Below are 72,089 nucleotides of genomic sequence, written 5' to 3'. Positions count from 1 at the left end.
GTAGGAACGCATATTCTTTTCAAAATTAACAGTAATGTCTTTCAATTAAGGAATAATAGTGTGAAAGACTAAAAGCATTAAAGTTAATTGATTATTAGTTTGTCATTACTGAGTCAAATAAAATGAAAAGGAGGCTGGTGGTTCAAAAGCTTTCTCACTTTGTTATGCTGCTCCAATTATTTCTCTTCCTTCTCAGTGGAATTTCTTTTATCTTTTTGAGACATATTGAAAATTGATTTGTAATTACCGATCTTTAGTTTGCAGGATAACAATCTGACATTTGCTTGCATTAAAGACCTGAGGACGGCATTTAATCAGAGCAAATCATTGTCAATGCTATACCTGGATGGAAAAAAATTCACAGATGATTGCATTCCGAAAATGAGAAACTTCATCATCAACTGCAAGAATTTGGAGCTGATTCAGTGAGTGCATAAGTAAAAATATTAAACATTTCCATTGTATTGCAAACAATAATTTCCTTAAGTCATGTCCACAGCATGTTCTTCAGGTGTGCTTAACATATGAATTCACCGGAACATAGAAAATCAGAGCAGTATCAGGCCATTCGGCCCATAGACCCTGATCTATCATTAAATATACCATGGATGATTATCCACCTTTGAACCCTGTTCCTGTTTTCTCCCCGATATCCTTGACCCCTTTAACCCTTAAGAACTTTATCTGCCTGGCGTCCTAGAGATGTTCAGCACGGAAACAGGCCTTTTTGTCTAACTGTCCATGCCGAACAGATACCCCAAATTAACCTAGTTCAGATGGAGTTTAATTTAGATAAATGTGAGATGCTACATTTTGGAAAGGCAAATCAGGGCATGACTTGTACACTTAACGGGAAGGTCCTGGGGACTGTGCTGAACAAAGAGATCTTGAAGTGCAGGTTCATAGTTCCTTGCAAGTGGAGTCACAGGTAGATAGGATAGTGAAGAAGGCATTTGGTATGCTTTCCCATATTGGTCAGAGGACTGAGTATAGGAGTTGGGAGGTCATGTTGAAGCTGTATAAGACATTGGTTCGGCCACTTTTGGAATATTCTGGTCTCTCTCCTAGAGGAACAATGTTGTGAAACTTGAAAGGGTTCAGAAAAGATTTACAAAGTTGTTGTCAGTGTTGGAGGCTTTGAGCTGTAGGGAGAGGCTGAATAAACTTTGTTTTCTCTGGAGCGTTGGAGGTTGAGGGGTGATCTTATAGAGGTTTATAAAATAATGAGTCCCATGGTTAGGGTAAATAGACAAGGTCTTTCTCTGGGATAGGGGAGTCCAGAACGAGAGGGTGTAGGTTTAGAGTGAGAGGGGAAACATTGAATAGGGACCTAAGGGGCAATCTCTTCATGCAGAGGGTGGTGCGTGTATGGAATGAGCTGCCAGAGAAATGGTGGAAACTGGTACAATTATGACGTTTAAAAGGCATAGAACATAGAAAAATACAACGCAGTACATGCCCCTTCGGCCCTCGATGTCACGCCGATCCAAGCCCACCTAATCTACACTAACCCGCTATCTTCCATATGCCTATCCAATGCCCGTTTAAATGGCCAAAAAGAGGGAGAGTCCACCACTGTCACTGGCAGGGCATTCCATGAACTCATGACTAGCTGAGTAAAGAATCTACCCCTAAAATCTGTCCTATACCTTCCACCCCTTAATTTAAAGCTATGCCCCCTCGTAATATCTGACTCCATACCTGGAAAAAGGTTCTCATGGTCAACCTTTTCTAAACCCCTAATCATCTTGTACACCTCTATCAAGTCACCTCTAAACCTTCTTTTCTCCAATGAAACAGCTCCAAGTGCCTCAGCCTTTCCTCCTACGATCTTCCTACCATACCAGGCAATATCCTGGTAAAACTCCTCTGCACCCGTTTCAGTGTCTCCACATCCTTCCTCTAGTATGGTGACCAAAACTGCACACAATACTCCAGATGCGGCCGCACCAGAGTCTTTTACAACTGCAACATGACCTCAGGACTCCGGAACTCAATTCCTCTACCAATAAAAGCCAGTACGCCATATGCCTTCTTCACAGCACTATTTACCTGGGTGGCAACTTTCAGAGATCTGTGTACATGGACACCAAGATCCCTTTGCTCATCCACACTACCAAGTATCCGACCATTAGCCCAGTACTCCATCTTCTTGTTACTCTTACCAAAGTGAATCACTTCACACTTACCTACATTGAACTCCATTTGCCACCTTTCTGCCCAGCTCTGCAGCCTATCTATATCCCGCTGTAACCTGCCACATCCTTCCTCACTGTCAACAACTCCACCAACTTTTGTATCATCCGCAAACTTGCTCACCCAACCTTCTAGCCCCTCCTCCAGGTCATTTATAAAAATCTGGGTGGGCACAAGAATAGAAAGGAAATGGGACAAGTGCTGGCAAATGGGACTAGATTAGGTTAGGATGTGGAGCTGCCAGTGTTGGACTAGGGTATACAAAGTTTAAAAATCCCTCAATACCAGGTTATAGTCCAAAAGGTTTAATTGGAAGCACTAGCTTTCAGAGCGCTGCTCCCGACAACCACCTGATGAAGGAGCAGTGCTCCGAAAGTTAGTGTTTCCCATTAAACCTGTTGGACTATAACCTGGTGTTGAATGATTTTTAGATTGGGTTAGGATATCTGGTCAGCATGGACGAGTTGGACCTCAGGATCTGTTTCTGTGATGTACATGTCTCTGACTTGTTATGGACCAGGCCAGACCCCCTCAAAACATTTCAAGAAAGTAGCCCAGACCCTAACTTTGCTCATTGTTTTAAGAAGGTGTAAAGTGGATATTCCAGGAGAGGTGCCGTTGGTCAAACCACTTCGTTTCAAACAAAACCAAATTTATTTACAAGATTACCCAATGAAATAGAAGCAAAAGAGAACCAAATGCAGAATAACCTCACCTATCCAAAAACCAAACAGACTTTACCTGTTGTTCCCTATACTTGCAATAATCCCCATAAACACCTCGTAACGCAAAAGGTAACATCAAACAGGGTCTTACAGGAGAGAGATGTCAGACAGAGAGGATCAGCACGAACCTGCTTCTTTCACGTAACTGTTTCTTGGATCTGCAGCCTCAAAACACTACCTGTCTGCTTTCAATGAATAGCCAGACTTCCAAAAACTAAATCAAACCAGAGAAAAGCTGAGCTGGGGGAAGTGACCATTCCCCTTTCATTGCACAAATGTCTTTTAAAACTAAAACTTCTTGATGGAGGCAGTATGTGTAGCTATAATCAAACTGGCCCTAAAACCCTTCGAAACCCAAACCTTTTGGAACCTGTGTCTTTTACAATCTCTCTGGGGGGGGGGGGGGGGGGGGGGGGGGAAGAAAACCAAGTACAACAGAACCTTGTTAAAGGAGCAGCAGCATCACAGACTTTATTTGACAGCATTTGGCCCTAATCCCCCTCAACCCTTCGCATTCATAAACCCATCCAGATGCCTTTTACATGCTGTAATTGTCCCAGCCTCCACCACTTCCTCTGGCAGCTCACTCCAATCTCATACCATCCCTCTGTGTGAAAACGTTGCCCCTTAGGTCCCTTTTAAATCTTGCCCCCAACTTAACCCTATGCACCCTAGTTTTGGTCTCCTCCAACCCTGGGGAACACATCTTGTCTATTTACCCTACCCATGCCCCTAATATGGTTTTATAAACCTTGTATGGTTTTATAAACCTTGATATAAAGTCACCCCTCAGCCTCCCATGCTTCCAGGGTAACAGCCCCAACCTATTCAGCCTCTCCTTCTAGGTCAAACCCTCCAACCCCAACGACATCCTTGTAAATCCTTTCTGAACCATTTCAACTTCCACAACATCCTTCCTATAGCAAGAAGCCAAGAGCTGCATGCAGCATTTCAAAAGTGGCCAAAGCAATGGCCTGCACAGCCACAACATGGCGTACTAAAGCAAAGAAATGCAAATAGTAGAAACCTGAAACAAAAGCCAAAATTGCTTAAGAAACTCAACACGCCTGACAGCATCTGTGGAGAGAAAGTAAATGTTTCGAGTCCAGTGATCCTTCTTCACAGCTGACTCTGTTTCTATCTCTGTAAACCTGCTAAGTTTCACCAGAAAATTCTGTTCTTTTTGAGAACAATATTTAACTTTTTCTTTTCAACCATTCAGTGTTTTAGCCAACAAACACTCTCTCTGACAGGGAATTTCACAGACTCACCTCAACCTGAGTGAAGAAATTTATCCTCATCTCAGCTCGAAATAGCCTACCCGAGATCCTTAGACATTGACCGCTTGTTCTGGACCTTGGGAATATCCTTCCTGTGTTTACCCTGACCTTTCCTATTTTGTAGGTTTCTAAAAGATGCCCCATATTATTCTAACCTACAGTGAAAATAGTCCTAACTGATCCAGTCTCTCCTCATTCATCAGTCCTGCTATCCCACGAGTCTGTCTGGGAAATCTTTATTATATTCCTTCTATGCATGAATGTCCTTCATTGGATAAGGGACAAAAACTGCACACATGACTTCAGGTGTAGTCTCACCAAGGCACTGCATGTAGGCAACTAGACAGCCCCGCTTCTGTCATTGAATCCTCTTCTCTTTTTCTGTCTCTTTCGCTCTCTCTCTCACACCCGGACTCTCTTCGCCTCAGCATGCTACTCTCTAAGGGGTTGTCGGGGGGAGAGAGACTGTCACACATCTCCTTCTGGAATTTGTCTTTGCAAAGGAAATCTGGAGAAAGATGCAGTGGCCTTTGTCAAGGTTCGTCCTGAGCAGCTCCATGACGCAAGACTCTGTACTCTACAGTCTGTTCCCCAGGACGCACAACGAGACAAACATCAACTGCTCCTGGTGGACCATCACCTTGCTGAAAGACACTCTTTGTTCTGCCTTAAAGTTGTTGATAGTTAGTTCCCACCTGAATCAGACACACTGCTGTTCTCCCTCCCTTTCCAGGGGTTAATCCAGCTGTTCTTTGACACTGAATACTCAGCAATCTCCTTCCCTGTTCTCGTGATTCAACTCCCAGAATTTTCCTGTCACTTCTCACTACCACCCTCTGATGGATGCTCTTTCTCCTGTGAGCCCCATGGCCTCCGCGTTCCCATCTCATTAAGTTGAAACAAGTTGTTATCTCTTATTGGTTCCCTTTGCGCGAGTTTCAGGTCTAGTCTGGTTGACAATGTCCTCACGATATAACGAATTTAGTCCCTTGTGTTGCTCCTGAGAATCTGATGTTCCCCAGTCGGAATCTGTTCTCCGTCCTTGCCATTTGAAGCATGTCTTTGAGGTGGTGTTCAAAGTGCAATCAACATTTCAGTGTGAAGTGATGAAAAATCAGCAGAATAAAAATCCTTGCCCATATCCATCTTGATACCAGTCGTTAGGAAGGAGTCATTACCGTGTTAATTATGCGTGTTGTAAATTTTAGTGCCAAAGTTGAAACCAGATATCCATCCCATTTTCATTCCATATTCATATCTGAAACATACATCTTTAACCACATCTTTATCAGTCAGAACTATTTAATGTCTTCTGAAAATACCTCTGGGCCAGACTAGGTAAGGTTCCCAGATTCCCTTTGCTGATGGACATGAGTGAAGCAGATGTGTATTTACAGCAATCACTGTAATGGTTCTGCAATGGTGACTATGAAACTAACTTTCAATTCCAGATGGATTAATTATTTGAGATAAAATTCAGCCAGTTGCTGGTATTTATACTCTAGGTCACTGCATTACAAGTCCAATGCGATTTCCTCCAGTCCAGCTACATCCTCAATTTACATCATTCCCCAAATATCAATGCCTTAGTTTCTTACAGCACTGTCTGTGTGTGCAGCAGCTCATTAGATTCTCTCTCCCCCACCACTTAGACCAATTTGTTACTGTGTAGCTGCTCACAGTTTGATTTCAAAATTGGAAAATTATGAATGATTCTGTCATTTTAACTTTATGAATTGGTTGGTTATTAATCATTAATTTCTTTCTTAGATTATGGAGGAATCAGTTCAGTTCAGATGGAAAGAAGCAGCTCCGATCACTGAGAGAATGCAGGGCTGGTGTCCGAGTATTTGTGTGATCAAAGGATCAAGAAATTGCCAACTATTTGGACTTGATATTACTGAGAGGTGTATTTCTCTCACCTCCATCAAGTGAAACACATGAGATATTACATTGGCTCAAGAAAAACAATTCGTGGAATTCTGAAATAGAATGGGAATGATGTGGAGTATTCAGTAGAAACTTTCAGTAGCAGCTGGTGAGTGTTGGTGTTTGGGTGATATTCACCGTCGAGCACAGGGAGATGGAGCTGTGACTGTGAAGCTTTTATAAAAGGGTCCGAGAGATCACCATCATAGAAACGGCCTTTCAGCCAACATGCCCATGCTGTCCAGTTTTCAACATTAAACTAGTCCCTTTTGCCTGTGTTTGGTCCATGTACTCCCCGTATCGAACCCATCATTACACCTGTCTAAATGTTTCTTAAATGATGAAATTGCACTCACTTCCACCACCTCTGGCAGCCCATTCCAGACACTCACCATCCTCAGTGTGAAGAAAACTGCCTCTCTATACCCTTTTGTATCTCTCCCCTCTTACCTTAAACATATGCCCCAGAGTTTTAGACTCCCTTGGGGAAAAGCTTCTGGCTACCTACCTTATCTATGCCTCTCATGATTTTATAGTTCTGTATAAGGTCACCCCTGAATCTCCTACACTCCAGGGAAAAATGTCCCATCCTATCTCATCTTTTCTTGTAGCTCAAACCTTCCAGTCCTAGTAAATCCTTTCTGCCCTCTTTCTAGTTTAATAGTTAATTTCTATAGTAGAGCGACTAGAACTGCATAAAGTATTCCAAATGTGACCTCACTCATGTCATAGAGTCATAGGGTCATAGAGATGTACAGCATGGAAACAGACCCTTCAGTCCAACCCGTCCATGCCGAGCAGATATCCCAACCCAATCTAGTCCCATCTGCCAGCACCCGGCCCATATCCCTCCAAACCCTTCCAGTTCATATACCCATCCAAATGCCTCTTAAATGTTGCAATTGTACTATCCTCCACCACTTCCTCTGGCAGCTCATTCCATACACGTGCCACCCTCTGCGTGAAAAAGTTGCCCCTTAGGTCTCTTTTATATCTTTCCCCTCTCATCCTAAACCTATGCCCTCCAGTTCTGGACTCCCCAACCCCAGGGAAAAGACTTTGCCTATTTACCTTATCCATGCCCCTCATAATTTTGTAAACCTCCATAAGGTCACCCCTCAGCCTCTGACGCTCCAAGGAAAACAGCCCGAGCCTGTTCAGTCTCTCCCTATAGTTCAAATCCTCCAACCCAGGTAACATCCTTGTAAACCTTTTCTTAACCCTTTCAAGTTTCACAACATCTTTCCAATAGGAAGGAGACTAGAATTGCATATAACATTCCAACAGTGGCCTAATCAATGTCCTGCACAGCTGCAACATGACCTCCAAACTCCTGTACTCAATACTCTGACCAATAAAGGACAGCATACCAAACGCCTTCTTCACTATCCTATCTACCTGCGACTGCACTCCAAGGTCTCTTTGTTCAGCAACACTCCCTGGGACCTTACCATTAAGAATATAAGTCCTGCTAAGATTTTGCTTTCCCAAAATGTAGCACCTCGCATTTGTCTGAATTAAATTCCATCTGCCACTTCTCAGCTCATTACCCCATCTGGTCCAGATCCTGTTGTAATCTGAGGTAACCCTCTTCGCTGTCCACTGCACCTCCAATTTTGGTGTCAGTTGCAGGCTTACTAACTGTACCTCTTATGCTCACATCCAAATCATTTATGTAAATGACAAGAAGTAGAGGATCCTTGTGGCACTCCAGTGGTCACAAGCCTCCAGTCTGAAAAACAACCCTCCACCACCACTCTTCTACCTTTGAGCCAGTTCTGTATCCAAATGGCTAGTTCTTCCTGTATTTCATGAGATCTAACCTTGCTAATCAGTCTCCCATGGGGAACCTGGGAGAATGTGCAAACTCCACATGGACACTCACCTTCGGTGGGAATTGAACCTGGGTCTCTGGAACTGTGAGGCAACAGTACTAACCACTGTGCCACCGTTCCGCCCAGACTTGCTAAAGTCTTCCAGCAAATTCTGTTTTTGTTGGTGATATGTTGTGATTTGTTTAATTAAATGCCGATTGGAAGCTGCTGCTGTTCCAGACCAATCATGTGATGCTGAGTGACCGAGAGGCATCACGATTTGCTGAAACACTGGGGTTTCCCGAAGTCCCAATGGAGGCTTTGATTGCAGAACGTTTAGGGGATCGATGGCAGCGAAACCTCCAAGCAGCTTCCACCCCAGTAGATTCACAAATGGAAGTTTATTTAATTCTATCTTATTTTGTTCATTAAACTATACCTCTTACAGAATCCTGTAAAATGATTTTTATTGGCCTCAGTATCATTATGGTTATGGGGTTTTAGTGTGGGTTCATTTGATATAATTAGCATTCCTTACAATATGGTACTTATTTGAATCAAGTTGCCTGTTACCTTCCCTGTTTTACTGTAGTGTTAGATGTGGAGCTGGAGTTGAGCTGGATTTTCTGAATTCTAATTCTGATATCTGCAGAATCTGAGCCAAAATGTAGAAAGAAGCACGAGCCTGCGTTATGGCCAGAGCTACTTTTACACTTGGATGTTATTCATTCACCCTCCATTTGCCTAAAATCGTCACATTCGCGATAGTGTTTATCACATTGTACACAGATCCTCAGAACACAGTCACAGGGCATGTGATATCAGAGTTAATCACTTATACTTGCAGTAAACAGCAGTTTCCTTCTGCTATATTAAAGTTTTAGGTGAAAGTGAGGACTGCAGATGCTGGAGATCAGAGTGATGCTGAAAAAGCACAGCAGGTCATGCAACATCTGAGGAGCAGGAAAATCGACGTTTCGGGTAGGAGCCCTTCATCAGGAATGAGGCTGGGAGTCTCCGGGGTGGAGAGATAAATGAGAGGGGTGTGGGGATGGGGAGAAGGTAGCTAAGTGTGCAATCGGTCAGAGAGGAGGGTGGAGTGGAAAGACAGGAAGGAAGATTGGCAGGTAGAACAAGTCATGAGGAAGGTGCTGAGCTGGAAGGTTGGAACTGGGGTAAGGTGGGGGGAGGGGAAATGAGGAAATGGTGAAGCCCACATTGATGCCCTGGGATTGAAGTGTTCCGAGATGAAAGATGAGGCATTCTTCCTCCAGGCGTCGGGGGGTGAGGGAGTGGCGGTGGAGGAGGCCCAGGACCTGCATGACCTTGTCAGAGTGGGAAGGGAGTTCAATTTCTGCCATCACTCAAAAGATTTTATCTTTGTGACTAAGGCTGTGCAGGAACGTGAGCATAACTTCATTACACCATGCACTAACTTTATGTCCCGAAGTTTCACTATCTGCGAACAATATTATGCCATTATTGGAGCATTAACACTTGCTTCAGTTCAAGCGAACAAATAGAGGTCATTTTAACCTAGTTGCTGTGCTTAATTGGTTAAAGTAGTTTAGTGCTGAAGGACTGTACACTGATACTTTATATATGATTTCCAATTTCTTAAGCTTCATTTTTGGCTAAAATAATGACCATGTGCTATTGCAATAGACAGTGTTGAGAATGTGGCCTGTGCCACTTCCACTGTAGGCCTAACACCTTGGTCAGCCGGATTGGTGATAGCCCCTGCATAGGTAAGCAATTCCTCTTGTTGCTTGCATGATATTTCTAACATATCTGCTTTTGCACGCTCTATCCATGCAGTCACAGAGCAAGGGAAACCAACTTCCATTCATTGAGAGTGGAGCAAAGGGGAAATTGGAGGGCTTGAGGGAGACTGGGGGAGATGTGGAGGTCAAGGAACTATAGGAAGCTGGAGAAATGGAAGGATTGGTGAATGGGGGAGAATAAGGAATGGGGCTGAATTCTGCCTGTGGAAAAGATAAATGGAGATGGAGAAGAGGGACACTTGGAGGGAAGTCCCATGTGAAACCAAACCACCTTTTATCAACTATCATTCCTCCATCAAATACATACACTGGCCACTCATCCTGCTGTCAGTGGAGCCTGTTTCTTTTTCTATAAATAGTTTCTATCAAATCTTCCCTTCACCTACTCTGCTGTCAGAAGAATACTCCTAGCTTCTCTTGGTTCCAACTATTCTTGCTATCATCCTTTATCCTCAATACCATTTCAGTGACTCCCCTTTTTGTGCGTTGCCATTCATCCTATATTATGTTACCCAGTGTTGAGCAGAGTTTTCTGACTGGGACTTAACCAATGATTTTTCAAAAATCGGGAGAAAATCTTTTGCTTTATCTTTGCATCTATTTGCTCCTTCATAATGTCAGAGGTGAGAATATTTGCTGATAACCGTGCAATGTTAAGCACCATGTGCAGCTCCTGTCCTTACTGTATCCTGGAGCCACTTGTCAAGCTGTTGCTTCCAATTCTGGAATCTCCATCATTGAAAAAGACTAACTTGACAGATGCATTCACATTCATGCCCTACCTTAATTTGGAACTAGATTGGTATTCCTGCATTGTCACTGAATCAAAGTCATGGAATTCCCTATCTAACATCAGTATAGATGCACTTTCACTGGAGAGACCAGTTGTTAAAGTCGGCAACTCACCAGCACTGTCTCAATGGAAGTGAATGACAAGCCTTGCTAGTGTTGGCCCTGTTGCTAAACTGCAAGTTAAAAACAAGATTGCTGGAAAATCATGTATCCATAACCTCTCAACACAAATGGAGCTCCATTTCAGGTGCATTGTTTGTAGATATGTTCTGTGTTCAAAATTATTATACATCGCTGGAGCAGGTAGGATTTGATCCCAGGCCTCCTTGACAAGACACACGGACTTTACCATAAGAGACCTTCAAATTATGGATTTATCAGGTGCAATTTTGGATTGATTGTCTAATCTATGTTATAACTCAGTCTGTAGATGTGCTTTTAAGTTCCTGTAGAGGGAAGTAAACGTTTTGCCTTGGGAGCAGAGCATGATAATTGGAGCGGTTCTGGGAACATCCTTAAAACAGGTAAACATCTTACAACTCCGACAACTTTTCATAAGACACAACGGGTTTTAAAACTAAATTGGTTGGTCAGCTTGTCTGAAACATCCTACCAAAGCAATAAAAATCATACTAAATATGAAACCTTTCTGCCTTCTCCCCATGCTCAGTAATTGGACTGCATTTTGCAGCTGAGGATGATGTAAAAATGCTGAAAATGTGTTGCTGGAAAAGCGCAGCAGATCAGGCAACATCCAAGGAGCAGGAGAATCGACCTTTCGGGCATGAGCCCTTCTTAATTCCTGAAGAAGGGCTCATGCCCGAAAGGTCGATTCTCCTGCTCCTTGGATGCTGCTTGACCTGCTGCGCTTTTCCAGTAACACATTTTCAGCTCTGATCTCCAGCATCTGCAGTCCTCACTGTCTCCTAGATGATGTAAAAATGTCCTGGACTGAAAACTTTTCAAATTGATTAATGGTTTTGCTGCTTTTAGTTTAGAATTTTCCAGACACATCAATGTCAGCAGCGCTTCCACTGACTGCCTGATTTTACAATATCATCTCAAAGTTCTCTTCTGTTTTGAGCAACTGACTGTGCAGACATTGGGAGAAAAAAATGATGTTTTACAGTGCCCTTCCTGAGTGACTTCTGGATTCTCACCAGAAGTGAAATTCACTTTGAGTATATTCTGTCTTCATTTAGATCTCCATCTAACCTGCATCTTTATGTCCAAGGCCTTTCCAAATGCTCGTTCCTTTTCAAAAAACTTTGAGCAAAGAGAGTTTTAACTACTTCAAGTTAAAGTAACAGTGGTGCAATATAGTTTGTATTTTGAAATACTTCCATTGGAAGCTTTGATGAAAAACAGAGTAACAGGTATTTAATGCTTGGCTTTTTTTTTAAACTGAAGACAATTCTTTGAGAAATCTAATCTATTCTAAAAATAAAGTGACAAAGTTGATTGATGAGGGAAGGGCTGTAGATGTCATACTCATGGACTTCAGTAAGGCATTTGATAAGGTTCCCCATGGTAGGCTGATGGAGAAAGTAAAGTTACTGGAGCTCCAGGGTGTATTAGTTAGATGGATGGAGATCTGGCTGGGCAACAGGAGACAGAGAGTAGCAGTGAAGGGAGTTTCTCAAAATGGAGAACTGTGACCAGTGATGTTCCACAGGAATTCGTGTTGAGACCACTGTTGTTTGTTATATACATCAATGATCTGGAGTGATGTATAGGTGATCTGATTTGCAGATGACACGGAGATTGGTGGGTTAGCAGATGATGAAGGGGACTATCAGAAAATGCAGCAGAATATAAACAGATTGAAGAGTTGGGCAGAGAAATGACAGATGTAGTTCAATCCGGGCAAATGTGAGATGATGCATTTTGGAAGATCCAATTCAAGAGCGAACTACATGGTAAATGGAAATGCCCTTGGGAAAATTGACGTACAGAGTGTTCAGGCCCTGAAGGTGGCAATACAGGTCGACCGAGTGATCAAGAAGGCGTATGGCATGCTTCCCTTCATTGGACACTGTTGAAGAAAATCTCAGATGCACACCTTGGGAACTGACCGAGCCTATTACATCTCATAATATGTCATGGGTAGCAGCCAGTCCATAAAACAAATGGATCGCGACTGCGTCGAAAAGCTCCAATTCAGTGGGGATTTATAAATGGCCCAACGACAATTTGCTTAACTAGACACAAAAGTTTGTGTGAAGATTTGTAGCTCGGTTGTCCGTTGTTGTGGTTCTGTTCGCCGAGCTGGAAGTTTTTGTTGCAAACGTTTCGTCCCCTGGCTAGGGGACATCATCAGTGCTGCGGAGCCTCCTGTGAAGCGCTTCTTTGATGTTTCTTCCGGTATTTATAGTGGTTTGTTCTTGCCGCTTCCGGGTGTCAGTTTCAGCTGTCCGTTGTAGTGGTTTGAATATGGGGTCCAGGTTGATGTGTCTGTTGATGGAGTTTGTGGATGAATGCCATGCTTCATCCACAAACTCCATCAACAGACACATCGACCCCATATACAAACCACTACAACGGACAGCTGAAACTGACACCCGGAAGCGGCAAGAACAAACCACTATAAATACCGGAAGAAACATCAAAGAAGCGCTTCACAGGAGGCTCCGCAGCACTGATGATGTCCCCTAGCCAGGGGACGAAACGTTTGCAACAAAAACTTCCAGCTCGGTTAACTAGACTCAGTACCACAAATTCGCCACTAGATGGCCGACTTACACTTGCATGCAGCAGAGTTGAGACCTTGCCAAGAGTGGGTATTAATGGTACATTGTTCTCTGTATTCACATGCTGTTTAGCGACAGTCTCCAGACAAGGCAGTTCATGAGTCATGCGAGAAAGCATACTTTCTCAGAGGTAAGGCAAGTCTATTTCTAGAGCAAATTATACAATGATGGAAGAGAAAGTTAAAAATCAGACAACACCAGGTTATAGTCAAAGACGTTTATTTGGAAGCACTAACTTTCAGAGTGCTGCTCCTTCATCAGGTGGTTGTGGAGTATAAGATTATAAGACATCGGACTTTTTCAACATATCATTTCAGTTACATCACACTGTAAACTTTTGCTCTAAATTCTGTGTCTTACGATCTTATATTCCACGACCATCGAAAGCGTTGCGAAGGCTAGTGCTTCTAAATAAACCTGTTGGACTATAACCTGGTGTTGTGTGATTTTTAATTTCGAACCGAATGCAATATTCTAAGTATGGCTTAACCAACATAATATAAAGCTGCAATATGACATCCTGACTCTTGGACTCAATGTCCTGACCAATACTGGAACTATGATACACACCTTCTTAATACCGTACCTACATGTGTGGCCACTTTCAGGGAGCGACAAACTTGAACACTAATATCCCGCTGTACATCGATATGTTCAGGGTTCTGCCCTTAACTGTGTACATTTTCTTAGCCTTTGATCTCCTAAAGAGTAGCACCTTACACTTAGACGGATTAAACGCCATCTGCCATTTCTCCACCCATATCTGCAACTGATCTATATGCCGCTGCATCCTCTCACAACCTTCTACAATATCCACAACTCTACTGATCTTTGCATCATCTTCAAACTTACTAACCCATCCATCTCCAACTTCATCCAAGTCATTTATATCTGTTACAAACAGTAGAGGTCCCAGTATGATTCCCTGCAGAATACCACTAATCACCGTTCTCCAGCCAGAAGAACACCCTTCCACAACTACTGTCTGCCTTCTATGGGCAAACCAATTCTGAATCCATGCGGCCAAGTTACCATCGATCCCATGCATTATACTCTTTTGGATGAGCCTACCATGAGGGATCTTGTCAAAAGCCTTACTAAAATCCATGGAGACAATATCCATCCGCTCTACTCTCATCGATCACCTCCTCAAACAATTCAACCAAGTTAGTTTGACATGACCTGCCCTACACAAAGCCATGCTCACTGCCCCTAATTAGGCAGTGCTTTTCCAAATGTGCTTAAATCCGATGCCAGAAAATTCTGTCAATAGATTCCCAACGACTGATGAAGGACTCACCAGTTTATAACTTTCTGGATTATCCCTAATTGCAGTCTTGGACAGAGGAACAACATTAGCTGCTTGCCAGTCTTCCGGTACCTCCAGTGGCTAGTGAAGATACAAATGTTGTGGTCAAGGTCCCAGTAATCTCCTCTCCTGCCTCACTCAAAAACCTGGCGTAGATAGCATCAAGCCCTTGCGACTTATCATACTTAGTGCTCTTCAAAAAACCCAATATCACTTCTTTCTTGATCTCAAAATGCCCTTGCATATTAGCATGCTGCACACTAATCTCACTATCCTCTAAATCCTTCTTCCAGATCAATACTGACACAAAGTATTCATTTAGGATTTCACAAGCCTCCAAACACAAGTTCCTCCTTTATTCTCAAATGGTCCTACCTTCTCCCTCATTATCCTCTTGTTTTTATTTTTTAATGAATGCCTAGAATGCCTTGGAATTCTCTTTAAACCTATTTGTCAATTTCATGGTCCCTTCTTGCTCTACTAATTCCCTGCTTGAATTCTTTCCTGCTTTCTTTATATTCTTTACAGTCCTTGCCCAATTTTAGCTTCCTAAACCTTCCATTTGCTTTTTTCATTTGTGAGTAAATTCACAACCTCCCTCTTTATCCAAGGTTCCTTTACCTTGCTATCCTTTCTCCTTACTGGAACATGCCGGTCCCAATATTGACCCATTGGAACTCCACTCCAAATCTTCCTCCAGCCAGGAAAATATCCACTGACCATTGACTCTCTCTTTCCTATCACTCAGTTAATGTCGTATCCATGTTGCCTGTGCCTCTTGTACCACGACTTATAATCTTCCACACAATTTGTTGTATGTTATCTTCTGGAAATCCATGTTAATCACATCAGTAACATTGCCCTCATTGACCCTTTCTGTTAAGTCATCAGAACACTTCAGCAAGATAGTTTTACACAATTTCCCCTTGATATTTTTAACCAACCCACCTTTATCCATGTGATTATCAGTTTTATCACAATATTTGTTTCCAGAAGCTCTCCCAACACCAGTGTTAAACTGACAAGGCTGTCAATTCCAGGATTAACTTACAAATCTTCACAGAACAAGGTCATAATGTTGATAACCCTCCATCTCCTGACACCTCCTCTCAGTCCAGAGGAGACTGTAATGTTATGGCCAGTGCCCCTCTCACTTCAACCAGAATCCTTGGATGTATCTGATCCTGATCTGGTGTCCTGTTAACCCCGAGTGCCAACATCATTTGGACAGGGAATTGGATAGGAAAAGTTTCCTCCTCAGCGTACCCGCACATTAACCGTTTACTGATTAGTATCATAGCTGTTTTCTCACCTTCACTGGAAAGACTTAAAAATAAACTCTTATTTCTCTCCAGCGTGAGACCTCAGTCCGCGACCTCGCGCAGAGTCAGTTAAACGGCCGCGGCCTCGAGGCCCCACGTGGGCCCTCGGGGCGGGCCTTTACTCTCATCCAGCTCTGATTGGTCAGAAAATCTGTCAATCCCGTGCTTATAGCCAATAGAAGTGCGGTCCCGCGTTGGGAACGTCATCTGCAAGTGAATGTGGATGAAAAGAGAAATCGCTGGAGAGACTCGGCAGGTTTGGCAGCTTCTGTGGAGTTAAAACAAAGGTAACGTTTCAGATTCAGTGACCCTTCATCAGTACTGAAAGTAGCTCGGACAAAATGCAGCTAGTGGCTCTCACTCCTGCAATAGGTGGAGATGGAGCCCAGAAAGATAGAGAAGAGACTCAGATAATGGGGATGGATAATTGTGAGGCAGGGAGAAATAAAAGCTGATACAGAGGAAAATGTAGCAGCAGATTACTGCAGATACTGGAATCTATTGTGAACAAGTCACATTCCTGATGAAGGGCTTATTTCCGAAATGTGGACGGCATTTCTGCGTTTTTGGGGTTTCGCTTGAGGGAAGGATAGGATTGATAAATCAGTGGATGAAAAGTGGTGCAATGTGCAGGGACTCAGTTTCTTGGATCGTTGGGATCTCTTCTGGGACAAAAAAGATCTGTTCAAAAAGGATGGGTTTCACCTGAACTGGAAAGGGACCAATATCTGACTGGGGAGAATTGCTCATTCGAGTTTCGGATCCTGCCAGCTTTTTAGATGGTGAGGTGGGAGCTTCTAAGCAACAGTGCATAGACAGAAATATGAGGATGTTTCTGAATCAGAAAAGAGCAAGTTAAGACAGACATGAGCGGTCAGAGAATGATTTAACTCTCAGGTAAGGCTAATAAGCTCAGCACATGTGTGTGAATGTGGGTTTGGGATGTCAAAGCTACTACAGGAGCTTGGCTGAGGAATTGAGAAGAGAGGCAGCTCAGGCTTTAGGTGTTATAGGAGGGATAGTAAGAGAGGAGAGGGAACAGCATATTTAATTCAGGAATACATTACTACTGCAATTAGAATAGATATTTCTGAGGGACTGTCATCGTGTTAAAGTTTTGATTAGATTAGATTACTTACAGTGTGGAAACAGGCCCTTCGGCCCAACAAGTCCACACCGACTCGCCAAAGCGAAACCCACCCATACCCCTACCCTTACATTTGCCCCTTACCTAACACTATGGGCAATTTAGCATGGCCAATTCACCTGACCTGCACATTTTTGGACTGTGGGAGGAAACTAGAGCACCCGGAGGAAACCCACGCAGACACGGGGAGAACGTGCAAACTCCACACAGTCAGACGCCTGAGGCGGGAATTGAAACCGGATCTCTGGCGCTGTTGGTGTAGAATTTGTTAAATGTGTTCAAGAAAACTTTCTTTATCAATACATAAATGTTCCTGTAGAGAATGAGCAAAACTTGAATATCTTTTGCAAAACAAGGCAGTGCAAGTGACTGGAACTGGTGATTGTAATGCTGTTAGTTTTAAAAAGCTATGGAAAAGGATAAATCTTCCAAAAAAGTTAAAGCTCTTAATTGGAATAAGGTAAAAGTTAAGGGAATGATGCAATAACTTTCAAAAGTTGATTAGAGCAGACCGTTTACAGCTAAAAGTATGACTGACAAGTGGGAGTCTTTAAAGGTGTGATAATGAGAGTTCAGAAGCATATGGTCCTGTTGGTTGAAGGGTATAAAGTAGGTAGGAACATGCTTAAAAAGGAAATCAGAAAGGCAAAAATGGAAAATTAGATAACATTGGCAAGTAAGATTTAAGATAACCCAAAAAAGATTCTATAAACACTTTGAGAGAGAGAGAGAAAAAGACCCTTTAAAGATCAACAAAGTTGACTTTGTGTTGAACCTCAGGAGGTGGGAGAGATGGTAACTGAATATTTTACATCAATTATTACTGTTGGAAAAAGAAACGAGGGCTAGAGAACTCAGGGAAATAAATATTGATATTTTTAAAACAGTTCACATTACAGAAGAGGAAGAACTGGAGGTCTTAGAAAACACAAAGATAGATAACCCTCCAGTACCTGATTATATGTGACCCAGGATGTTGTGGGAAGTTGGGTAGAAAATTGTGGGGCACCTAGTAGAAGTATTTGTTTATCTATATGTTGGGGCAGGTTAACATTATTTGCCCAGAAGCCATTTTCCTGATTCGGCTGAGGGTTCCATTTGTGTCCCCAGCCAGAACTTTGCTGGCTATGCATTCCTTACTATGAGGTAATGTGAAAGGTTGTCCTTGTCTTCCTTCTCAAGATAGTGTCTCCTCCCTTTGCTGAATGATCAGCACAGGCTGTAAAACCAGTCAAGTTGACATAGACTTTCCAATTCATCCCCCTTCCTTCTCTAGTTATTACCTCTTCATGGTCATTCAGCCAATTAGGCGTATCTCTGCTTAGTGTTAACTGGAGCAGGTGGTGAAAACCATTTCATTTGTCCACTTGTAGAATGCATAATAGTGCTTTAGTTTTGAACTTAATGACGAACCTCTAATTTAGTACCAACTTGTAAGCATGCCAAACTGTGTAATTAACAGTCAGCTCCTTTTTCTTTATAATCCTGTAGTATCCTGATGTACTTCGGAATAACACCGAGCCACAGTTAGGATGGTGAACTCCCATGATCTATCATGTAATAAACTAATCAATTTGCAAGGTCCGCGTCTTGAGAGTTTTCTTCAACACTGAGCATGGGTGAAGAACCAAAGAACTGGAATTTGGTGTGTTGAGTATGAGAGTTAGAAAGTCATGTTGCAGCTATACAGGACTTTGGTTGGACCTTTTGGAATGCTGTGCGCAATTCTGGTCTCCCTGTTGTAGGAAAGATGTTGTTAAACTTGAAAGGTTTCAGGAAAGATATACGAGGTTGTTGCCAGGGTTGGAAGTTTTGAGCTGTAGGGGGAAGTTGAATAGGCTGAGGCTATTTTTCCAGGAGTATTGGAGGCTGAGGGAGTGACCTTTATAGAGGTTAACAAAATCATGAGGGGCATGGATAGGGTGAATTGCCAAGGTCTTTTTCCAAAGGGAGAGGAGTGCAAAACTAGAGGGTATAGGTTTAGGAGACGGTGTTGGACAATCAGAAGGACTTTGAGAAGGAATCCAGAGGTTCAGACTGCGCAGTGACACAGGATTGTTCCCAATTGTCAAACTTACTGTTGTTTCTGGCATTCATACGTGCACTTCATTTCACTTAATTCAATGAAATCGGTCATTTCTTTCACGATCACACCAGCTGGTAACATTTATATCGCAACAGAACAGCTAACGCTTTCATAGATATTTTACAAAATGTGATTCACACCTGTCCAAGAAAGCAAATGAATTAATGATGAACATGGAACATTTTGAATACAGGTAAACATGTGAGAATATAAATTCGAGAATTTAGAGGACAACATGCTCCATTATAAATATTAAATCACATACTTTTTAAAAATCTGTGTGTGTTTTGACTGCAAATGCATTTTCAGCAATACTTTACTTGGTCTGTTTCCATTCAGTTCATCCTGGCCTGATGCTGATGTATCCACTTTTATCATGACAAATTAAATTAAGTCAATTTTGACCCATCAAGCATGCAGGTACAGCAGGCAGAGAAGAAAGCTAATAGCTTGCTGGCCTTCATAACAAGAGGAATTGAGTATAGAAGCAAAGAGGTTTTTCAGCTGTACAGGGCCCTGGTGAGACCGCACCTGGAATATTGTGTGCAGTTTTGGTCTCCAAATTTGAGGAAGGATATTCTGGCTATTGAGGGAATGCAGCGTAGAGTCACGAGGTCAATTCTTGGAATGGCGGGACTATCTTATGTTAAAAGGTTGGAGCGACTGGGCTTGCATACCCTTGAGTTTAGAAGGCTGAGAGGGGAGCTGATTGAGACGTATAGATTATTAAAGGATTGGACACTCTGGAGGCAGGAAGCATGTTTCCGTTGATGGGTGAGTCCCGAACCAGAGGACACAGTTTAAAAATAAGGGGTAGTCCATTTAGAACAGAGAGTTGAGGAGAAATGTCTTCACCCAGAGATTGGTGGGTGTGTGGAATGCTCTGCCCCAGAAGACTGTGTGAGCCAAGTCTCTGGAAACTATCAAGAAAGAGTTGGATAGAGCTCTTAAGGATAGTGGAATCAAGGGATATGGGGATAAGGCAGGAACAGGATACTGATTGAGGATAATCAGCCATGATCATAATGAATGGTGGTGCTGGCTCGAAGGGCAGAATGGCCTACTCCTGCACCTATTGTTTATATTATGTCAGATGACAATAACTTATTCAAAGACATGAATTTTAAATGGTATCTTAAACAGGAGAAGGACCTGTTTACTCGGAATTATGATACTGGCCGAAGGAAAGTGCAGCCTCTCAACCTGCACCAGTCGTTACCTCATGGCTGTGGTGACAGCAGACCTATTTATTATAATCACAGAGGTTATTCTGTGGAAGATTAAATGTTATTAATTTCCCCTGTCTTTCCTGGATCTCACCACTATGTGTAGTGTTCACAATGTTCTGATTCATTCAGCCAAAAACTGTTCTGTCTGGTTGACAGTTACCTCCTCCTTTGATCGATGTAATTGTCATCTATTTCCAGAATGTGGATACACAGTATTGCACCAAGAAAAATGCAGCTGTTGTCCTCTGAATACCGTGCATTCTAGTCTATTTTTAATAACATCCCCTTCTACTATAGATATGAACCGACAGAGGTAATTGCCAATTGTTTCTGTTATCCAAAGCAGAATTATTTTTCTGTGCCGGTTGGGTGGGATTTGATTGTTTTGATTGGGTTTTAATGCCCTTGGTTCCATACACTTTCATTCTGTTGTTCAGTACTGACAGTGAGATATATTTTTATGACAAGTTGGGCCCATCAGAGACTGAAGGGCCATAGCAAAGGAGAGAATCCCAGTGACCCAGGGATGGAAAGCAGAAGAAAGACTGATTTTACTTTTGTCGTTATCCGACACTTTCATCATTCTGTGGTTGGTGCAAGAATTATAGAATTCTTTCATTATCATCAGAATTTATATTTGCAATGGTTGGCGTTTCACTGGTGAATTTAAATTGCTGCATAAACACTCAGTTCAAGTTCAGACTGCAAGTCAAAGAAATGAAGTATCCTGTCATATTAATTATCCAATTAATAAATAAACAAAATATCTGACAGTAGTCTAGAGAACCCAGTATATACATTGCATGAATGAAAAAGCACTCACGAAGCTATTGCGAATAACTGGAACCCAACCATTGATCCTTCTACTATCCATTGTCATTACCTTCCACTTGAAACATTGCACGTTCTGTTTGCTATGAATTCTCAATTCAAGTCAGTATATTATCCTGATCCGATTTGCTTTGATGTTGCAAACTAACATTTTACGTGGGACTTTGTCAAAAGGTCTTTGAAAATCCAAGTACCCACATCTACTGGATCTTCCTTATCTATTCTGAGATAATACCAACTTAACAGAATTATTTGAGGAAGTGACAAAGTTGATTGATGAGAGAAGGGCTGTAGATGTCATATACATGGATTTCAATAAGGCGTTTGATAAGGCTCCCCAAGGCAGGCTGATAGAGAAAGTGAAGTTGAATGGGATCCAGGGTGTACTAGCTAGATGGAAAGAGAATTGGCTGGACAACAGGAGACTGTGAGCAATAGTGGAAGGGATTTTCTCAAAATGAAGAACTGTGACCAGTGATGGAGTAGCAGTTAGCGAAGGGGACTGTCAGAGAATGCAGCAAAATATGGATAGATTGGAGAGTTGGGCAGAGAAATGGCAGATGGAGTTCAGTCTAGGCAAATGCAAGGTGATGCATTTTGGAAGACCCAGTTCTCAAGCAAACTATACAGTAAATTAGAATCCCTACAGTGTGGAAACAGGCTATTTGGCCCAACAAGTCCACACCAACCCAGTCCCCTACACCAATTACTCTAGACTTCCCCTATCTAATGCACCTTGCTTACATATTCTCGAACACAATGGGTAATTTAGCAAGGTCAATTCACCTAATCTGCACATCTTTGGACTTAAGCCCTGGGGAAATTGACATACAGAGAGATCTGCGTGTTCAGGCCCCATATTTCCCTGAAGGTGGCAATGCAGGTCAATAGAGTGGTCAAGAAGGCATATGGCATGCTTTCCTACATCGGACGGGGTATTGAGTACACGATTTGCCAGGTCATGTTGTAGTTATATAGGACTTTGGTTTGGCCACATTTGGAATACAGCATACAGTTTTGGTTGCTACGTTACCAGAAGGATGTGGATACTTTGGAGAGGATGCAGAGGAGATTCACCAGGGTGTTGCCTGGTATGGAGGGTGCTAGCTATTTAGAGAGGTTGAGTAGAATAAGATTATTTTCATTAAAAAGATGGAGTTTGAGGTGGCGATCCTGACTGGGGTCGACAAAATCATGAGAGGTATAGACAGGGTGGATAGCAAGAAGCTTTTTTTTCCCCCAGAGTTGGGGACTTAATTACAAGTTCAAGGTGGGATGGGAAAGGGTTAGGGTAAATATGCGTGGAAAGTTCTTTATGCAGAGAGAAGGTAGAGATGGACGTGATAGCGTCGTTTAAGATGTATCCAGACAGCTACATGAATGGCCAGCGGACAGAGGGATACATATCCTTGGAAAACAGGTGACGGGTTTTAATCGAGGATCCAGATCAGCAGAGACTTGGAGGGCTGAAGGGCCTGTTCCTGTGCTGTAATTTTCTTTGTTCTTTTTTGTTAGCCTGGTTTTGTCAGAGGGACAAAATGTGGTGAAATTCTTTGAGGAAGTGATCAGGTCTTTGGATGAGAGTAGGGCAATTGATGTAGTTTATATGGATTTTAGCAAAGCCTTTGACAAGATTAAATTCAATTCCCTACAGTATGGAAACAGGCCATGCAAGCAAACAAGTCCACACTGACCTTTGAAAGGTTAACCCACCCAGACCCATTCCCCTACCTAATGCACCTATCTCTATGGGCAATTTAGCATGGCCGATTTACCTAACCTGCACACCTTTGGACGTGGGACGAACCGAGCACCCAGAGGACACCCGCATTGACACAGGGAGAATGTGTAAACTTCACACAGACAGTCACCCAAGTCTGGAATCGAACACAGGGCCCTGGTGCCGTGTGGCAGCAGAGCTAAGCACTGAGTCACTGAACTGTCCCAAAGCCACACATAGGAGATTGACAACTAAAGTAAAAACACATGGAATTCAGAATAAATTAGCAAATTGACTGAGACAGAGGAAGCCGAGGCAAAGCTGAAATTGGAGACTGGTATCCAGTGGGATCAATTTTGGATCTTTTATTGTTTGTGATATTCGTAAATGATAATAAAGAGTATGTGTGTGTGTGTGTGTGTGTGTGTACGTGTATTTGAGTGTGTGTGTGTGTATGTCTGCCTGTGTGTGTGTTCATGTATGTGGGTGAATGTGTGTTGTTGTGGGTGGGAGTGTTTGGGGACATTAAGTAAGTTTGTGATGAGACAAATATTGACTGGGTGGTTGGCAGTGAGGAAAATATTCTTAGGCTACAAACAAAAATAGGTAGATTGGTCAAACGGGCAGATCAACGGCAGATAAAATTTAATCCTGATAAACCCTGACGTGATACATTTTGCCAGAAGTTGCAAGACAAGGCAGTACTCCGTGAATGGGAGGACACCAGGCTGCATAAAGCAATCAAAAGATCTTAAGGTGCTTGTTAACAGATCTCTGAAGGTGGCAGGACTGGCTAATAGGGTAGTTAAGAAGGCGTACAGGATATGTGCCTTTACTAGTCAAGATGTAGGTTATAAGAGCAGGGAAGTGCTGTTGGACTTTGTTTAGGCCATAGTTGGACTATTGTGTGTAGTTCTGGTCACTGCAGCATGGGAAGGATGCGTTTGCATTGGAGGGAGTGCAAAGGAGGTTCAGCAGAATGTTGCTTAGGCTGTAGCAATTTAGCTGTGAAGAGGGAGGCTGGATAAGCTCGGGTTGCTTCACTAAGAACAGAGATCGGAATATCTATGAAGGCCATAGGCAGGGTGAGTAGAAAGCAGTTGTTCCCCTTAGTCAAAGGGCCTATAACAGGGTGGTATAATTTTCACTGAAAATGTGTTGCTGGAAAAGCGCAGCAGGTCAGGCAGCATCCAAGGAGCAGGAGAGTTGACGTTTCGGGCCTAAGCCCTTCTTCAGGAATGAGGAAAGTGTGTCCAGCAGGCTAAGATAAAATGTAGGGAGGAGGGATTGGGAGAGGGGGTTGGAAATGCGATAGGTGGAAGGAGGTCAAGGTGAGGGTGATAGGCAAGAGTGGGGGTGGGGGTGGGGGGCGGAGAGGTCAGGAAGAAGTTTGCAGGTTAGGAAGGCGAGGGATTTGACTGAGACAAGGTGGGGGGAGGGGAAATGAGGAAACTGGCGAAATCTAGGTTCATCCGTTGTGGTTGGAGGGTTCCTAGGCGGAAGATGAGGCGCTCTTCCTCCAGCCGTCATGTTGCTATGGTCTGGCGATAGAGGAGTCCAAGGACCTGCATGTCCTTGGTGGATTGGGAGGGGGAGTTGAAGTGTTGAGCCACGGGGTGGTGGAATCCAACATGACAGCTGTGAAAATTGGTTGGTCCAAAAGGAATTTTCACAGATGAAAGCCAAGTTGGTTTATGGTGACTGACGTGTGATTTGACATTTTTGCGCTGCTGCAAGGCTCCAATCAGGATCAAGACCATTTGGCCCAACAAAGTGAAAGTCAGTGCTGGTATTGTGTATTCCTGATGAAGAGCTTATGCTCAAAATGTCGATTCTCCTGCTCCTCGGATGCTGCCTGGCCTGCTGTGCTTTTCCAGCACCACACTCTTTGATTTTAATCTCCAGCATCTGCAGTGCTTTCTCTCTGTTGTGCCTTCCAGTTGAACTGAAATTCTACATTGAGAGACTTGTGAGTTGGAAACTGTAAATGGATCATCAATTGATTCATAGTCCATCAGCAGCACACTTCTAAAAGAATATGAATCATCTGTCACCCGTGATTTACGAGATGCTCTTTCCATCATGGTGTGGGACATCCTTGCACCGATTGTCACACGGGATGTCTGTCCAAGCAGTGATGGTGATTCACAGCACAGAGGCAGATTTATATAGACATATAAATTCCAACCGTTATAATTGCTGTAGTACAAGTCAGTTCAAGATCTTGCTGGGCAATTTTAGCCAATCTACTTCTAAGAATTTTTATTGCATCTTCCTTGCATTCTGGGTGATTGGAAAGGAGGTGAGTGGGAATGACTGCTCGCCTGTGTTCACTTTATGGGTAGTTGTTCATGACCTAGACCCTTTGCTGGTTGGGGATGGCTATTCAGGGAACTGACCTCACATAGGGCAGTTTCGTATGTTCAGCTCCTGTTTGGATGACAGTTCTGAAGTGGGGCCACTTAAATTGAAATATTACCTCTGATTTCTTTCCACCAATGCTGCCAGACCTGCTGAGCTTTTCCAGCAACTTTTGATTTTGTTTTTTGATTTACAACATGCGCAGTTCTTTCAGTTTTTATTTGTCATTTTTATGTTGTTTGAATCACTGTGTGAAAGTGAGGTGATTTATTGAATATCACATTTAGGTGCTGAATAACCCCAGTTGCTTTGTGGTTATTGATGGTTGGAAAGTACATCAGGGAGGGCGTCTGGTAATATTGAAGGGACTTGTTGTTGCCAGCTAACAATTGAAAGTTTATAAATGTTTGCAGTAAAAACAACACTGAGCTGAACATTCCCCCAGTACATTGTATATGTCGGGGCTGCTGCTGGCACAGCATGTTTTATATCAAGGGAGTAATGCAGTGGATCAGACTTTTTGATGGAAGAACAACCTGTTACTTCAATTCCAAAAAGGTTCACTCGAAGGAAATGCTGTTGATGCTTGTGCAGTGGCATGGGGTGTTCAGCAGAGGGTATCATTTTAAACACAAGAGAGAGAAAGAGGGAATTAACCCCCAAAACCAAAGAGACTTCATTGGACAGAGACACAGACACAGAGATTACTCACAAATATACAACACACTGATACATTCCCAGGCTGAAGCAAACTTCATGGGAGAGAGGGAATATGAGAAGCCATCGAGAGCTGGGACTAACTGGAATATTCAGTCTGTCCATGTCTTAACTTCTGTTTGTCCCTGTCTGACTTTTCCTCTTCTCTCTCTCTGTGTCCTTTTGTCTGCCTCCCTCTTTCTGTCTCCCTCTCACTATCCTTCTCTGTCTCCATCTCTCTGTCTCTGTGTGTGTGTGTCTCTCTCTCTCTCTCTCTTCTCTAGCTCTCTCTGTCTCTGTTCTTTGCTTGCTCTCCTCCTCGTTGATCTTTCTGTTCCTGTTTCTTCATCCCCACTCTTCCTCTCTTCTCTCCATCACTTACTCCCCCTGTCTCTCTCTCTCTTTCTCTTTCACCTTGTCTTTTTCTCTTAGATCTGAAAATGCCCACAATATTGCATCCCCCTATTCTGTACCCATTTTACTCCCCTCCCAAATGTTTGCCCTTCCCCAATTATTTTACCCACCCAAATATACTCCTCACCCAATGTGTACCCTCACAAATATTTTGCTGTCCCCCATATCATGCTGAGCCCCACTCCCTGGCGCAGAGATTAATGAGTTTGTCTGGACTAACTGGCCTGTAACTGACTGCTTTCATGCACAGCAAGATCCTAGTCCCAGAATTATGGAAGCTTCACATCACAAGATAGTCCTTTCAGCCCATCATGCCTCCCTACCACCACAACCACCAGCAATCCCCCATCCTCCCCCCACACTCCCCATTAAATGATCCTGGTGCTGTCCAGCTCCTCAGGCCTTACTCTGAATGGCATTGTTAATCCCCAATCAGGGGAGACCGCTCTTCCGCCCTGTCTCATACTCTGCCTCTTTGTTCTCTCACTCCTCCATCTCTCTCTCTTCTACAACAGTCCCTTCCCCCCTCAAGCTCCATGAAACACTCCCCCTCTCCCTGGCTATCTCTCACCAACTCCTTGCTTCCCATTCCTCCACTCAAGAACTCAGGGGCATGGCTACTCCGCCTCCTCTCACAGACTCACAACCCCTGGGCTGAAGGACATGGTGAGTATGTTCAGAGACTAACTGGTCTTTTGACTGACTGCTGTAATGCACAGCAAGATTCCAGTCTACAGCCAACCGATCACACACTCAATGAGAAAGGTACTTCATGCCCCTTCCACTCGTCCCTCCACTCCCTGGCCCGGTTTAGACAACAGTGAGGGTAAAACCCAGGAGAGACAGGTGAAATGTGTATCCTACTGCATTAACTGTACAGCAACTTGTGGCACTCAGTCCAAATCTTCCCAAACCCCTTTCTCTCCCACTGGGACAGAGCAGAGGGGCAAGGAAGAAAGAGGGAGAGAAAATGCATTGAGAGAAAAAGAGAAGAGCAAACAGACAGAGAATGAGATAGTGACAGTCAGAGGGAGGGTATGAGAGAAAGAGAGTTCAAGGGTGGAAGAGATCGCAAGTGAAAATCCCAAGGACAGAAACAAGATGTCAGGCTAATAAAAGCAAGTATATTATCTCCATTCTTTATCTACCTTCAGAGACTGGTATACATTCACCCAAATCTCTCTAATTGTCAATGCTTCCCAGGGTCCTGTTGTTCATCGTGTATTTCCTTGTCTTGTTTGTCCTGCCCATGTGCTTCACATCACCTCACCTCATTATTGCTGTTTCCTCGACATCAAGGATTACTTTCTGTTCGAGACTTATTGTTAAGTTTCACCATTTTAACATGAAATTCAGTGGCACTGCTATTACTGAGTCCCCTTTACCCATATTCTCTGGGAGTGAGGGACAACTGGGGGATATATGGGCCAAACACAGGCAAATGGGACTATTTAACAGTGAAAACTGAGTGGCATAGTCAAATTGGGCCGAAAAGCCTGTTTCCATGCTGTAGACCTCTAGGACTCTATAAAACCTTCACAATCACAGTTCCATCTCCCTCTGCTTGACAGTGACTATCACCCACACCCCAACGCTCACCAGCTGCTACTGAAATTTTCCACTGAATCTTGTTGAAATAAGGAAGACTTCACATCGCTCCCATTTTATTTCAGAATTCCAGGAATTGCTTTTCTTGTGTCAATGTAATGTCTCGTGTGTTTTGCTTTATCCTTTATAAAGGTGAGAGAAATACACCACACTGTAATATCGAGTACACACAGTTGGCAACTTCTCGATCCTTTGATCACACAAATACTCAGACACCAGCCCTGCATTATCTCAGTGATCAGAGCTCCCTCTTTCCATCTGAAATGAACTGATTACTCCATAATCTAAGAATGAAATAAATGATTAATAACCAACCAATTAATAAAGTTAAAATTACAGAATCATTTGTAGTTTTCCAACTGAAATGCACACATTTTGAAATCAAACTGTAGCACCTACACAGTAACAAATGGGTGTAAATGGTGGGGGAGAGAGAATCAAATGAGCTGCTGCACACACATACAGTGCTGTTGGAAACTAAGGTTTTGATAGTTGGGGAATAATGTAACTTGTGATGTAGTTGGACTGGGGGAACCTCACTGGACTTGTAATGCAGTGACCAGGATACAAATACCAGCAATTAGCAGAATTTAATCTCAAATAGTTAATCCATCTGGAATTGAAAGTTAGGTTCTGCAATGGAACTATGAAACTAACACCAATTGCTGTAAATTCACATCTGCTTCACTCATGTCCTTCACCAAAGGGAATCTGGGAATCTTACCTGATCTGGCCCAGAAGTATTTTCTGAAGACATGAAATAGTTCTGACTGATATATAATGCATGGTTAAAGAAGTATGTTTCAGACATGAATGAGGAACGAAAACAGGAATGCTAATCGGTTTCAGCTTCGAAATTGAAGTTGGCAAGACACACAATGAACACAGTAAAGTACTTCTTCCTAACAACTGGTAGCAGGACAGACATGGTCAAGGTTGTTTTTGCTGATTATTACATCACTTCACTCCTAAATGTTGATTGCCCTTTAAACACCATCTCAAAGATGTGCTTCAAATGGCAAGGACTGAGAACAGATTCTGACTGGGGAGCATCAGATTCGCAGTAGCACCACGAGGGACCAAATTCGTCACTTCGTGAGGAGATGGTCAACCAGACTAGACCTGAAACTCGCATGAAGGGAACCAGTGAGAGAGAACAACTTACTTATGTCCCACTCCTCCAATAGATGGAGCCCAGAAAGAGAGAGAGAAGAGCAGTCTGGCAGACAAAGGGATGAATAATTGTGAGGCAGGGAGAAAGACAAGCTGATCATGGAGCTACAGGTGAAAATGGAGTTGGCTGTGCCTGAAGCAGCCCGTGTCATGACCAGGGCCTGGGTTGTGGAGGGTCGATGCAAACTTTATGGGCCAAATGGTCTCTTTCTACAATTAGGGATTCTATGATCTTTGACAAGTTGAGATGATGATCACAGATAAGTACCTAATGCAATTAATCATTAAAACAAACATTAAAAATTAGAGCTACGGAAACCCTCTTAATTAAGCTTAACATTGAACTGGGAGCTGAACTGAACTGCATTGCCAAAGAATTCATCAATCTTGGATAATTGGCACAGGAAGATTACCAGGAGGGTTCCAGAGCTGGAGAACTTTATTTAAATTTGGTCACAAATGGGAGCATCATTGGTTGGGCCGGCATTATTGTCCATCCCCAACTGTCTAGAGGGTAGTTAAAGGTCAAGCACATTGCTGTGGGTCTGGAGTCACATGTAAGCCAGACCAGGTCAAATGACAAATTTCCTTACACTAATGAGCTTTAGGTATCAGACGGGTTTTCACAACAATGTCTTCATGGGGAAGACTCCTTCCTTTTCCCCCTGAAATTGAATTCAATTCTCACCATCTGCCACGGTAGGATTCAAACTCATGTCCCAGAACATTGACTCGATTTTTTTCTGCCCTTGCCCAGTCCCTTCCCACTTCCATCTGTGATTCCTCTGACGCCTTACTTGGGTTCTGGATGCTGCCAGGTTTATAGTGTTGTCAATCACAGGGACCCTTTTTCCAAAACTCATTCAACTTCCACGACAGAATAATCATCTCAATCCTTGTGCTCCTCATGTTGTGGCTCAGACTGGGAACACTTCCCATCTTCATATCTCGCAGTTTGACCTACACTGCTGTCCCACAGGGACAAATCACCTTTGGGTGTAGAAGGATGGACTGGGCAAGGAATGGGAATTTTAATCAATCACTAAGTTAGCTTGGAAATATCTGCTGCGCATTATATTCCACCTGCTAATTCCTTCCTCACTCAGTGAAGTTGCCCATATCTTTGGTCATCCCCACAGCTTTCTCTCCCACCCACTGTAGATCTTTTCAGTGAACCTGGAAACATTACATTTGTTCCCTTCAGCTACTCATTGCAATCAATTGTAAGTGCCTGTGTCTTTAGCAGTGACCCTTCAGGCAGCCCCACTTGGTACTAACTCGGAGAAAGTGAGGACAGCAGATGCTGGAGACCAGAGTTGAAAAGTGTGGCGCTGGAAAAGCGCAGCAGGCCAGGCAACATCTGAGGAGCAAAAAAAATCGACGTTTCGGGCATAAGCCCTTGTTCAAAAATGAGGCTGGTGTGCCAAGCGGGCTGAGATAAAAGGTGGGGAGTAATTTGGGGGAGGGGCGCTGGGAATATGATAGGTGGAAGGAGGTGAGGGTGAGGGTGATAGGCCGGAGAGGGGGTGGGGGTGGAGAGCTCGGGAAGAAGATTGTAGGTCAAGAGGGCAGTGCTGAATCTGGGGGTTGGGACTGAGATAAGGTGCAGGGAGGGAAATGAGGAAGCTGGAGAAATCTACATTCATCCCTTGTGGTTGGAGGGTTCCTAGGTGGAAGATTAGACGCTCTTCCTCCAGAAGTCATGTGGCCAATTCTGGCGATGGAGGAGGCCAAGGACCTGGATGTGGGAGGGGGAGTTAAAGGGTTCAGTCATGGGGTGGTTAGGTTGGTTGGTGCGGGTGTTCCATGAAACATCCCGCAAGTAGGCGGCCTATCTCCCCCATGTAGAGAAGACCACATCGGGTGCAGTGGATACAGTAAATGGTGTGTGTGGAGGTGCAGGTGAATTTGCAACGGATATGGAAGGATCCATTGTGGCCTGGGAGGGAGGTGAGGGGGGAGGTGTGGGCTCAAGTTTTGCACTTCTTTTGGTTGCGGGGGAAGGTGCCGGGAGTGGAGGTTGGGCTGGTGGGGGGTGTGGACATGACGAGGGAGTCGCGGAGGGAGTGGGGAGGGAAATATATCCCTGGTGGTGGGGTCTGTTTAGATGTGGGGAAATGACGGAGGATGATACGATGTATCTGGAGGTTGATGGGGTGGAAGGTGAGGACCAGTGGGGTTCTGTCCTAGTGGCAATTGGAGAGGCAGGTTTCAAGGATGGAGGTGCGGGAAGTGGAGGAGATGCGGTGGAGAGCATCGTCGACCATGTCGGAGGGGAAATTGCGGTCTTTGAAGGAAGCTATTTTGGCAGTTCGATAGTGGAATTGGTCCTCCTGTGAGCAGATGCGGCAGAGGCAAAGGAATTGTGAATATGGGGTGGCATTTTTACAGGGGGCAGGGTGGGAGGAAGTGTAATCTAGGTAGCTGTGGGAGTCGGTCGGTTTGTAGTAATTGTGTTGCATCGGTCACCCAAGATAGAAATGGAGAGGTCTAGGAAGTGGAGGGAGGAGTCTGAGATGGTCCAGGTAAATTTGAGGCTGGGGTGGTATTAGCTCACCAAGCTGGAAATGACCTTGTTTACTGCCCACCAGCTAGTCCTCCAACCTCCAGGGCACAGCAAACACCGTGACATTCATGGTACACTCTCTCTTAACATCGCAATGGTGTCACGAACCCACAGAAACCCACAGAAAGCAGAGATGAAGGAGGGTGGCAGAAAAGTGAGAGGCAAAGAGAGAGAGAGACACACACAGGGAGAGAAATAGGGAGACAGAAGAGGAGAGACAGACACATTGTCAATGCCTATGAGGGAGAGCGAGCTGTGAGGGCTCTCTGGGCTGAATACATCCCTAAATGATGAAACAAAATTCAAAGACAGATCTAAAGTCAATGACAGCGTGGGGATGGCATTTCAAACCCATGGCCAAAGGAACAATGATGGGAACAATGTCGAGGTGAGTTCTTTCTCTGTACCTAACACCATTCTGTCCCCATCCTGGGAGTGTTTGATGAGGATGAAGTGAAGGAAGATTTACTCTTTATCAATCCCAGGATTGTACCTGCCCTGGATGTATACAGATGGCATTACATATGGCATTACAGAGGCAACACGTCTCTTTGTATAGCTTCAATTTTGGTGGGAGACGGATAAAATGGAGATGTCTGAGTCCTTAAAGTATGAAGCAAGGTCCATTAAACAATTCCTGGATTTTAGACTAACACGGGCCATTCACAAACATAGGTCAGCTTCCGTCATTTGTACAGAAACCACCCTGAACCCCTCGATTAGATTCCAGTCTGAAACTCACTCCCGCATATCTGGTATTCTTTATACAAACCACCCCAAGATCCTCAATTAGATGTGGACATCATTGCAGTTTTCTGATTTCTATTCATTAGACAGCCATAATCATTCTCACTCAGTCCCATTTAGTTCCCATTTCTACAAGTAGATTCTATCTCATTTGTTTTCTTTTTGACTGTTTTCATTTCTATCTGCATCCAAATGATATCCAGTGTCACTATTTCCGGGGTTAGTGTCTATAGTTAAAACATCTGACATCGCAATGTCCAGCATTACACTGTCCAGTGTCACAGTCTGATCTCACAGTATCTAGTGATAGTGTCCAGAGTGATAGTGTTGTAACCGGAGTGACAGTGTCAAGCGTTGGAGTGTCCGGACTGACAGTGCCATACAAGGAGTGATAGTATCCAGAGTTATTGTGCCCAGAGGTACGGAGTCCGGAGTGACAACGTCCAGAGTTATTGCACCTGGAGGTACAGTGTTCAGAGTGCCACAGGAGAATGAAGCTCAACCAAAACCTGCCTCCCAATCACTGGATTTGCAACACAGTGACGTTCAACCATTCAATGACCCTCAAGATCGTTCAATTGTTCCTAACCATGATCATAAACCCATGCACACCCCCAATTCGCACACCAGCAGACAGTTGAGATAAACTTGTTTAAAATTTTAATTTGCCAGTTGATAACAGTTTCAATGATAAATAGTAGGCCATCATGAAATCCTTTGATGCTGGATTGTATTACAGGCATAAGAACTGTACACCATGTTTGAACTTAAAGTCACCAGTCAATGCGAACAAATTCTGAAGACCTGTGGAGACTAATACTCATTCCTGAAGACTCTCATTCTCATCTCAGACCTTTTAACAAGTTAAAAACTGGGGAAATAACTAGATGAAGTCAAACCAAAAAAGAAGACCAGACCAGTCCAGCAACTTCCAAAGAAGCACTTCCTCCAAGCCCAAAATCCAGTCAGAGCGAGGTCACTCATGGTTTTTGCGTTCTCTCTCACCATTCTCTGTGGTTACCTGCCAGGCAGCATTCCTCTTACTGACTGACCCATTCAATATCCATCCAGCTGTCAGTCCCTGAGCAGAACTACATCTCAGTGCTGAATTGTCTGCTGTGTTCAGAGAGCAGTAATTCACCTGCATTATCTTTCCTGGCCAGATCCTAACAGCAAACACCAGTCATTTGTCTCTCCAGTTTTTTTTTCAAAGAAGAACTAGCCACTGTTCAGAGTTCAGTTCACAGTTCCAAACCAAAATGAGAAAAATAAAAAAAAAAGTGATGATCACAAAGTGGTCTTGCAGTGTCCAGCTGTACTGTGCTCACTTGTGCACTGTTCCAGTAATGCAGTGCCCACGCGGGCAGTGTTCCAGTAATGCAGTGCCCACTAGTGCAGTATTCCAGTAATGCAGTGCCCACACGGGCAGTGTTGAGTATTATTGGTGGATGTGTCCCTGAGAGACTGGGCATAAATAACCCCATCGACCTGTGGCCAACTACTTCAACTCCCCCTCCCACTCCACAATTACACTTCTTACACCACCAAATCCAAGCTATCCGTCGACTGGAGGAAGAGCACCTCATCTTCTGCCTTGGGACCCTCAACCACAGGGCATCAACATTGACGTCACTAGTTTCCTAATCTCTCCTCTTCACCCACCTCAACCCAGATCCACCCCTCCAAGTCGGCTCTCTCCTCTTGAACTGTCCATCTTCCTTTCTAACTATATGTTCGACCTTCCCCACTGGCCAATCGCAATCACACCCCCTCCACAGCTGGATTTACTGAGTACCTTCCCAGCTACCTTCCCCAAAAGCCCCACCCTCACTCTATTTATCTCTCAACCTCCTTATTCCCCCACATTCCTGATGAAGGGCTTATACCTGAAACATTGATTCTCCTGTTCCTTGGATGCTGCCTGACCTGCCGTGCTTTTCCAGCACCGCGCATTTTGACTCTCACAGTAACTAATGTTACAGTGCTAAGTCTCACAGTGCCCAGTGTTACAGTGGATAGTATTAAAGTATCCAATCTCCACAGTGCCCAACACTATAGTGCCCAGCCTCACACTGCCTAGTGCTACAGTGGCAATGTTGCAGCATGCAGTTTCACAGTGCCTGGCCTCCACAACAGCCAGTGATATAGTATACAGTCTCACAGTGCCCAGTCTCTCAGTGTTTCCGATGTCTCACCCACCGCGCCTACCACCATCACTGAGGTTTACTCTGTCCCAACCTCCAACCCAGCCCACGTTTTACCAAGTGTCCTGTTTCGGAGATATTCCTCCATGCACTGTACTGCCGTGTTGTCCATGTTGGGGTCAAACTTATTTGCAAGGAAATATCTCTGATGGACCACCCACTGTAGATCTCCTGCCCCATACACACAAATCTTCCCATGCAGGGAGGGTATAGGGCACCCCTTGCAACGACACCAGCCTCAAAGGACCACTTTTACTGCCCGGCCAAGTGGCCTGGTGGCCCCTTGGGTGTAGGGGATTGAGCCGGGTACATTGGGCATTCTGTGCAGGGTAGCCCACACATGCTCATCTGGGCTGTAGGTGTCCTCCGACCACTTGAGGAAGGCCTGGATTTCAACACTGGCAAACACATGGCCGACAAACTCTCTGGTGGCCATGAAGTAGGCACTGCCCACCAAGATGGAGGTGTTGATGTTCGGATGGTCTTTCAGTTGCGCCGTCAAGACGATTTGGTCGAGGGTATCGTGGTGGTATTGCCAACATTTCTAAAAGACAAGCGCAAGAGAGAGTGAGAAAACGAGAAAGTAGAAATGATAGCTTTTCAACTTCGCCTATGGATTTTTCCCCTCCCCAACTCCTCTTCACTCTCCTTGCCTCCAGCTCCAGCAAGATCCATGAACACTCCTTCTCTCAGTTACTCACCTTACAGTGGAGAACAAGGCCATTCAGCCCCTCAGGCCTTTCGCACTCATATTGCCTCGTGCCAGTCACCTGCTTATTTCCCCATATCCATGCCTCCCAAACCATCTCTCAATGCTCATTCGCTGAGCAAACATAAAACTCATCCTCAAACTCTCACAGTGGATCTGGCTCCAAAAATACACTTCAAGCTGTGCCCTCTGGTCATAAAGGTTGAGAGCACCAGAAAAATAGATCCTTCAGCCCATCGTGTCTGCGCTGGCAAAACAGGCTCCTTGCTACTCCAGTCTCATTTTCCAGCATTGGGAACAGCACCTTTCATGCCTCACCAGTGCAATGGAGACACTTTCCTGTGGTCATCAACTCCTGGAGTGGGACTTGAACACAGAGCTTTTGCCTTAGAGAGAAGGACACGATGTGCAGGGATATAGTTCTTTGAAAGTTGCATTGCAAATAGACAGGGTGGTGAAGTAGGTGTTTGATACCTTTACCTTCATTGGTCAGTTCATTGAGTATAGGAGTTGGGATGTAATGTTGCAACTGTAACAGAGATGGATAGAGCTCTGAAAGATAGTGGAATCAAGGGTTATGGGGATAAGGCAGGAACAGGATACTGATTGTGGATGATCAGCCATGATTATAATGAATGATGGTGCTGGCTCGAAGGGCCGAATGGCACCTATTGTCTATAAGTAGGAGTATCTTTGACTATCTCTGATATGTCTTTGCCATTACCAAGTGTGATCTATTGTCTGTAGAGGACATTGGTGAGGCCACTTTTAAAATACTGCATACAATTCTGGTCGCCCTTCAAAAGAAAGGATGTTGTTAAACTTGAGAGGGTGCAGAAAAGATTTACCAGGATGTTGCCGAGATTGGAGGGGTTGAGGTACAGTAAGAGTTCGAATAGGCTGGGGCTATTTTCCCTGGAGTGTCGGATACTGAGGGGTATCCTTACAGAAGTTCATAAAATCAGGAGGGGCATGGATAGATGTTGAAATGATCAGCCGGATGATAGTACACCTCACACAGCTTCCTTTATCACATACATGCAAGAAGACTCAACCAGCTGGGTCAAAGCCCACCCTTGCCTGGAGAGTCTGAAACAGGCAGTTGCAATCACACTTTTACACACAAATCAGCGTTCCCTTTTCATGAATTACATTTTGATTTCAAGCCTTAGCAATGCAACTGATCAATCAGATCCTGATCTAGATACATGACGTTTAGCATTAGATCATTGACCTTAAACTTCTACATAACCTGTTGAGTGTTGTTTCGGTCTTCCTGCCTTCTCACTTAGCTGGAGCCAGTTTCAGTAAGCTAGCTAGCTTACATACGTGCTTGGCTACACTTTTCTGTTGCTGCTCAGAATTGTTTAGCTGACCTCCTTTTCTATTCTTGCCCCATTTTGATTCCTTCCACGTCGGCTGTATAGCCAAAGGTCTTTTCCCAAGGGTGGGGGAGTCCAAAACTAGAAGCATAGGTTTAAGGTGAGAGGGGAAAGACCTGAGAGGTTACTTTTTCACGCAGTGGATGATGTGTGCCTGGAATGAGCTACCAGGAGGTGGTGGAGGCAGCTGGTACAATGACAATATTTAAAAGGCATCTAGATGTGGACATGAATAGGAATAGGTTAGAGAGATATGTGCCAAAGGCTGGCAAATGGGACTAGGTCAGATTGGGATGACTGGTCAGTGCAGACAGGTTGAACTGAAGGGTCTGTTCCATACTGTATGATGCTATGACTCCATGCTCTCTGGTTATTGAGGTTTAGAGCACCAAAATAATAAGTTGCCCTTCAGCCCATTGTGTCTGCACTGGTCAAAAAGACAAGCTCCGAGCTATTCTCGTCCCATTTTGCAGCACTTGGCCCATACCCTTGAGTGTCTCACAATAGCAATGAAGACACCTTCAGCTCCTGGAGTAGGACTTGAAGCCAAAGCTCCTCCCTCAGAGTGCAGGACACCACACAATATGTTCTCTACAGTATGGAAACAGGCCATTTACCTGGTTGATCCTGCCAATAGCACATGCTTGTCTCAAAGATTAAGCCATGCATGTCTAAGTACTCAAGGACGGTACAGTGAAACTGCGAATGGCTCATTAAATCAGTTATGGTTCCTTTGATCGCTCCAACTGTTACTTGGATAACTGTGGTAATTCTAGAGCTAATACATGCAAACGAGCGCTGACCCATGCGGGGATGCGTGCATTTATCAGAACAAAACCAATCCGGGCTTGCCCGGCAGCTTTGGTGACTCTAGATAACCTCGGACAGATCGCACGTCCTTGTGACGGTGACGACTCATTCAAATGTCTGCCCTATCAACTTTTTTCCGCCATGTGCGCGACCTCAACTACGATATGCAGCTCCTGTTCGTCAACCGTGACGGTTTGGAGGTCGCCCTCAAGGTGCTGCCTGTCTTTTACCAGGACCTGATCACTGTCTGGAACATGGTCGAATCGCACCGCGCCTACCCTCCTGCAGGAGTAGCGGCTGTTGTCAGGGAGCTGTTGCTCAGGAATCCGCACCTCCATGCTCGCAGGTTCGAGTGGCTATCGGAGGGGAGGGCCGTGGCGGCGAGGGCGACCAGGGTCGGGGACATGCTGGGTGCCGGGGCCCTGGGCTGGACGTTGCTGCAAGACATAGCGAGCAGGGCAGCAGTAGACATCCGGTACGTGACCACCGCCATTCGATGCCTTAAAACAGCGGTGCTCGGACCCGACGTAGTGCTCCAGTTGGAGGACGCTGAGGTGTGCAGTGGGATCCCGCCCGCGCTCACCCCAGCCTGGACAGAATTTCACATTGGCCCCAAGGTCTCGTACTTCCCGCGGGAGCCTGTGCCCCACAACCTGAGCCGCCTCCGGAATTTTAATTTTGTTCCTTTCAAGGACATAAAAAGGCGGGCCCTGTATAGAATGCTGCTGCACACCATCCACCTCTTCTTCCTCATCCACCGTCCGGACACGCTTTGGCGTCTCCATTTGCCACCGGGTGGTGGGGATCTCTATGCGAGCGTCCTCCCCCTTTCTCTCGGGGATCTGGGGTGGAGGGTGCTGCATGCAGCGGTCCCCTGCAACCGCAGATTGCGGTGGTTCACGGACTCCCAGCTCAACTGCTTGTTCTGTGGTGCAGTGCAGTCCATGGACCATGTATATATTGGGTGTGGGCATTTGTACTCCCTCTTTGATTTCCTCAAAAACCTCCTCCTCTGCTTTTGGTTGCACTTCAGTCCCACGCTCCTGATCTTCGGGCACCCGGTACGGAGGAGGGAGGGCAGGTTTGAAGACCTCCTCGTGGATCTGCTCCTGGGCCTGGCCAAACTGGCCATAAACAGGTCCAGGCAGCGGGCTGTGGAGGGGGTCGTTAGGGCCGACTGCCTGCCCCTCTTCCGCGGTTACGGTAGAGCCCGGGTGTCCTTGGAGAAGGAGCACGCGGTGTCCACCAACACCCTGGAGTTGTTCAGGGAGAGGTGGGCGCCGCAGGGAGTGGAGTGCATCATTTTCCCCTCCACCTCTATTTTGATTTAGTCCCTGCCCTCCCCTTCACTGTTTTGATCACACAGCATTGCCCTTTGATGTGAAGGGCACTGCTTGTCACAGACCACACGGGTGTTTCCTTTCTTCCTGGTGGTGGAAATTTAAATAAAGATTTGTGCACTTTGTGTCTTTCACTGTGTCTCACACCTGCACACACACACCATGGGTGCTGGGGGAAAAATAAGCACTACTGCAGTTAGGTGGTAGTGCGGGGGTAAAGAAGAAAACAAAAATGGAAACAGGCCATTTGGTCCAACAAGTCCACACCAATCTTCTGAATAGCAAGCCATCCACACCTATTACCCGACCTGATATTTGCCCCTGACTAATGTACCCAAACACGATGGACAATTTAGCATGACAAATCTACCTGGCCTGCACATCTTTGTGGATTGTGGCAGGGAACCAGAGCACCCAGAGGAAAGCCACGCATACATGGGGAGAATGTGCAAACTCAACACAGACAGGCGCCCAAGGCTGGAATCGAACCCAGGTCCCTGGCACTGTGAGGCAACAGTGCTAACCACTGAGACACCATGCCACCCCTTCCACAAGACACTTTATTCACATTGTGTCAAAAGATATCTTTTATCCTCGGTCCTTGTGGCATCATGCATGGGAGATATGGATCCTTGGTTACCCAGGGGAGGATAGATTATCGATGGTATGCAGGAATGTGGATGGTGGAACAAGATCAAAAGGGCCAATGGCCTACTCTTGTTCCTTGTATGTATGGGAGCATACATACAAGGAACTCCTTATTTGAAATCCAACTTACATCGGAACTGGCCATCATCTCATACAAATGTAGTTTAGGTTTCATTTGCGTTTCAATTCCTCAGTTTTCCTCACCATGCCTCTAACCCAAAATCTTACATCTGCATTCCATTGCATTTGTACAATCGGTGAACAGTGAAGTATATTTCCTTGACTTCATTACCGAGTGCTCACCCTATACCCATTGAATAAACCTCACCCCAATCTCCTTTGTTCCAATGGGAGCATCATTGACCTTTCCAACTGAGCCATCCAACTTAAACCCTGGCACCATTCTGCGAAATCTCCTCTTCTCCCTGTCCTGAGGGCCCTCACATCATTTTAAGGTCACCGGAAATGACCACAACAATCCAACTGGGGCTAAATCAATTCGACATGCAGCATAACTCAACCATTTATTGGCATCAATGCCTCTATTTATGAAGACTTCTGCTTTTCTACCCTCTTACGGCCTCCTCCACCTTCTAATGTTGATGAATGTTTATTGCCAGATCCCTCTAACCCTGTGCACTCTTTACGATTGTGCCATTACATTTCTATTACCTCTCCACATCCTTCTCCCAAAACATATCACCTTACACTCTTCTGTATCCACCTCTGACTGGATGCTGTCTGTTCATTGTGATGACTCTGGACAATTTACATCATCCTCACCATTTGCCAATCCTCCAGGTTTATCATTGCCCCGAATATGGGCATTTTGCCACATACTCCAAGATTGATATCACTGACATATTGAATAAAAGCAGTCGTCTATTTAGGGCTGAGATGCGGAAACATTTCTTTACGTACAGGATAGTGAAGTTATGGAATTCTGTACCACAGAAAGCTGTGTCATTGAATGTATCCAATATATCCAAGAATGCGATTAACAAATATTTAGGTTTCAAAAGCATCAAAGACATGGGGAGAAAGTGGTAGAGGAGATAGATGCATTGAGATAGAGGATTAGCCATGATCATACCGTATGGTGGGCGTCATGTAGGGCCAAATCATCTTCTCCTGCTCCCGGTCTTGATGTTTATATGTCCCAGCTGTGTGGATCATTCTCACCTAACAACCGACCAACCTCTCGTCCAAAACAAGATCCATAAATCAGGGCTTGTGTTGTCAATTTTGTTGTCCAGCCATTTTTATCTAGTGCCTAGTGAAACACTTCATTGAATCCAGTTCAGACAACATTCTCTGCATTCAAATTCTCAGCTGCTTCATCAATGCATAATGCGAGGTTGGAGACACCTTTTGAAAACCTGCAGTGGCTTCGCTTCATTAATTTGATCTAAGGCAGGTTGGTGCGAATTGCAGCCATAACTACCAGCATCAATGTCAAGTGCATGATATAAAGTAAACTGGGATCCATGCGGTGTGAGCCTCGGAGACCCAGGTTCAAGTCGCTTCTGCTCCAGAGTTGTGCGATAACATCTTTGAACAGTTTCATCAGTAAATGTAAGACCATTAACAAGTCGGGAGAGGAGTCGGCCATTTGGTCCCTCAAGCCAGCTTCACTAGGATCATGGCTGATTTAACATTCCTCACATCCATGTACTTGCCCTATCCCCGTAACCCTTAATTCCCCACTGACCAAGAATCTATCCATCTGAGCCTTAAATATGTACAAAGACAGCTCTCTGTGGCAAGGAATTCCAAAGATTCACAGACTTCTGAGAGAGGAAATTCCACCTCATCTCAGTCTTAAACTGGTGCCCCTTTATTCTGAGACAATACACCCCCTGGTCCTGGACACTCCCATGAGGAGAAACATCCTTTCATCATTTATCCTGTCAAGCCTCTTAATCCTGTCCATTTCAATGAGGTCACCTCTCGTTCTTCTAAACTCCAGTGAGTAGAATCCTGTTTAGCCTTTTGTTTTTAAGACAATGCCTCCATAATGGGGGCCATCCCATTGAACATTTTCTTAACTTCCTCCCATGAAACAACATGTTTTCTTAAATAAGGTGACCAGAAGTGCTCACAGTACTCCGGATGTGCTCTCACAAGCACCTTGCACAGTTGCAGTAAGATTTCCTGACTTTTATACTCCAACCCCCTTCAAATAAGGGCAAACATTCCACTTCAGTTCTGAAGAAAGATCACCAGACTCAAAACATTGACTCTGTTTTCTCCACGAATGCTACCCAACCTGCTGAGTCTCTCCAGAAACTGGTTTTCATCCAATATTCCATTAGTCTTCCCAATTACCTGCTGCCCCCCGTATGCAAGCTTCCCATGTTTCATTCACTAGTTCCCCCAAATCCCTTTGTGTTGCAGCTTTCTGAAGCTTTCTCCATTTAAATAATATTCTATTCTTTTGATTTCCCTTCCAAATGAACAACTTCACATTTTCCCAACATTGCACTCCATTTGCCAACATTTTTGCCAACTTAACCTATCAATATGCCTAGTATGGCGACAAAACATCTGAAAATGAACCTTCCAGCAAACCTACATCCAGAGTAATATTTCAAGTCAACCTCAGAGTACAACAGGGTCTTGATCAGATGGGCTAATAGGCTGAGGAGTGCCAGATGGAGTTTAATGTCGATAAATGTGAGGTGTTCCATTTTGGAAAGGCAAATCAGGGCAGGAATAATACACTTCATGGTGAAGTCTGGGGAGTGATGATGAAGCAAGAGATCTTGGAATGCAGTTTCATAGTTTCTTGAAAAGGGAGTCGCAGATAGACAGCGTATTGAAAGAAGGTGTTTCAATACGCTTGCCATTCTTGGTCAGTGCATTGTGTGTAGGAGTTGGGAGGTCATGCTGTGGCTGAACAAGACATTGATTTGGCAACTGCTAGAATACAGCATGGAATTCTAGTCTCCCTGCTATGGGAAGGATGTTGTGAAACTTGAAAAGGTTCAGAAAAGATTTACAACGATGTTGCCAGGGTTGTGTGTGGAAATGCAGGAGATTGGTACTAGATGTGGAATAATTACAGACACGATTGGCTGAATCGCATCCTTCGGCAAGAATTCTTTAATTCTGTGACTGGCGCAGAGGGAGATTAACTTCAAGGTTCATGTTATCAGGGGGGACACCAAAGCCTTTTCCTCAGCTGAGTGGTCAGAAAACTCCCCACTCTTTACTTGAACTAAGGCATAACCTGTCTCCACCAACGTCATAGCAAAAGTCAGCCATTCGTCCCTTCAAGTCTGCTCCACCATTCAAGAAGATCACTGCTCATCTGGTTACAATTTCAATTCCACATTTCTATCGGTTGCCCCGGGGTCCTTATCTTTTTTTTAAAAACGGTCAGCTTGCTCACCCTTTCATAACTTCATCAACTCAACCTTCGCAACTTTGTACAGAAGAGATTTACACAGTGCCACAGCCCTCTCAGGGGAAAATAATTCTGCAAGGCATTTGGTGAGGTCACTTTTGGAGTACTGGGTAAATTTGTGATCGCCCTGCTATTGGAAGGATGTTGTCAAACTACAAAGGATGCAGAATAAATTTACAAAGATGTTGCCAGGACTGCAGGGTTTTAGTTATAAGGAGAGGCTAGATAGGCTAGGACTTTTCTCACTGGAGTACTGGATGTTTATAAAATTGTGTGGGAAATCAATAAAAGTGAATAGCCCCAGTATGGGGGAGTCCAAACTCAGAGGGCATAGGATTAAGGTGAGACCTGAGGGTAGTGCAAATACGGAGCAAGTTGCCAAAAAGAATTGTTGTAGTGGGTACAATTACAAGATTTCACAGACAACATAAATTGGAAAAGTGTAGAGGGACATGGACCAAACACAGGATAATGGGACTAGTTTCAATTAGGATACCTGGTTGACATGGATAAGTTGGATGAAAGGGTATTTTTCAGTGCTGTAGGAGTCTGACAATATCTTATTCTACAGAACATCTTGTCAAACCTACAAGAGAAAGCAATGTCCAATCAACCACCTTATGTTCCCTCAGAGAAATTTATACATTTCAAAAAGATTTCTCAGATTTTCAAACTTAAATGTGTTAAGGCCAATTTGTTCAACCTTCCTTCATAAGATAAAGCCTTCATCCCATGAAAAAGGCAGGTAAAACTTGCTGTCAATATAATTATTTTATGTTTTAAATGAGAGAAAAATGTACAGACTGATTCTGATGTGGTCTCTTCAAGGCCTTGTATGGCACTTTCTCCACCCCTCAGGCCTGGAAATGGACTCTACATTTTGAAGAGAAATGCCTGTACTAATGGACTCTGGACTAGAAAGGACTCTGTTTGTTGGTAATTAACTGTCATATGGTTTGTTGGGCTTATCACCTGCACTGTCTTGCATGTCCATGGGTCTGGAAGATCTTACTGTGAGCTGGGAGGTTCATGGGTCATCCTGAAAGCTGTCACATCGAGAGCTGGAGGGCAGGTAGGCCATCCTGTGAACCTGAAGGTTGGTAGGCTGTCCCCGGGTAGGCGGGTAGACCACCCTGATGACAGTCTCCCCGAGAGCTGGATGGTGGGTAAACTTGTCTTGTGTGTCATGTGTGTCCCTGGGGCTGGCAGGCCTTACTGTGAGCTGGGACGTTCATGGATCGTCCTGAAAGCTGCCACACCAAGAACCAGAGGGTCGGTCGGCCACCTTGATGCCAGTTGCCCCTAGAGCCAGTAGGTGGGTAGGCCATTCTGAGCGCTGTCGTTCTGAGAAAGGGTAATCTGGATGGGCTGTCCTAGAGGTGGTCGGAAGGTGTCTCAGAGCAGCCAAGAGCCATAAGGCGCATAGGGGCCTGAAACGTCAATTGCCGTTCTGCTCCGTGTGCAGCTCAACTCTCCAACTCTTCTATATTCCTTTGTACATTCTGAACCTCCCTCCATGCAACTGAACAGTTTTAACAACCCTGTCTCTCTTTGTACAGACAGGAGTGAAGGACTGGAGGGGAGAGAGAAATGATGGAGAGAGGGAGGATGGAAAACACTTGGATGAAGAGAGGCCCAGCAGACAGGAAGGCGGTTACCTTTTTGAACCCTGGCGCAGGATCTGACTCAATCACGTTGGAGCCGTTCAGAGCTCTGATGCTGCGGACTATCTCCCAGTTGGTCTTCAGGGGGACATCTTGGCCACACACGTTGATGAAGTACCTCCAGGGGACAAGGCTCTCCAGCAGCTCCTTCATGCAGTTGAGGTCCGCCTGAACTCTGCTCCAGCCAGCATAGGTGACCCACTCCAGCTTGGCTGCGACAAAGACATTGTGGAAACACGAAGCGATGGCCTGAACGGCCGCATGAAATGGACTCGGGGATTTGTGGTCCACGTGGATACAGTAGACATTCTGTGGGAAATAAATGCTCCGTAGAAGCCTCTCGAACATCTCAATGCCCTGGTGGATGACCATGGAGTAAGCCAAGGGGAAGTGTTCCTCCTCAGGGCTCAGGGGGACAGTGATATACTTGCGGGCCCTCACAAACAATCTGCAATTTCGGGTCATGTTCAGGCTTGCTGCTTGAGGGAGACAGTCATCGAGTTGAGGAGGGACCTTTCCAACTCCTGCCTGTCCCACTGGATAATCTGCCAGCAGGTGGAGTTCTCCTCGACCAGCAGGAGGTGTTCCTGCATTGGACTGGCGCCTAGTTTCACCAGCCTGAGAGTCAGCCTGCCCCCTCCTCTTTGGACCAGCAGCCATTGGCACAAGACCACCCTGAACACACACAGCGCTGATCTGAGGCATGACCAGTGGGCACAATGCTGGCTCAGCTTGGGCATGGCACTTTCCAGAGGGCAGTGTCCCCAGCCTAAAGGCAATAAGTAAATGCAGAATGGATGCCCTCTGTGCTGGGCAGCACTGCCTCCACCAGGCCTTGGGGAAGGAGTGATTGCAATTTGCTAGAGAGGTCGCCCCAGCCAGTCCTCTCTCCTTGTGAGATTCTTGTCTTCCCTTTTCCCCAAGATTCAACGAATGGCTCCGACTTTCACTCCCTCTCCCCCCAGAACTGCTCTCCTTCTGGAATTCCTCTCCCACTTTAACACCTCTCCCTCTTTCCGGTACCTCTTTGTAACCCCTCCCCCTCTATAACCCCTCTCCCTTTGTAATCCCTCTCCTCCACTAACTCATCCCTCTCCCTCAGTAACCCCTCTCCTCCCTCTCTCGGTAACTCTCTCTTTCTCTGGGTAACTCCTCTCTGCCTCTCTCTGTAACTTCTCTCCTCCCTCTCCCCCTGTAACTCTCTCTCGGTAACTCCTCCTGCCCTCCTCTGGATGAAACCCAGCCAATGTTCCGTTGTTTCTCTGTCGGAGTCCAGGCTCCTCTCGTTGCCTGCTTGCTTGGCTACAGGCATTTCCTTCCCCAGTCTCCGCTTCTCTCCGGCCATTCCTGGACCGGTGCTGCCCGGGTGAAGTGAATGAGAGGATCACGATGGTGAGCAGCCAGGATCGAAGAACCTACCACCAGAGAGAACACAGAGCCAGCCCAGCCCAATTAACATCGCCCCAGCCTGGACTGAGATGCTCTTTCAGGAAGGAACCTGCCATCGAGCCCACAACAATGTGGGAGGGGTATCCCTTGGATGAAGAGAGGGTCAGGAGACGGGAAGGTGGTTACCTGTTTGTCCTGTGACTCTTAATGCCCTCTGGGCAATTAGGGATGGCCAATAAATACTGGCCTAGCCAACGATGCCCCCATCCCATGAATTTATTTGAAAAAAAGTGACAATAGTAAATCAAACTTCACCACCATCTCTCTCTCCCTCTCTCTCTCTCTCTCTCTCTCTCTCTCATGCGAAATTGGAATGATGGTGATTTGACCATTCATAATAAAGCTGTGAATCTGAGCACAGCAAGTTGATATGAATCCAAAAAAACAATTCCCCTGGCTGAGAGTAGCTCAGAGGTTAGCATTGCTAGAGCACAGTGCCAAGGACCAGAGTTTGATTCCAGCCTTGGGTGGCTGTGTGTAGTTTTGCATGTTGTCTGCTTGGGTACCCTTCGGGTGCTCTGATTTCAAAGATGTTCAAGTTAGGTGGATTGGCCATGCTGAATTGCCCATAATGTCCAGGGATGTGCAGGCTGGGTGGGTTACCATAGCCACACACACGCACACACACAGACAGCAGCTCACTCCTGCAGGTTTAGGCAATGCTCAATCTAATGCAACATCCTGGTGGATCTCCTTTGCCCCCATCTCCAGTACAATCACATCCTTCCTATAATGCGCTGACCAGAACCGCACACAGTACTCCAGCTGTGGTCTCATCAAAATCCTGTAAAACTCCAACATGACACCTCCCTGCTCATGTATTCAGTGGCTTTGACCTTTCTTAATTCCCTTACCTGCCTATCCTGCTGCCTTCACGGATGGCTGGACACACAAACCAGGATCCGTCTAATCTTCTGTGCTTGCCAGGGTCCTCCTATTTAACATATACTCCCTTGCCATGTTAGTCCTCTGGAAATGCATGTCACAGAAATTTGGACATTCAGTAGCACAGAATCAAGAAGAAAAAACGAGTTGGCATCTTTTAAACATTGTAACTGTGCCCACATACATTACTTCATCTGGAAGGTCATTTCATCACAAACCACTCTGGGGAAAAGAGTTGCTCCTCAATCTTTAAATCTTTTTCCTCTGACCTTACAAACATGGCCCTGAGTCTGAACTCCCTCACACTAGGGAAAAGACCCTTGTCATTCACCTTATCAATCACTGTCATGATTTTATAAACCTCAACAAGGTCACCCCTCAATTTCCTCTGCTGCAGTGAAAAACACGTACAGTTCTGATATGGATCCTTTAGAGAGGGGACAGAAAATGTTTACCAGGACGTTGCCTGGAATGAGGGATTTTACCTGTGAACAAAGATTGGATAGACTGGGTTTGTTTTCACTAGAATGCAGGAGGTTGAGGGGTGACCTTATAGAAGTTTATAAGATTGTGAATGGCATGGATAGGGTGGAACGTATGAGGCCTTTTCTCAGGGTGGAAGAGTCAGTTACTCGGGGGCACAGGTTCAAGGTGCAGGGGTCAGGGGGGTGTTTAAAAGAGATAAGTGAAGCATGTTTATCATGGAAAGGGTGGTGAGTTCATGGAACACGCTGCCAGAACAGACAGTGGAAGCAGACACAATTGTAGTTTTCAAGAAGCATCCATCAGCAGGCATGAATAGGAAGGGAACAGGGGAATACGGATCCTGTAAGTGAAGACAGTTTTAATATGGAAGGCAAAATGTGTCAGTGCAGGTTTGGAGGGTTGAAGGGCTTGTTCCTGTGCTGTAATGTTCTTTGTAAAATGTCCCCAGCCTCTCCAGTCTATTTTTATATCTCAAACCCTGCACTCCTGGCAACGTCCTGGCAACGTCCTGGGAAATCTTTTCTGAACCATCTCCAATTTCATAATATCCTTCCTACAGCAGCGTGAGCAGAACAGGACACAGTCTTCCAGAACTTCCAACTTCCTGACCAACCTCAGCACGCTATCCCAACTCCAATATTCAGAGAGCTGAACAATGAAGGTCATCACACTCCAGCAGGTATTGTTTCACCCTGACTCCCCTTGTAACTGTCCACATCTCGCTGGGACACTGATGGGAAATATCTTGGCTCTTTGACTGATTCGATCAAGTCTCATTTCCTACTGTTCCTGTGTATCCCTCAGAATAGGAATGTAATGTGCATTCCCATGGCAACATCACAATTACAGACTTGTTTGTAGATTCACGTGAAGTGGGCATTACTGACTGGGACAGCCTTGTTACCCATTCCCCTAATCTCTCCGGCATAAATAATAAGGAACTCTCCTCTTTAACCCCACTGTGTTTTAAGAACCCTGACCACAAATGCAAAGTCACATGGGAGAGAGTTCCAGGATTCTGTCCCAGAAAAACTGAAGGAAGGATGATTAATTTCAAAGTTGGGATTAAGGGTGAAGTGGAGAGTAACTGCAGAAGGAGTAGTGTTGCGTCATATTGCTGGCCTTGTCTTCAAGGTGATATTGATGTTGGGATTACAAGGTGCTGTTGAGGGACCCTTCCTGAATTACTCTAGTAAATCCACAACAGGTATAACATTGTTTCCAGGAAAAATGGACAGGATTCATCAGAGAAGGGAAATGCAAATTGCTCAAAGTCTTATGAGATGATAACATGGAGGGCCCAAGCAGCTGAAGGCTGGTGGAGTGATGGAATTAGGGGATGGTCAAGAGGCTGGGATCGCATGAGGGCTGACATAATAGAGTGATAATGAGCATTGATGTTACAGCTAAGAGAGCGTTATTGGGACAGGAGGAGGTTTCAGAGATAGGGTGGGGTGTAGGGGGTGGAGGAGGTTCTGGAAATAGGGAAGGTGTCAGGGCTGGATGAGGTTACAGAGATAGGGAGGAATGTACTGGGTGGAGGGGGTAACAGAGTCATAGAGATGTACAATGCAGAAACAGCCCCATCAATCCAACTCGTCTGTGCTGACCAGTTCTCCTAACCTAATCTTGACTCAATTGCCCTCACTTGACCCATATCCCTCTGCACCTTTCCTCGTTATATACCAATCCAAATGCCCTTTGAATGCTGTAATTCTACCAGCCTCCACCACTTCCTCTGGCAGCTCATTCCATACATGCACCACTCCTCAGCCCATTGGCCCATCTCATCAAGATCCTGTTGTACTCTGACATAACCTTCTTTGCCATCCACTGCACCTACAGTTTTGGTGTCATCTGTAAACTTACTAACTGTCTCCCCTATGTTCACATCCAAATCATTATATAAATGATGAAACGCCATGCACCCAGCACCGATCCTTGTGGCACACCACTGTCACAGGCCTCGAGTCTGAAAAGCAACTCTCCGCCACCGCCCTCTGTCTTTTACCTTCAAAGTCAGTTCTGTATCCAAGTGGCTAGTTCTGCTTGTGCTCCATGAGATCTAACCTTGCTAACCAGTCTACCGCGGGGATCCTTGTCGAAAGCCACACTGAAGTCCACATGGAATGCGTCTACCGCTCTGCCCTCATCAATCCTCTTTTTTACTTTTCTGAACCAACACAGTCAAGTTAGTGAGACATGATTTCCCACACACAAAGCCATGTTGACTATTCCTACTCAGTCCTCACCTTTCCAAATACATGTAAATCCTGTCCATCAGGATTCCCTCTCACAACTTGCCCGCCACCAATGTCAGGCTTACTGGTCTGTAGCTTCTCTCAGCTTTAAAACATCACCTTTTCATTCTGAGGTTATGTCCTCTGGTTCTCATCTCTCCTGCTTGTGGAAACACCTTTCCATATCCAGTCTACCACGGGGTCTCAGTATTCTGTAAGTTTCAATCAGATCTCCCTCACTCTTCTGAACTCCATTGCGTCCAGACCCAGAGTCCTCAACCGCTCCACAAGTGACAAGCCTTTCATTCCTGGGATCATTCTTATAAAATGCCTCAGGAATGCTCTTAACTTCCTATTGTGAGAGATGACATTACACTGAATTACATATTTTGACTACAGGCGAGAAAACCCCCGAACTTTAGCAGCAAGCTATGTTAGTCTCTCTTTTTCACTGACTGCTGCTATCTCCTCAACAGTTTGAAGGGTCTATGATGTGTAGATACTAGACAGTACAAACTGAGCATACACATCTCTCTGTAATGAGAACAACCCATGCTCTACTCAGACTATGTGGACTTTACCTTTACCTTCACCAAGCATACATTAATATGATTAAGAACACATTTACTCAACAACAGGAATGTTGGATGATGATTACAAAAATAACTTGATCCACATATATTTTGCCCAAACCATGGTTGCTACCATATAACCAAAAACAATTATACATGAGGAAGTCTAAACCCAGTTTATTCATCCTAGACACGTGTTGCAATTCAGTTCTTTCTGTTTTCTTGTCTTTGACAGTGCATTACCCTCTAATGTAGGTATGTCTGCTCTCATCTATGGCCACCCTGTTCAATGTCCTTGCCTTTATCTTCACTCTCAGAAGATTACTGCTGATCCCCTATTTCCTCTGCCGACAGTCCACACCCTGTTTGTCAACTGCACTTGAGAAAGGCATAGTGCACCATTTCTGATCTATACTGCAATGCCCCACTGGAGCTTCCAACTCATCTTGAAGTGGTTGAGTTATGATTGTTCAACTGTGGCCCTGGTGGAATCATGGGCAGTGTTGTATCTTCATTTTGCCATTGCCTCAGGGAGGCACTAGCATCTTGATAACATTCATAGACCCTTATTTCAAGGAGATTGGAGTGTAAGAGTAGAGAAGACTTACTGCAACTGACAAAAGGTACTGATGAGACCACATAGAGTCATACAACACAGACACAGACCCTCTGGTCCAACAACGCCTTGCCAAACATTATCCCAAACTAAACTAGCTCCACCTGCCCGCTCCTGGCCCATAGCCCTCCAAGCCTTTCCCACTCATGTACTTATCTAAATGTCTTTTAAACCTTATAATTGTACTCACATCCTCCCTTTTCTCAGGAAGTTCATTCCACATGCAAACCACCCTGTGCACAAAGAAAGTTCCTCATCTTTTTAAAATCTATTTCCTCTCAGTTTAAAAATGTGCCCCCTAGTCTTGAAATGCCCACCCTTGGGAAAAGACAACTATCATTAACTCTATCCATACCCATCATTCTTTTATAAACTTCTATCAGTCTCGACTAATGTGGGCAGTTTTGGTCCCTTTGTTTGGGGAAGTTTCATTGGAGGCAATTGAGAGAATGTTTACTAGACTAATCCCCAGTGAGCAGGGATTGTCTAAATAGCAAATGCAAAACAGGTTGGGACTGTACTCACTGGAACTTACAACAATGATCTAACTGAAAATTATGGGATTATTAAGGGATTTTACAGGGAAAATGCTGAGAGGTGGTTTCTCGTCATGGGGGAGTCTAGGACCAGAAAGCATGGTCTCAGAATCAAGGGGTGCCAGTTTAAGATTGAAATGAGGAAGAATTTCTTCTTTGAGTCTTTGGAAGTCCTTGCCACAGTGTCCCCTGTGGGGGCAGAGTTCTTGTGTATATTTAAGGCTGAGATGGATAGGTTCTTGATTAGTCAGGGAAACAAAGCTTCCAAGGAAAGCACAGGAAGGTGAAAGTGAGGAATGTTGGATCAGTCATGATCCTATTGAATGGTGGAGCAGGATCAAGAGCTTAAGGACCTACTCCTTATGGCTTTATTGTCATGTGGTCATCCTGAGCACGAACCTACTGTTCTGGAAATCATGGTGTTGAATACTACCACAATTGATGGTGAAATATGAATTCAATAAAATCTGGATTTAAACACTAGCCTATGACGACCATATAACCATTGTTGATTCTCAGATTACAGGTTTATTAGTGAAACTCCAGAACCATGGCAATTACGTTGGCTCTTAACTGACATCTGAAATAGTCAAGTAAGACACTCAGTTCAAAGGTAATAATAGATGGAAAACAAATGGCAGCCTTACCAAAAAAGCCACATCTCAGGAAAGAATAACAAGAAAAGAAAAACATCTTATGGACCAAATTTAGAGAATTTTTCATTTAATTCCCTACAGCTCTTCGTCTGTGGCACAAGGTCTTTGGAAGGAGGCAGGATCTCGGGACTTGTCTTCTACATCAACGTCATGGCAGCTCCAAGACAGTCTGAAACAATCCTCCAAACTCTGGCATCGATGGTTAAACATCGATAAGTTAAACATTGTGGAAGTGACAAAAACTTTCCGCTCTGCAGGTTTGTGATAGGGCAGTCTGAAAGCAATATGGGTACAGGCTATGACACCCTACAGCTGGGGGAAGGAAGTGATGGCAGAGAATCCCACTGCCCAGGTTGCTTGGCTCTCCTTGTTATGGGTGAATGATGTAAAACAAGTGTAGTCTGGAGAAAGAGGCATCAGTGACAGCTTGGATGCATTTGCAGGTTGCCTCAATGAGGAGATGCTACAAAAGACCTGATGTAAATTGTGTGTGTGTAAAGTGTATGGGACCTGATTTGGTTCCACGGAGTCTGGCGCAGATACTGCTGGCATGTACTGGACTGCGGCCTACCTCTTGCCCATTGAGCATCTCAGCAGGAATTCATCTTTTCCTGCTGGTGGTAATGGCATCAAGGCTGCGACATCTGTCATGTCCATCTTGCCCTCAGAGGTTTCTTCGACACAGGGAGGACAGAGAGAACCCACAGTTTCTGGCAGCCTGTTGGATGTTCCGAGTGGCTGGGTATGTTTTCTTCCTGCCCCACCTTTGATGTTATAGCTATCAGTTGACACAAATACTGAATCAGGATCACCTCTCTGCCTTGAGAAGTGTACATCATTCGACCATGCCTCTTACGCATGCATGGTAATTCCAATTGTTGGAACAGCAAATTTTGTCTCCTGGACGAAACTGCCTCTCTCGTATAGAAATGTCTTCCAGCCAGCATTGGTGTTCATGACACCTTTTCACACACTCCACAAGGTGGAAGAACATCAGATTTAATGTGGAGTGGAGTCTTCTCTGCATTACCAGTTCTTCTGCTCCTGCATTTGTGTGAGTGTTGGTTCTATAATCAATCACAAATTGGGACACTTGTGTATTGACTAAAGTTGCAGGCTGTATCTTTAAACTTTCTTTCAATGTTTGGACTGCTCTTTCCCCCAGACTATCAGACAACAGATGCAGCTGTCCTTACATGCTGAATATCATTCCACTTTAGGAAAGACACAAGGCTCCCTCCTGCTCAATGATGGCCTGCTAGCTGTGACCAGCATGTCCAGTTTCTGTGTATTGTAAAAGATCCTCACAACTTTTCAACTGTCATCCCCACATTTGATAAATGCATGACATGCACATCCAACCACATTGTGTGTACACAATGATTAAATGGATAACCACCATGAAAGCACTGGCACAGATGACGTTTAACTGAGTCCAGGTGTTACCTGACCAGTTCTATGGATGTGGTGCAGCTGCTGGTGGCAATCTTTGTCTTTGTTGGTACTCTAGCCATTGACCCACAAACATGGCTGCATCGGCATCTGATCCCGGCCACCAGACAAAACATCTTGTCAACACCTTCATTTTGGAAATCACAGGATGACCCTGGTGGAGTTCAGCCAGTATCTTGGGACAAACACACTTGCTCCCCGTATTACTATGCCATCCTCAATGGACATCTAGTCTTGCCAAGTCCAGAAAGGATTCCATTCTGGTTGTAATGCCCCTTTCATTTCCAACACCACCAGCTGTTTGTGATTCACCAGGAAGGGATCTTTTTGTACCCACAGTCTGATATGTTCAGAGATGATGGGAAACATGCACTCAATGTTTAAAAACAGAACAGACTTTTTCACTGCTGGCACCCACCATCGTGTATCTACCAATGGGAGTAAGCTTCACACAACTGCATTGAACACATGATTGCCCACACAGTTTTCTGAGGGTTTATGCACTCAGCATGACAGCCCAATGAATCTGACCTGAAGCTTGAGGTGTGATGGCCCTGACATCATCAGGTCTCCCTGGCAGCGGATTGTGGTCCATTGATATTTCAAATTGATGTCCTAAAAGGTATTGGTGGAACTTTCTCACACAAAGGATTACCACCAAACCTTCCTTTTCTATCTGGACATGTCTTCATTTGACATTAGTCAAAGTTTGAGAAACATATACCATGTCTGCCAAGCGATCAATGAGCCAGCAGTTCCCTCAAACTGTATTGGGAGGCATCACATGTCAGCACTACAGCTCACTGGGGACTATTGTGTGCCAACACCATCTACAATACCTGCTTTTTCACTTCCCGAAAGATTACTTCTGGGCGATGAGATCATTTGCGATGCTGATCATTTCTGAATAGCAAATCCAAGCTGCCAAGATGGAGGCCAGGACATTACAGAAGCATCCATAATATTTCACCAAACCAAGGTAAGATCGAAGCTCTGCTGGATGCCAGGGCACCCTTGATTGACCTCACTTAATTTTCCAATGTGTTTAACCTGGTCTTGATGATGCTATAGCTCAAGGAGGTCACTTGGAATGCCTTGGAATGCACATTTTTCCTTCTAAGACCCTGGAGAACCAATTAATTGCTGTGCACAATCTCTCAAAATCCTCCTCCCGGTTATTTGTACATAATTCATCCTGGGATACACTTTGTGAAATGTTCTCCATTGTTCACTGGACAATTTCACAGGCTGATGATATCCCAACACAAAAAGCAGTATCGGATATTGGTAATTGTAGCATATTTATGGGAATCTTGATCAAATCACAATGGCAGGTTCGCACGGCTCATATCCAGCTTCATGAAGGACAAAGCCTATAAAGTTTTGCATGTAAGTCCTCAATGTGATGGATCGGTTATTTATCTGGCTTCAAAATACAGATCACTGTTTCATCATAATCTCCACAAAGGCAAACTGACCCACAATGGTGACGACCATTACAGTGGATACAGTAAATATAGTGGTTTTATTATTGCTTCACTTTCCAGCCTCATGAATGCTGCCTCTACATTTGCACGCACATCAAGTGGCACTGGTCGTGTGGACTCGACGGGCCAAATGGCCTGCTTCCGCATTTTAGAGGTTCTACCAAACCTTGGGTTTCTCTTTGGCAATTCTCCAGAGACCTTACCATTAACTGTGAAAGTCTTGCTTTGTCCATCTAAGCAAAATGGAACATGTCACATTTATCAAAACTAAACTCCATCTGCCACTCCTCGGCCATTGGCCCCCTTGATCAGGATGCATTTGGAATCTTTGATCACCTACTTCACTGTCCACTATACGGCAAGCTTGGTGACATCTACAAAATCACTAAGCATAGAGTTGCAGAGATGTATAATATGCAAACAGACTCCAGTCCAACTCAATATGCCAACCACATATTCTAAATTTATCCAGTCCCATTCACCAGCAGTTGGCTCATATCCATCAAAACACTTGCTATTCATATTTCCATCCAGATGCCTTTTAAATATTGGAGTTGTCCAGCCTCCACTACATTCTTTGGCAGCTCGTTTCATACATGCAACTTATGTTTCCTATATTCTCAATACTAATCCATTTACATGAATGACAAATGGCAATGGACCCAGCACCAATTCTTTTATTCATCACAGGTCTCCAGTTTGATCAACAATCCTCCACTCTTCTAAAACCAAAGATGTAAAAGGAAAGAAACCAAGAACACCTTACATTTCCTGCATCAGATAATCCCAAGACAGACACAGCACCGGGTGAAACACTCTGCTCTTTCAAGACTAGTTGGGACCCAGTGTTGGAGTGGGATCGACAAAGTTAAAAATTGCTCATCATGTTCATTTAGAAGAACTACCAGCAGTGTTCTAAAATATAGAATTTCCAAACAAACATTTGGATGAATCTGGTGATTTTTTTAAACTCTGCTATTTCAAATCAAGAATTAAAGCAACTATCAGTGTATCAACGAAAAATGACGACACTATGACTCTGGGGAATGGCAAAATAAAAATATATACACAAAAATTGGCTCACCCTTCTCTCCACACTTCAAGATCACTGCCTTTAGTCCTGATGAAGGGCTTTTGCCCGAAACGTCAATTTCGCTGCACTTTGGATGCTGCCTGAACTGCTGTGCTCTTCCAGCACCACTAATCCAGAATCACCCTTGACAATGTCTGCAATAACCAGTTTTAAGTAGTGGCCAAAGGGGGCCAAAATAAAAATAAACTCAAGCAACTATAAGAAAACAAACGATAAATGAACAGCTCTGATGAGGAGTCAGCTAGACTCAAAGTCTTAGCTTGCTCCCTCTCTCATGGATGCTGTCTGACCTGTTGTGACCTCCAGCATTTGTTCTTTTCAACTGAATAAATGAATCCTCTCTGCGCTGTCATGATTGAACACTCCATGGAAAAGAACAATGATGCATAAAATCAAGAGGAAGTACAGTTGTACATAACTAACAGCTCACACTGATTCTCATCAAGAGCTTCTGGGACAGCGACAATGCAGGACTACAATTAAAGTTCTATTGGGACAAAGGTTGCCAGCTTGTAGGCATTGAGAACCTGCAGCAACACAAATTCAGAACAGTGTTCAGGTGATGACTTGGCCCTGCTCGACACTAGTTCAGAGGGGGAAATGGGCAGGTGTTGACCCTGTTTGCCATTATAATGACTTACATTTTGTTGTGGATCAGGCCAAAGACCACGACTAACTTCATGTTGCAACTAAATTAGAGAAGAACACTTCACAAATGCTTCTCAATTGATTGTGTCAAAGGCCTTTGTAAGGTACATGAGGGTCCAAGACATCAGTGAAAACCATGTCCATTGTAACTTTCTGGGGCCAAAGCCACACTGAGACTCTGGAAGGAGTTCCTCAACCGTAGGGAGGAGCCATTTGAAAAGGACCTTGGCGATGAGTTTTCCAATGGTCGACATCAGGGATTTTACCTTGCAGTTACCACGGTTTGACATGTTCCCTTTGTTGACAATGCTAACTTTGGCATGTGGGAGCCCTCCCGGGATGCTCTCCACCTTTTCGATCGGGCACACAAGGTCATGCAGCTACACTGGGAGCTCAGTGCCTCCACACTTCAATGCTTCAGGGGGAATACCATTTGCACCTGCAGCCTTGTTCTTGAGCTGGAGGTCTGCCTTTTCATCAAGACTAGGCGATAACTGAATTCCCTGAGTGTAATATGCCGCTGGATGCAATTCAAGAATTTCCACATGCTCAGCACTGACCTGGCTTTCAATAGAGACGGCTCATCGAGTGAGCAGGATCCCTGACATATCTGCCAATCAGAACTCCCTAATTGGACAAGGTGACCAGCCATAACCATTTTCCCACTAGGTCAACTTCCTCAGATTCTGGCTTGGTTACTGACACCATGTGCTGGACTGTCAACCAGCAGAAATTTATCTTTTTCTGCAGTTGGTAATGGCATCAAGGCTGTCACACCTGCCTTGAGGTTTCTTCTGCACTGGGAGAGTGAGGAGAACCCGCAGGTGCGGACATCCTTGCCATCTGAGGAGCTGGTTATGCCGTGCTCTTGGTCACTTGCGGGTTACAGCTATCATGTGATCCTCACAATTGTTCAGGAACACTTCTCCGACGTCATGTCCTTTACTTCGACCATGCCTGTTCCCCATGCATGCCATTCCAATGGTTTAAACAGCACATTTTGTCCAATGTAGTAAAGTGCCTCAAGAGCAAAATGGAGTTTTGTGGCCAGCATTGAAGTTCCTGATGCCATTTAACATTCACATTCATATTCACATTCCAATCCATGACAGAAATGAAAACTGACATTACACCCAGTACCAGTCCCTGCATTTGTCACAGGCCTCCACTCTTTTAAAACCAAAGATGTAAATGGAAAAATAAAACCAAGATGTCCTGATACTGCCTGCATCAGACATTCCTGAATCAGACACCTCACCAGGAAAAATGATGCACTCATTCAAAACTGAAATTAAACTGCTTTCACTTTGCTTACTTCTTTCTAGCTTTCCCCAGAGCAATTGTGTCTTTTTTGTTTAACAGGCTAAAACTGGCTTTCCCTGCCCCACCGACCACTTGTGAGCAGGAGCTACTGGGGGCCAAAATAAATATTCACTCAAGCAAATTAGACAACACACGAACAGCTCTGATGAGGAGTCATTTGGTCTTGAAATACGAGCTGCCCTCTCTCGTGGATGCTCTCTGACCTGCTGTGATCTCCAGCATTTGTTCTTTTCAACCAAATAAAAAACTAAACAACTAAATGCTATTTTCAATAAAAAAAATCTCTGCTCTGTTGCAATTGAAAACTCCTGGGATATGAACAATAATGGTTTAAATTCAGAGAAACCGTACCTGTACATTTCAACTAAAAATAACAAATCACTCACAACGATCCCTACCAAAAACATCTGGGACAGCAATGGTTCAGGACTACAATTAAAGCCCCCTTGGATCAAAAGTGGGCAGCTTGCCGGCAGTGAAGTCTGACAGCAAGGTAGATTCAGAAGTGTTGCAGTGATGACATAGCCCTGTTTGACACCGTTTGAGAGGGTGAATGGGTAGGTGTTGAGGCTGTTTGTCATTTTGATGAATTACATATCATTGTGGAGCAGGCTGATCATGGTACAAGTAAAGCAAAGAAGAACGCTCTAGAAATACTTCCCGATTGATGATGTTAAAGGCCTTTTTAAAGTTCCAGAGGGCCATATGCAGCAGTGAAAATCATGTTCAATGGATCACTCTCTGGCTGAAAGCCACACAGAGATCCTGAAAGGACTTCCTCAGTCACGGGGAGGAGAAAGTTGAAAAGGACTTTGGTGATACATTTCCAATGATTGACATCAGGGATACCACAGTCTGACATGTTCATCTTTTCATAAAATACTTTCAACTTTGGCATCTTGGAGCTCTTCTGGGAAGCTCTCCTCCTTCCAGATAAGGCAGATAAGGGCATGCAGCTACATTGGGATCTCAGTACCTCTAAACTTCAATGCCTCAGTGGGAATGCCATTTGCACCTACAGCCTGTTTCTTAAGTTGGAGGACAGATTATCTATTTCATCCAAGATTAGGTATTGCTGATCTCCTTGAGTATAATTTGCTGTGTGATGCAATTCAAAGAATTTCCATGTGCACAGTACATGATTCTGACCTAGCTTTCATAACGATGGCTCCTCAAGAGAGCAGAACCCCTGACACACCTGCCAGACAGGACTCCCTGACTGGATCAGGTTACCAGGCACATCTTGAGAAATTATATTCAATGAGATTCACTGGAGTGGACAGGAACTTGATACCATATGTGGAAGCTTTGCATGTCAGCACTCCAGCTCACTGGGGATTTTTCTGTGGTGAAACATTAAATGACGAGAGCTGCTTGTTCAATTCCCAAAAAGGCTACTTCTGGGCAATGTGACTATTTGCAAAGCTGACCCATTCAGTTTCAGACAATCTCTGGGAAGCACATACTATCAGGCAGTCCTCTCTGTCAGTGAGCAGCAGTAACCGGATACCATATGGTGAGGCTTCGCATGTCAGCGGCACATCTCACTGGAGATCATTCTGTGCCAAGACATTAAATGATGATAGTTGCTTTTTCAATTCTTGTAAGGGTTCTTCTTGGTGACGTGAGTATTTGCAAAGTTGGCCCTTTCTGAATACCAAATCTCAGCTGCCAAAATGGAGGTCAGGTAATTACACAATTTTCTGTCATATTTCACCAATCCAAGGAAAGATTAGAAGCTCCGATACAGACGTGGGAGCTGATGACCCCTTGGTTGCCCTTGCTTATCTTTCAATGTGTGCTACCCACTTGTCCATGTTGTAGCTTAATTATGTCACTTGGGGTGCCTTGGAACACATTTGTTTTCCTCCTAAAGGTTTGGATAAACATTAAATGATCTTTATTGAACTTCCCAGTGATTAGCAAATATTCAGATAAATAGGGACCATGGGTAGATCTTGTAAACTGTTCTCCACCATTCACTAGAACGATTCAAAGGCTGATGATATCCCAAAACAAAGGCATTCAAGTACAGTGGTTACACCCCTTATGGTTATCAATTGTAGCACATTTATGGGAATCCTCACTGAAGGACAATGCCATGTTCGTACGGCTCATATTCAGCTAGTAAAGGACAGGGCATCTGTGGTTTTCCAGACAAGTCCTCAATGTGTTGGATTGGTTATATTCCTGGCTTCAAAAATTCACTCACTGATTCTTTAAAACCTCCACATCGGCAAATTGACACATAATGGGATCAAATTGCTCTGCACATAGGGTACACTGCAGTGGTTTGATCATCGCTTAGCTTTCCAAGCTCTTGATTTGTGGCTCTACTTTTGCACGTTAGGGAAATGGGACTGATAGTGTGCGCCTGTCGTTCCAAATGGCCCACTTCTGCACTGTAGAGGTTCTGTCAACTCCTAGGACTCTCTGTTCGACAACACTCCACAGGCCGTTCCAAAAGTAGTCTTGGCTTCATCTTCTTACCAAAATGCAACATTTTGCATGTATCAAAATTATACTCTACCTGCCACTTCTCACAAACCGTGCACCCTATATTCTCATGCAAATCCTTCACATATATGACAAACGGCATTGGACACATCACCGATTCCTGTATTTATCACAAGCCTCTAGTCTGAAAAACAACACCCATTATGTGCAACAGATTCTGTCCAAATAACCATCATACCAGCACATACACTCTGCTCTTCCAAAACAGAAACAAAAGCTGCTTTCACTTTGTAAAATAAAAAAAAGACACTGCTACTCTAGGGAAAGACAGAAGGAAATAAAGAACCAAAAATTGGCTCTCGCTGTGCCAACCAACCACTCGTGGGCATGGGCCATACAGCACCAAAATAAAAATAAAGTCAAGGTCATCAAATAAAACAAACAACTAAAGAACAGCTCGGATGTGGGTTCTTCTCGTCACAAAATCTTAGTTTGCTCTCTCTCATGGATTATGTCTGACCCACTGTGATCTCCAGCATTTATTCATTTCAATGAAATTTTTTTTAAAAATCGGCTCTGCTTTGTTGAGATTGAACACTCCTGAGAAAGGAATCTGGGAATGGTTAAAAATCCAGGAGAAGGATTCCTGTTCATTTCAACCTGAAATAACTTACCGCTCAGACTGATCCCCATCAAGGGTTTCTGGGATAGTGACATTGCAGGACTTCAATACAAGCCCCCTTGGCCTAAAATTGGGCAGCTTATCTGCGGTGAGGTCCTGCAGTGAGGTAGATTCAGAGCGATTTTGTTGTAATGACATAGCCCCGCTCGACACAGGTTCAGAGGCAGAATGGGTCAGTGTTCAAGCTGTTTGTCATTAAGATGATCTACACATTGTTTCAGATCTGGTGAGGGATGGCGATGCACCTCTTGCAACTCAGAAAATGGTTACCTTTCTACAATCAAAGAGAAAGCGGGACAGTTTGGTATCCAGTGAAGTTGTCAGCTGTTTTCTTAACTTTGCCCTCAATATTTGGACTGTTCTTTCCGCCATACAGTAGGACAACACATGCATGGGTCACTACATGCCGAATGTCATTCAATTTTAGGTAATACTCAAAACTACCTGCTGGCAAATGAATGCACTTTTTCTGTGATCAACATCATTACAAGTACAGATCCCACAAAACAGACTGGCACATTCGATGCGTAACTGAGCTAAAGGTTAGACCGAGCAGAGCCATGAATATAGTGCACTGCTGGTGACAATTTTTGTCCTTCTTGGCATTATGGATACTGCCCAAACAACATGGCTGCATCGGCATCCAATTCTGGCTACGAAACATAACGTATTGCCAACGCCTTCATTTTAGAAATGATAGGATGTGCTTTGAACATATCCTGTACCTATTCGGGGCCATTCCCACAGTTTCAACAGCACATTTTGTCCCATAAAGTAAACTGCCTCACCCACAAAGAGGGGTTTTGTGACTGGCATTGGCCTTCCTGATGGCATTTCACTCTCCCCACAGCATCCAAAAAGATCAGATTTACCTTGGATTCTTCTTCGCATCAGCAAATCTGGTGGAGTTGTCACTGCAGTTGTGTGAGTGGTGTTTCTATAATCAATGAGAAAGTGGGACAGTTTGGTATCCAGCGACGTTGTCAGCTGTTTTCTTAACTTTGCCCTCAATATTTGGACTGTTCTTTCCACCAGACAATCGGATAATAGATACCCCTGTCACTACATGCTGAATGCCATTCGATTTTAGGTAATACTCAAAACTACCTGCTGGCAAATGAATACCCTTTACCTGTGACCAACATCATTACAAATACAGATCCTACAGAACAGACTGGCAAATTTGATGTGTAACTGAGCTAAGGTTATACCTGGCCATTCCCATGAATATAGTGTACTGCTGGTGACAATTTCTGCCTTTGTTGGCACTGTGGGAAATACCCACGAACATGGCTGTATCAGAATCCAATTCTGGCGACAAGAGGATGACCCTGGTGGAGTAGGTGGGCACAAAGGACAGGATTTTACAGTGAGATGAGACACTGACATGCGAAGCCTCACCATCTGGTATCCGGTTATTGCTGGCTCAATGACAGAGAGAACCACCTGGTAGTACTTGCTTCCCAGAGTTTGGCTGATGCCGAATGAAAATGCATTCAGATGGAGATGAAATGTTTAGCGTGACAAAGTTCAACCAATATGTTGAACACGTCATGAAGATGACTTACACGTCGTTATAGGCCAGGTGATAGATGGTGACAAGTTGCATGATGCAAATAAAGTGGAGAAGAACGCTCCATATATGCTTCCTGATCGATGGTGTCAAAGGGTTTTGAAAGGTCTAAGAGCACCCTATATAACAGTAAAATCCTGTCCTTTGTGCCCATCTGTGGCTGAAGTACAGACAGAAATTCCAGGATGGGATCATCACACAAAGGCAGGAGACAGTTGACAAGGGCCTTAGCGATACGTTTTCCAATGGTCGACATCAGGGATATTTTGCTGTAGTTACCATGGTCTGACACATTCTCTTGTCTTGAAAACACTCACAACTGTGGCATCTGGGAGCTCTCCTGAGATGCTCTCCTCCATCCGGATGAGGCAGGCAAGGGCATGCAGTTGCATTGGGAGCTCATTGTCCCTCCATTTCAATGTCTCAGGGGGAATACCAATTGTGCCTCCACCTCAAACGTGGGTTTCCTCCGGGTGCTCTGGTTTCCTCCCACAGTCCAAAGATGTGCGGGTCAGGTGAATTGGCCATGCAAAAATTGCCCATAATGTTAGGCAAGGGGTAAATGTAGGGGTATGGGTGGATTGCGCTTCGGCGGGTCGGTGTGGACTTGTTGGGCCGAAGGGCCTGTTTCCACATTGTAAGTAATCTAATCAAATCTAATCTCATTCTTAAGATGGATGACAGCCTTCTCTGTTTCGTCCAAGACTGGGGATTGCTGAGCTCCTTGCGTCTAATACCCTGTGGGATACAGTTCACGATCTTGCACATGCACATATATGATACTCACCTCGCCTTCTTTGCGACAGCTCCTTGCGTGCAGCAGAATCCCTGACACACCTGATAACCAGGACTCCCTAAGTGGATCAGATTAACTGCCACAACTGTTCCCCGGCTGACTCCGTTCCAATCATCACCTCCATCATGCTCGAAGTCCTGAGCTACAGGCCCTTTCTTTTTCCTGTAACATCTCCTGAGGCATTTCCCCACGAGATCCACTAACCTGGACTCTGGCTTGACTAATGTTGGCATGTGTTGGTCAGCAGCCCACCTCTTGCATCTCAGAAAATGTTTACCTTCTTCCACATATGGTAACAGCCACAATGTTGCAACACCTGCTGTATCCATCTCACTCTCAGAGGTTTCTTCCACACTAGGAGGACCAAGAGAACCCACACGTTCGGACAGCATATCTAGATGTTCAGAACAACTGGGTGTGTATATCTCCTGACCACTTGTGAGGTTACAGCTATCACGTGATCCTCACATTTGTTCAGTACTGCTTGTCCAACTCAAGCATTGTACATCATGGAATCTGTCCTCACCCTGACTATATGCCTCTTAGCCACATAAGTCTATTCCCATGGGTGCAACAGCTGATTTTGACCCATGATGTAAACTGTCTCTCTCACAAAGAGCAGTTTTGTGGCCGGAATTGGCATTCTAGATGTTGTTTTCCACTTCCCACAAGGTCTGGGAAGATGAGATTTATCATGGAATGGAATTCTGTGAAGTTGTCAGCTGTTTTCTTAACTTTGCCTATTAAGTTTGGACTGTTATTTCCACCAGACTATCGGACAACAGATGCAGTTGACATTACATGCCGAATGCCATTTGACTTTCGGAAATACTCAAAACTCCCTGCTGGCAAATGAAAGCCCTTTATCTGTGCCCTTTATCTGTGATCATTACAAGTATAGATTCCATGAACAGTCTGGCACATTCAATGTGTAACTGATCCAAGGTTACACCTGGCCATTCTCGTGAATATAGTGCACTGCTGGTGACAATTTCTGTCCGTGTTGTCACTGTGGGTAATGCCCCACCAACATGGCTGTATCCACATTCAATTCTGGTCACAAGTCATAACTTCTCGTCAACATCTTCATTTGGGAGATCACTGGATGACCCTGGTGGAGTTGACCTGTTATCTGTTCCATCCGTTGCTTGGAACAAACACTTTTGCTCCCACATTAATATGCAGTCTTCAATGCTCGCCTGCTCTCGCCAGGTTCAGAAAGGATTCCATCCCTGATAGTGATCCCTGGAGCTTTATGGAATCATTTGGCTAATACCACACATTTGACCAATACAAGATAAAACAATACAGCACAGTACAGGCCTTTGATGGAACTGCTCACCATGTAAAGGAAGTTAGACTCATAGAACATACAGCATTACCACACACTGCAGGCCTTTTATGGAACCACTTGGCTAATACCGGACATTGGACCAATGCAACAAAGAACATGATAGTATTATACAGGCAAGGTTTGGGACTGCTCGGTTAACAAAGGAAGTTATATTCACAGAACAAACAGCATTACAACGCAGCACAGGCCCTTTATGTAACCACTCGGCTAATACCGGACATTAGACGAATATAACATCGAACATCGCAGCACAGTACAGGCCCTTAATGGAACCAGTCGGCAAGTAAAGGAAGTTAGTCTCATAGAACATACAGCATTACCGCACATTGCAGTCCTTTTATGGAACCACTCGGCTAATAACGAACATTAGACCAATACAACATAGAACATACCAGCACAGCACAGGCCCTTCATGAAACTGCTCGGCTTATAAACGAAGTTAGACTCATAGAACATATAGCACTAATGCGCAGTACAGGTCCTTTATGGAACCAATTGGCTAATACTAGACATTAGACTAATACAACATTGAGCATAAGAGCACAGTGCAGGCCTGTGCAGAACCACTCGGATGATACTAGACGTCATACCAATACAACACAAAACATTACAGCACAGCACAAGCTGGTCGGCTAATAAAGGAAGTTAGACGAACAGAACAAAACGCATCACATGCCCAGTACATGCCCTTTATGGAATCACTTAGCTAATAAAGTAATGTAGATTCATTGAACGTAGAGAATTACAGCACAGTACAGGAGCTTTATGGAACCGTTTGGCTAATACTGGACATGAGACCAAGACAGCATAGAACACTGCAGCACAGCACAGCCCTTGATGGAACTGCTCGGCAAATAAAGAAAGTTAGACTAAGATTTCATAGCACATCACAGTGCTGTACAGGTCCTTTATACAACCACTTGGCTCATGAAGGAATGCAGATTAAGAGAACATGGAGAATTACAGCGCAGTACAGGAGTTTTATGGAACCCTTCAGCTAATACCAGACATTAGACCAATCCAAGAAAGCACATCACAACACAGTACATGCCCTTTATGTTAGACTCCGCGTCTGCTGTCTCTATATTATCACAGGCACTGCTTTTCTCTATATTATACACAGTGACTCATATTTTCTACTTGTACACAGGGACTGCTGTTCTCGATATTATACACAGACACTAGATATCTCTATATTAGACATAGGGACAGCTGTTAGAACATAGAACAGTACAACACAGAACAGGCCCTTCAGCCGATGATGTTGTACTGACCATTGATCCTCATGTATGCACCCTCAAATTTCTGTGAACGTATGCATGCCCAGCAGTCTCTTAAAATTTCCCAATGACCTTGCTTCCATAACTGCTGCTGGCAACGCATTCCATGCTCTCACAACTTTCTGTGTAAAGAACCTCTGACATCCCCTCTATACTTTCCTCCAACCAGCTTAAAACTATGACCCCTCGGTATAGCCATTTCTGCCCTGGGAAATAGTCTTTAGCTATCGACTCTATCTGTGCCTCTCATTATCTTGTATATCTCAGTTAGGTCCCCTCTCCTCCTCCTTTTCTCTAATGAAAAATGTCCGAGCTCAAGCAACCTCTCTTCATAAGATAAGCCCTCCAGTCCAAGCAGCATCCTGGTAAACCTCCTCTGAACCCTCTCCAAAGCATCCACATCTTTCCTATAATAGGGCGACTAGAACTGTGTGCAGTATTCCAACTGCGGTCTAACCAAAGTTTTATAGAACTGCAACAATATCTCACGGCTCTTAAACTCAATCCCCCTGTTAATGAAAGCGAAAACACCATATGCTTTCTTAGAAACCCTGTCCACTTGGGTGGCCATTTTAAGGGATCTATGTACCTGCACACCACGATCCCTCTGTTCCTCCACACTACCAAGAATCCTATCCTTAATCCTGTACTCAGCTTTCAAATTCGACCTTCCAAAATGCATCACCTTGCATTTATCCAGGTTGAACTCTATCTGCCACCTCTCAGTCCATCTCTGCATCCTGTCAATGTCCTGCTGCAGCCTACAACAGCCCTCTATGCTCACCTATCCTTCAATCCTCTCTTCCAAGTCATTAATAAAAATTGCAAACAGAGGCCCAAGGACAGAGCCCTGTGGAACACCACTCACCATTGGCTTCCAGGCAGAATATTTTCCTTCGACTACCACTCACTGTCTTCTGTTGGCCAGCCAATTCTGTATCCAGACAGCTAAGTTCTCCTGTATCCCATTCCTCCTGACCTTCTGAATGAGCCTACCATGGGGAACCTTATCAAATGCCTTGCTGAAGTCCATATACACCATATCCACATCATCAACTTTTCGAGTCACATCCTCAAAGAACTCGATAAGGTTTGTGAGGCATGACTGGCCCCTCACCAAGCCGTGCTGACTGCATTTAATCAAGCCATGCTCTTCCAGGTGGTCATAAATCCTATCCCTCAGAATCCTTTCTTACACCTTGCAGACGACAGACGTGAGACTTACTGGTCTGTAATTATTTCCTTTCTTGAAGAGAGGAATTACATTTGCCTCTCTCCAGTCCTCCAGTACGACTCCAGTGGAGAGCAAGGATGAAAAGATCTTCGCAAGTGGTGAAGTAATTGCATTTTTCATTTCCCAAAGCAGCTGAGGACAAATCTGGTCCAGGCCTGGCGACTTGTCAATCTTAATGTTTGACAAAATGTTCAGCACATCAGCTTCCTCTATCTCTATCCATTCCAGCGTGCACACCTATTCTTCAAAGGTTTCATTCACTACAAAGTTCATTTCTTTTGTAAAGACAAAAGCAAAAAGCTCATTTAGGGCTTCCCCGACCTCCTCAGACTCCACACACAAGTTCCCTACGCTATCCCTGATCGGCCCTACTCTTTCTTTGACCATTCTCTTATTCCTCACATAAGTGTAAAATGACTTTGTGTTCTCCCTAATCCGTTCTGCCTGCCTTTCCCGTGCCCCCTCCTGGCTCTCCTCAGACCATTTTTGAGCTCCTTCCTCGCCTGCCTGTAATCCTCTGAACTTGACCCTAGGTTCCTCCATCTGTGTTCTCTTCATTAAACACAGGGAGTCATGTTCTTAATAGTAGACACAGCATCTGCTGTTCTCAACATTGTACACAGAGACTGCTTTTCTCTAGATTATACACAGGGACTGTTGTTCTCTAAATTATACACAGGGACTGAGGGATAGCTCTTTTCTATAGTGCATCCAAGGACAGCTGCTCTCTTCATTAAACACAGGGATTCGTGTTCTTTATATTAGACACAGCATCTTCTGTTCTCCACATTATGCACAGAGACTGCTATTCTTTATATTTTGCACAGGAACTGCAGTTCTCTGAAATAGACAAATGTTTTGCTGTTCTCTGCATTATACACAGAGGCTGCTGTTCTCTATATTATACACAGGGACTGCTGTTCTCAAAATTGTACAAAGGGAGTGCTTTTCTCTAGATTTTACATATGGACTGCTGACCTCGATATTAGACACAGGGACTGCTGTTGTCTCTATTATGCACGTACAGCAATTCTCTATATTATACACAGTGACTGTTGTTCCCTGTATTAGACACAGGGACTGCTGTTCACTATATGAGACACAGAAACAGCTGTTCTCTATATTATACACAGGGACTGCTGTACTCGACATTGTACACAAAGTTTGCTTATCTGCATATTTCTTTATATTGTACACACGCACTGCTGTTCTCTATATAATACACAGTGGCTGCTGCTCTCTATATTGCACACAGAGATAGCTGTTCTCTATATTATACACAGTGACTCATATTCCGCATATTGTACACAGGGACTGCTGTTCTCTATATTATACACAGACACTGGTGTTCTCCACATTATACACAGAAATGGCTGTTCTCTTCATTAAATACAGGAGTCATGTTCCTTATATCAGACACAACTTCTGCAGTTCTCTATATTATGCACAGGGACTGCTGTTCTTCACATAATGCACAGGCACTGCTGTTCTCTAAAATAGATAGAGGGACTGTTGTTCCCTGTGTTACACACAGGAATAGCTGTTTTCCATATTGTGCACAATGACTTATATTCTCTATAGGTTGTAGGTTTGCTCGCTGAGCTGTAGGTTTGATATCCAGACGTTTCATTACCTGGCTAGGTAATATCATCAGTGGCGACTTCCAAGTGAAGCGAAGCTGTTGTCTCCTGCTTTCTATTTATATCTTTCTCCTGGATGGGGTTCCTGGGGTTTGTGGTGATGTCATTTCCTGTTCGTTTTCTGAGCGGTTGTTAGATGGCATCTAGATCTATGTGTTTGTTTATGGCGTTGTGGTTGGAGTGCCAGGCCTCTAGGAATTCTCTGGCATAACTTTGCTTAGCTTGTCCCAGGATAGATGTGTTGTCCCAGTCGAAATGTTGGGTTTCTTCATCCGTGTGCAGGGCTTCAAGGGAGAGAGGGTCGTGTCTTTTTGTGGCTAGCTGGTGTTCGTGTATCCTGGTGGCTAACTTGCTTCCTGTGAGACCTATGTAGTGTTTGTGGCAGTCCTTGCATGGAATTTTGTAGATGACGTTGGTTTTGTCCATGGGTTGTACTGGGTCTTTTAAGTTTGTTAGTTTTTGTTTGAGGGTGTTGGTGGGTTTGTGTGCTACTAGGATTCTGAGGGGTCTTAGTAGTCTGGCTGTCATTTCTGAAACTTCTTTGATGTATGGTAAGGCGATTAGGGTTTCTGGCTTTGTTTGGTCTGCTTGTCGTGGTTTGTTCTTGAGGAATGTGCGCACTGTATATTTTGAGTATCCATTCTTCTTGAGTAAGTTGTATTGGTGGTTCTCCTCTGTTTTACGATGTACATATGAACTGCTGTTGTCTATATTGCACACAGGGACTGCTGTTCTTTATATTATGCACAGGCACTGCTGTTCTCTAAAATAACAGAGGGACTGCTGTTCTCTATATTGTACACAGGGACGGCTGTTCTCTTTATTCAAATCGGGGAATCATGTTCTTTGTATTAAACACAGCATCTTCTTTCTCAATATGATACACAGTGACTGCTGTTTTCCATATTGTACACAGGGACTGCTGTTCTCTAAGATAGACACAGGGACTGCTGTTCTCTGTATAACACACAGGGATAGCTGCTCTCTCAGTTATACCCAGAAACCAATGTTCTCTATAGACACAGGGACTGCTGTTCTCTATATTATACATGGACACTGATATTCTCTACATTATAGCTTAAAATGTGTTGCTGGAAAAGCGCAGCAGGTCACGCAGCATCAAAGGAGAAGGAGAATCGACGTTTCGGGCACAAGCCCTTCTTTCCAGCAACACATTTTTAAGCTCTGATCCCTAGCATCTGCAGTCCTCACCTTCTCCTAGTTCTCTATATTATACACAGGGACGGCTGTACTCTTTTTAAACACAGAGAGTCATGTTCTTTATATTAGACGCAGCATCTGCTGTTCTCTATATTATACACAGGGACAGCTGCTCTCGACATTGTACATAGAGACTGCCTTTCTCTATATTATACACAGTGACTACTGTTGTCTAGATGAAACATATGGACTGCTGTTCCCAATATTTTACACAGGGACTGCTGGCCTTAATATTGTGCACACGGAATGCTGTTCTCTAAAAGAGGCACAGGGACTGCTGTTCTCTATATTATACACAGGGACTGCTGTTCTCCATATTATACACAAGGACTGCTGTTTTCTGTATTTTCCAGAGGGACTGCTGTTCTCTATATTGTACATATGAACTGCTGTTGTCTATATTGCACACAGGGACTGCTGTTCTTTATATAATGCACAGGCACTGCTGTTCTCTAAAATAGACAGAGGGACTGCTGTTCTCTATATTGTACACAGGGAATGCTGTTCTCTATTATGTACCCAGACACTGGTGTTTTCTGTATTATACAGAGATGATTGTTCTCTATATTAAACACAGGGATTACTGTTCTTTATATTAGACATAGCATCTGCTATTCTCTATATTATACACAGGGACTGCTGTTCTTGTCATTGTTCACAGAGAGTGCTTTTCTCTATATTAAACATAGTTTCTGCTCTTCTCTAGATTATACATATGTACTGTTGATCTCTGTATAAGACTCATATTCTCTTCTCGATATTATACATATGAACAGCTGTTCTTGATATTGTGCACAGGCCTGCTGATCTCTAAAATAGACACAGGGACTGCTGCTTTCTGTATTTTCCAGAGGGACTGCAGTTCTCTATATTGTATATATAGAGAACTGAAGGGTTTATCTCCTGCTTGTTGGATGCTGCCTGACCTGCTGCGCTTTTCCAGCAACACATTTTTCAGTTCTGATCTTCAGCATCTGCAGTCCTCATTTTCTCCTATATTGTACATATGAACTGCTGTTGTCTATATTGCACACAGGGACTGCTGCTCTACATATCATGCACAGGCACTGCTGTTCTATACAATAGACAGAGGGACTGCTGTTCTCTATATTGTACACAAGGGAATGCTGTTCTCTATATTGTACACAGACACTGGTGTTCTCTATATTATACATAGGGATGGCTGTTCTCTGTATTAAACGCAGGGATTCATGTTCTTTATATTGTGCACAGGCACTGCTGTATTAGACACAGCACTGCTGTATTAGACACAGCACCTGCTGTTCTCTATATTATACACAGGGACTGCTGTTCTCTCGATTATACATTTGGACTGCTGTTCTTTATATTGTGCACAGGCACTGCAGACACTGGTATTTCTCTATATTATACACAAAGACAGCTGTTCTCTATATTAAACACAGGGAGTCATGTTCTTTATATTGTGCACAAGCACTGCTGTTCTCTATATTATACACAGGGACTGCTGCTCTCGATGTTATGCACAGGGATAGATGTTCTCTATATTACACACAGTGACTGCTGTTCTCGAGATTATACATATGGACTGCTGTTCTTTGTATTGTGCACAGGGGCTGCTGTTCTCTAAAGTAGACACAGGGACCGCTGTCCTTTATATGATGCGCAGGGATAGCTGTTGTCTATATTATATAAAGTGACTCATATTCTCTATCTTATACACAGGGACTGCTGCTTTCTATATTATACCCAGATGCTGGTGTTTATCTATATTATCCACAGGGA

General features: G+C 44.3%; 1 pseudogene; it reads right to left on the bottom strand.

The window, feature by feature from the left end:
• Positions 1–15,970: 15,970 nt before the first annotated feature.
• LOC132825302 (beta-1,3-galactosyl-O-glycosyl-glycoprotein beta-1,6-N-acetylglucosaminyltransferase-like) lies at positions 15,971–63,988 on the bottom strand (annotated as a pseudogene).
• Positions 63,989–72,089: the final 8,101 nt, after the last annotated feature.

Source organism: Hemiscyllium ocellatum, chromosome 20, assembly GCF_020745735.1.
Source record: "Hemiscyllium ocellatum isolate sHemOce1 chromosome 20, sHemOce1.pat.X.cur, whole genome shotgun sequence".
NCBI lineage: Eukaryota > Metazoa > Chordata > Chondrichthyes > Orectolobiformes > Hemiscylliidae > Hemiscyllium > Hemiscyllium ocellatum.
Note: the sequence above shows the minus strand (reverse complement) of the source record. Positions and strands in the feature narration are given on the sequence as shown.